Below are 72,089 nucleotides of genomic sequence, written 5' to 3'. Positions count from 1 at the left end.
TGGGGGAGTATTGTAAACGACGAAAATTGGAGGCGCAAGATATTGTTAATAGTAAAAGGGAAAAACGGACTTTAAAACTGAATGCTCCTTTTGTGTTGCCTAAAGAGAAAAGGAAACTTATTTGTGAATGGGTGAAGAAATAAAAGTTTCCTGATGGATATGCTTCTAATTAAGGTAGATGGGTTGATTTAAAGGAGTGTAAGCTATTCGGTATGAAAAGTCATGATTGTCATGTTTTTATGCAACGATTGCAACCAGCGGTATTTAAAGACTTGTTACCCTTAAATGTGTGGAATGTTATTACTGAGATGAGCCAATTTTTTATAGATCTTTGCGCCACCACCTTAAACATTACTGACATGGTGCGATTGGAAGAAAATATTCCTGAAATTATTTGCATATTAGAGAAAATATTTCCGCCTGGTTTTTTTAATAGTATGGAGCATCTTCTTATACATTTGCCATATGAGCCAAAAATTGGTGGGCCGGTTCAATATAGGTGATGTACCCTTTTGAGAGGTAATTATATAAAATTCATCTTTTACTTTCTTTTTTTTTTTAAATTAATTTAAAGATACTTAGCATTTTTTTTATTATAGGTTTTTATACCATTTAAAGAGGAAAGTGGGTAATAAAGCGCGAGTGGAAACCTCAATTTGTAATGCCTACCTACTCGAGGAGGTAACAAATTTTTGCTCCCTTTATTTTGAAGAAGAAGTTGACTCTAAGGTGAAGGATTTAGGATTGGGTGCACATGCTGAAAGTGAATTGAACAATAATCCTCTCTTACCTGAGATGTTCTCTTCAACTTTTAGACATAGTTCGTCAGAAGGTCAATTTTGTTACCTTGTTGAAAAATATTACAAAGTTGCTCACCGATATGTTCTAAGTAATTGTGAAACTCTATAGCAATATGAAAGGTAAATTTCTATAAAAGTACCATGACATGTTTCTCGTAACATATCTATATGTTTACATACTAATATAATTAACAGTTTGTTTGAAGAACAAATGATCAGAGAACATAGATGCCAAAGTTCAGATGAAGTTTGGATCAAATATGAAGACATATATCCTGATTGGTTCTAAGATTATGTAAGTCACTTAACTAATATAAAATATCAATTAAATATATGATTAACTAGTGTTTTTAGCATGGCAGTATATGACCGTAATGACATTTTGAACCTTTGATTAATATAGGTATTGGAAAAGGGCATCAAAAATGATATTGTTCGCTCGTCAGCATTTGGATCACTAACAAGAGTTCGAAAATTTAATCACTATCACATCAATGGCTATCATTTTCATATTCTTTCTCATGGAAAAAACAAGTGTAATCCCCCGTATTTATAAAAATATTATAAATGAATTTTTATTTCATTTATAATATTTATGTGTGTTTTTCCGGGATTTAAGTTTTAAAGATCCAATTTATTTTTGGGTTGATAATTGATTTTGTTCTAAAAGGATTTTTAATTGTCCATTCTACATTTATGCCATACATATTAGACAAAGCTAGTCCATTTTATTTATCTAATTGGCTTGATTTTATAAGGCCCAATCTTAAAACTAACCGTACACCACTCTCTCTCCTACAAATACCCCATACATTCCCAAATTTTTTCCCCACACAAAAGGTTAGTCTTATTTTTCCTCCTCTTTATTTTTTTTATTTTATTTTTCCTTTATTTTCTTTTTCCTTTTTTTTTCTTCCTTTCTTTTCCTTTTCTTTTTTTTTTTTCTTTTCTTTTCCTCCTCCTTCCTACGTGAGCCATGCTCACTGCTTCCCCCAACTGCCATTGCTGCTGCTCCTGTTCATGGCTGCTGCCACCACCGGCGAGCCTCCCTGCCGCCGCAACCTGGTCGCCGGCGACCACCCAGCCGGCGCCTGCCACCACAACCATCTTTCCCCCCTTCTTCCTCCTTTGTTTTCTTATATTTTGCTTCAAAATTATTACTTTTGTTTTGGGTTTTAGTTTTTAGTATAAAGATTATATTTTTAGTATCTAAATCATGTTTTTGATAGTTTAAATTATTAATTTTAGATTTATAATTGTTATTATAATTTTCAGATTTAATAATTATAAAACCTAGGGTTTTAATTTATTGAAATTGGGATTTTAGGGTTCTAATGACTAATTAATTTGGGGCTTTTGTTCCTAGTCAATTTCTAATGATTAATTAAGAATAAAAACATGTTTTAAAGGAAGTTTTAAGGACTTTAAATGTAGATTATATTGCTGGAAATTTTTGTATGTATTAATTTGTGATTATGGGTTATTTTCTTGGAGGTGATTTTTCCTTAGGAGACTTTTAAGTGATTAAAAGTGGCGCAAATTATTGTTTACACGAGGTACGTACATGTCTACTTCGTTGCAAGTAGTGTCATGTTTAGGTACCAAAAAGAACGAACTTAGTTTCTTGATTAGAGAACAATTGGATGGAAATTGTTTGGTTATATATTTAATTAATTCATATATTTATGTTTATGAGGCATGTTTTGGTGAATTAAATATGCTTGAATGGAATTATGGATGCAAGTATGTTGAAATATATTAGATTAATTGTTTGTATGGAATGTTGATACAAACATATTTCATTGGATTGGTTTGTTAACCACATTTGGATTATTAAAGGATCGGAATTGAATGGTTTAAGTGGAATGAATTTATTAATTATTCCACAATGTTATTTATTTATTTATTACTCAATCATGACTTGTTAGTATGTTGATTAAAGGTGGATTATTAAGCCGAAATAGCTAGGTGGGTTGACTATGTTCAAGAATTTTGGATAATTTGGAAGTTTAATGGAATTAAAGGTCAACTTGTGATGTGATCACCATTGTCCTAAATAAGATTGAAAGTGAATTGATTTATTATTGTTATGTATGCTCTACTTGAATGAGTCAGATATTAATTAACATTGTAATCACGTAAAGTGAAACATGGATGAGCAATAAAACTCAAACAAGCGTGCACTTCTTGAATACTGGCAATTATGGGTTGGGGTACACGGTGGTAGCCCGTGGCTTTTCGAGGTTTGTTTGATCAACAAGTCATCTTCTCTTTTGGTATTTACATTTTATTTTATAATGAAAGTTAGATGCGATCCTAGACTAACTTTGTGAGAATGGAGTCGTGCCCATTATTGCATCGCACTAAACTTTTATTTCAAATGGTCATTTGGGACCAAAATGATTTGGTTGATTGGACAACCTCGTCTATTGCTTACTCCAAACTAAATTAATTAAATTAAATATAAAGTCAAGTGTTTGGAATTGGTTAGTAAGTATGTTGAGTCAATTGAATTGTTTAAGTGTGGAGTCTTGATTAATGAATTTTTGTTATAAGTTTATTTACTTTAATTAGTTGAGCATGCTAGGTTTTTGTGCATTGTAACTTGTATGTACTCTCAGCTTTGCTGATTACGTGCTTTTGTGTGTGTCTTTCCTTGGTCATGGCCTTCGCCTTTCAATGACCCTGTGATGATCTAATTATTACACTTGTATTATTGGGGAGCAGTATTGCACAGGTTAGCTTGATGATGTGAAGATCAGGGATTTGACAAACGCATTGTCAAGGGATTGTGTGATTGAGAGTATTCGATTCTTGTGTTGAACTTATTTATGCTTTGCTATTTTGTTTATGTCTTGGATTTTGATTATTGGTTTGGTTTTAAATAAGGGCGTTTATGGTTCCAACTTGTAAGCCTTGGCTTATTCGTTTTCTAAACTGTGTTATTTTAAAGACTTATGTTTGGTTATCCGCTGCAATACTTTGATAAAGCCTTAACGTTTTAACACGTGGCGGTAACATGTCAATGGTTCTCCACTATTTTATTTAAAGTTAGTGGTTTGGAAAAGGGAGAATTATTGGGGTGTTACAACAAGTCAACTATGAATTATGGTATATGTGTGAAAAGTGTCCAAGGAAGTGATTATTATGGAATTCTACAAGAAATAATAGAGTTAACTTATGTTGGAGCAAGAAAGCGTTATACAACAGTGTTGCTTAAGTGTGAGTGGTTTGATGTTGGACCTGCGATTAGGATACATGATAAGTATAATCTTATTGAGGTGAACCATTCAAAACGACATCCAAAGTATGATCCGTTTGTACTGGCATATCAAGCGGAACAAGTATATTATCCTCCTTGTCCTAGTAGTAGTAGTAATAATGAAAGAAATCAGTGGTGGTTTGTTTTCAACATTATGGCAAGAGGAGTTATTGATGCGCCCGTTGAGCCTAATGCATTCATTTGACTCAATTAGCTTTGTTGCATGCAATTTACTTTCATTTGATTCAAAAAGCTTTGTTTGAATGTGTTTGACTTTCATATTACTTAATTAGCTTTGTTGAATGCATTTGACTTTCATTTAATTCAAAAAGCTTTGTTTGAATGTGTTTGACTTTCATTTGGCTCAATTATCTTTTTTGAATGCATTTGACTTTCATTAGATTCAAAAAGCTTTGTATGAATGTGTTTGACTTTCATTTGACTCAATTATCTTTATTGAATGCATTTGACTCTCATTTGATTCAAAATGCTTAGTTTGAATGTGTTTGAATTTCATTTGAGTCAATAAGCTTCGTTGAAAGCATTTGACTTTCATTTGATTCAAAAAGCTTTGTATGAATGTGTTTGACTTTCATTTGACTAAATTATCTTTGTTGAATGCATTTGACTTTCATTTGACTCAAATAGCTTTGTTTGAATGTGTTTGACTTTCATTTGAGTCAAAAAGTTTTGTTAAATGCATTTTACATTAATTTGATTTTAAAAGTTTTGTTTGAATGTGTTTGACTTTATTTGACTCAATTAGATTTGTTGAATGTATTTGACTTTCATTTGATTCAAAAAGCTTTGTTTGAATGTGTGTGACTTTTATTTTAGTCAAAAACCTTTGTTGAATGCATTTTACTTTCATTTGATTCAAAAAGCTTTGTTTAAATGTGTTTGACTTTCATTTGACTCAATTAACTTCGTTGAATGCATTTTACTTTCATTTGATTCAAAAAGCTTTGTTTGAATGTGTTTGACTTTCATTTGACTCAATTAACTTTGTTGAATACATTTGACTTTCATTTGACTCAAAAATCTTTGTTTGAATGTGATCTACTTTCATTTGACTCAATTAGCTTTGTAGAATGCATTTGACTTTCATTTGACTCAATTAGCTTTTCATGAATGTGTTTGACTTTCATTTGAGTCAATTAGCTTTGTGAATTGCATTTCACTTACATTCAATTTAAAAAGCTTTGTTGAATGTGTTTGACATTCATTTGATTCAAAAAGCTTTGTATGAATGTGTTTGACTTTCAATTGACTCAAATAGCTTTGTTGAATGCATTTGACTTTCATTAGATTCAAAAACCATTGTTTGAATGAGTTTGACTTTCATTTGACTCAATTAACTTTGTTAAATGCATTTGACTTTCATTTGATTCAAAAAGCTGTGTTTCAATGTGTTTAACTTTCATTTGAGTCAAAAAGCTTTGTTGAATGCATTTGACTTTCAAATGATTCAAAAAGCTTTGTTTTAATGTGTTTGACTTTCATTTGACTCGATTATCTTTGTTGAATGCATTTGACTTTTATTTGATTCGAAAAACTTTGTTTAAATGTGTTTTACTTTCATTTGACTCAATCATATTAGTTGAATGCATTTGACTCTCATTTTGTTCAAAAAGCTTTGTATGAATGTGTTTGACTTTCATTTGACTCAATTATTTTTATTAAATGCATTTTACTTTCATTTGGTTCAAAAAGCATTGTTTGAATGTGTTTGACTTTCATTTGACCCAATTAACTTTGTTGAATGCACTAAACTTTTATTTGATTCTAAAAGCATTGTTCGAATGTGTTTGACTTTCATTTGAGTCAAAAAGCTTTGTTGAATGCATTTGACTTTCAATTGATTCAAAAAGCTTTGCTAAATGTTTTTGACTTTCATTCGACTTATTATCTTAGTTGAATTCATTTGACTTTCAATAGATTCAAAATGCTTTGTTTGAATGTGTTTGACTTTCATTTGACTCAATTAGCATTGTTGAATGCATTTGACTTTCACTTGACTAAAAAATCTATGCTAGAATGTGTTTCACTTTCATTTGACTCAATTAGCTTTGTAGAATGCATTTAACTTACATTTGACTCAATTAGCTTTTTATGAATGTGTTTGACTTTCATTTGACTTAAAATCTTTGTAGAATGCATTTAACTTTCATTTGATTCAAAAAGCATTGTTTCAATGTGTTTAACTTTCATTTGACTTAATTAGCTTTGGTGAATGCATTTTACTTTCATTTGATTCAAAACGCTTTGTTTGAATGTATTTGACTTTCATTTGACTACATCAGCTTTGTTGAATGCATTTGACTTTCATTTGATTCAAAAGCATTGTTTGAATGTGTTTGACTTTCATTTTACTCAATTAGCTTTGTTGAATGCATTTGACTTTCATTTGATTCAAAAAGTATTGTTTGAATGTGTTTGACTTTCATTTGACTAGACTAGCTTTGTTGAATGCATTTGACATTTATTTGATTCAAAAAGCTTTGTTTCAATGTGATTGACTTTCATTCGAGTTATAAAGCATTGTTTAATGCACTTGACTTTCGTTTAATTTAAAAAGCTTTGTTTGAATGTGTTTGACTTTCATTTGACTCAATTAGCTTTGTTGAATGCATTTGACTTTCATTTGATTCTAAAAAATTTTTTTGAATGTGTTTTTTTTTTCATTTGACTCAATTAGCTTTGTAGAATGCATTTGACTTTCATTTGACTTAATTTGCTTTGTATGAATGTGTTTGACTTTTATTTGACTCAATTAGCTTTGTTGAATACATTTGACTCTCATTTGATTTAAAAAGCTTTGTTTGAATGTGTTTGACTTTAATTTCACTCAATTATCTTTGTTGAATGCATTCGACTTTTATTTGATTCAAAAAGCTTTGTATGAATGTGTTTGAATTTCATTTGACTTAATTATATTTATTAAATGTATTTGACTTTCATTTGATTAAAAACCATTGTTTGAATGTGTTTGACTTTCATTTGATTCAAATATATTAGTTGAATGCATTTGACTTTCATTTTTCGAAAAGCTTTGTATGAATGTATTTGACTTTCATTTGGCTCAATTATCTTTATTGAATGCATTTGACTTTCATTGGATTAAAAAACCTTTGTTTGAATGTGTCTAACTTTCATTTGACTCAATTAACTTTTTTCAATGCATTTGACTTTCATTTCATTCAAAAAGTTGTGTTTCAATGTGTTTAACTTTCATTTGAGTCAAAAAGCTTTGTTGAATGCATTTGACTTTCAAATGATTCAAAAAGCTTTGTGTGAATGTGTTTGACTTTCATTTGACTCAATTATCTTAGTTGAATTCATTTGACTTTCAATTGATTCAAAATTCTTTGTTTGAATGTGTTTGACTTTCATTTGACTTAATTAGCATTGTTTAATATATTTGACTTTCAATTGACTCAAAAATCTTTGTTTGAATGTGATCTACTTTCATTTGACTCAATTAGCTTTGTAGAATGCATTTGACTTTCATTTGACTCAATTATCTTTTTATGAATGTGTTTGACTTTCATTTGAGTCAATTAGCTTTGTAAATTGCATTTCACTTACGTACAATTTAAAAAGCTTTGTTGAATGTGTTTGACATTCATTTGATTCAAAAAGCTTTGTATGAATGTATTTGACTTTCAATTGACTCAAATAGCTTTGTTGAATGCATTTGACTTTCATTAGATTCAAAAAGCATTGTTTGAATGTGTTTGACTTTCATTTGACTCAATTAGCTTTGTTGAATGTATTTTACTTTCATTTGATTCAAAACGCTTTGTTTGAATGTGTTTGACTTTCATTTGACTCAATTAGCTTTGTTGAATGCATTTGACTTTCATTTGATTCTAAAAAATTTTTTTGAACGTACTTGACTTTCATTTTACTCAATTATCATTGTTGAACGCATTTGACCTTCATTTGATTAAAAAAAGCTTTGTATGAATGTGTTTGACATTTATTTGCCTCTATTATCTTTATTGAATGTATTTGACTTTTATTGAATTCAAAAAGCTTTTTTTGAATGTGTTTGACTTTCATTTGAGTCAAAAATCTTTGTTGAATATATATGACTTTCATTTGATTGAAAACGTTTTTTTTAATGTGTTTGACTTTCATTTGGCTCAATTATCTTTGTTGAATGCATTTGACTTTCATTAGATTCAAAATGCTTTGTTTGAAAGTTTTTGACTTTCATTTGACTCAATTATCTTTATTGAATGCATTTGACTCTCATTTGATTCAAAAAGCTTAGTTTGAATGTGTTTGAATTTCATTTGACTCAATAAGCTTTGTTGAATGCATTTGACTTTCATTTGATTCAAAAAGCTTTGTATGAATGTGTTTGACTTTCATTTGACTAAATTATCTTTGTTGAATGCATTTGACATTCATTTGATTAAAAAAGCTTTGTTTGAATGTGTTTGACATTCATTTGACTAAATTAGCTTTGTTGAATGCATTTGACTTTCATTTGATTTAAAACGCATTGTTTGAAAGTGTTTGACTTTCATTTGACTCAATTAGCTTTGTAGAATGCATTTGACTTTCATTTGACTCAATTAGCCTGGTATGAATGTGTTTGACTTTCAATTGACTCAATTAGCTTTGTTAATTGCATTTCACTTTCATTTAATTCAAAAATCGTTGTTTGAATGTGTTTGACTATCATTTGATTCAAATCTTTGTTTGAATGTGTTTGACTTTCATTTGACTCAATTAACTTTGTTTAATGCATTTGACTTTTATTTGATTCAAAAAGCTTTTTTTGAATGTGTTTTTTTTTTCATTTGACTCAATTAGCTTTGTAGAATGCATTTGACTTTCATTTGACTTAATTTGCTTTGTATGAATGTGTTTGACTTTTATTTGACTCAATTAGCTTTGTTGAATACATTTGACTCTCATTTGATTTAAAAAGCTTTGTTTGAATGTGTTTGACTTTAATTTCACTCAATTATCTTTGTTGAATGCATTCGACTTTTATTTGATTCAAAAAGCTTTGTATGAATGTGTTTGAATTTCATTTGACTTAATTATATTTATTAAATGTATTTGACTTTCATTTGATTAAAAACCATTGTTTGAATGTGTTTGACTTTCATTTGATTCAAATATATTAGTTGAATGCATTTGACTTTCATTTTTCGAAAAGCTTTGTATGAATGTATTTGACTTTCATTTGGCTCAATTATCTTTATTGAATGCATTTGACTTTCATTGGATTAAAAAACCTTTGTTTGAATGTGTCTAACTTTCATTTGACTCAATTAACTTTTTTCAATGCATTTGACTTTCATTTCATTCAAAAAGTTGTGTTTCAATGTGTTTAACTTTCATTTGAGTCAAAAAGCTTTGTTGAATGCATTTGACTTTCAAATGATTCAAAAAGCTTTGTGTGAATGTGTTTGACTTTCATTTGACTCAATTATCTTAGTTGAATTCATTTGACTTTCAATTGATTCAAAATTCTTTGTTTGAATGTGTTTGACTTTCATTTGACTTAATTAGCATTGTTTAATATATTTGACTTTCAATTGACTCAAAAATCTTTGTTTGAATGTGATCTACTTTCATTTGACTCAATTAGCTTTGTAGAATGCATTTGACTTTCATTTGACTCAATTATCTTTTTATGAATGTGTTTGACTTTCATTTGAGTCAATTAGCTTTGTAAATTGCATTTCACTTACGTACAATTTAAAAAGCTTTGTTGAATGTGTTTGACATTCATTTGATTCAAAAAGCTTTGTATGAATGTGTTTGACTTTCAATTGACTCAAATAGCTTTGTTGAATGCATTTGACTTTCATTAGATTCAAAAAGCATTGTTTGAATGAGTTTGACTTTCATTTGACTCAATTAGCTTTGTTGAATGTATTTTACTTTCATTTGATTCAAAACGCTTTGTTTGAATGTGTTTGACTTTCATTTGACTCAATTAGCTTTGTTGAATGCATTTGACTTTCATTTTATTCAAAAAGCATTGTTTGAATATGTTTGACTTTCATTTGACTCAATTAGCTTTGTTATAATGTGTTTGACTTTCATTTGACTCAATTAGCTTTGTTAATTGCATTTCACTTTCATTTAATTCAAAAAGCTTTATTTGAATGTGTTTGACATTCATTTGATTCAAAAAGCTTTTATTTGAATGTGTTTAACTTTCATTTGACTCAATTAGCTTTGTTTAATGCATTAGACATTCATTTGATTCAAAACGCTTTGTCTGAATGTGTTTGACTTTCATTTGAGCCAAAAAGCTTTGTTGAATGCATTTGACTTTCATTTGATTCAAAAAGCTTTGTTTGATTGTATTTAACTTTCATTTGTTTCAAAATGCTTTGTTGAATGCATTTTACTTTCATTTGATTCAAAAAGCTTTGTTTGAATGTGTTTAACATTCATTTGACTCAATTAGCACTATAGAATGCATTTGAATTTCATTTAATTCATAAAAGCTTTGTATGAATGTTTTTGACTTTCATTTCACTCAATTATCTTTATGTAATGCATTTAACTTTCATTTCATTCAAAAAGATTTGTTTGAATATGTTTGACTTTCATTTGAGTCTAAAATCTTTGTTGAATGCATATGACTTTTATTTGATTCAAAAAGCTTTTTTTGAATGTGTTACACTTTCGTTTGACTCAATTAGCTTTGTTGAATGCATTTGACTGTCATTTGATTCAAAAAGTTGTGTTTGAATGTGTTTGACTTTCATTTAATTCAATTAGCTTTGTACAATGCATTAGACTTTCATTTGACTCAATTAGCTTTTTATGAATGTGTTTGATTTTCTTTTGACTCAATTAGCTTTGTTAATTGCATTTCACTTTGATTTAATTCAAAAAGCTTTGTTTGAATGTGTTTGACTTTCATTTAACTCATCTAGCTTTGTAAGTTGCACTTTATTTTCATTTGATTCAAAAAGCGTTGTTTGAATATGTTTGACCTTCATTTGACTCAATTAGCTTTGTTGAATGCATTTGACTTTTATTTTATTCAAAAAGCTTTGTTTAAATGTGGTTGACTTTCATTTGACGCAATTATATTAGTTGAATTTATTTGACTTTCATTTTATTCAAAAAGCTTTGTATGAATGTGTTGGACTTTCATTTGACTCAATTAACTTTGTTGAATGCATTTGACTTTCATTTGATTCAAAAAGCTTTGTTTGAATGTGTTTGACTTTCATTTGAGTCAAAAAGCTTTGTTTAATGCATTTGACTTTCAATTGATTCAAAAAGCTTTGTTTGAATGTGTTTTACTTTCATTTGACTCAATTATCTTAGTTGAATTCATTTGACTTTCAATTGATTCAAAATGCTTTGTTTGAATGTGTTTGACTTTCATTTGACTCAATTAGCATTATTGAATGGATTTGACTTTTATTTGACTAAAAAATCTTCGTTTGAATGTGTTTGACTTTTATATGACTCAATTAGCTTTTTATGAATATATTTGACTTTCATTTTACTCAATTAGCTTTGAGAATTGCATTTCACTTTCATTTAATTTAAAAAGCTTTGTTGGATGTGTTTGACTTTCATGTGGCTCAATTATCTTTATTGATGCATTTGACTTTCATTTGACTCAATTAGCTTTGTATGAATGTGTTTGACTTTCATTTGACTCAATTATCTTTGTTGAACGCATTTGGCCTTCATTTGGTTCAAAAAGCTTTGTATGAATGAGTTTGACTTTCATTTGACTCAATTATCTTTATTAAATGCATTTGATTTTCATTTGATTCAAAAAGATTTGTTTGAATGTGTTTGACTGTCATTTGACTCAATTATCTTTATTGAATGCATTTCACTTTCATTTGAGTATAAAAGCTTTGTTAAATGCACTTGACTTTCATTTGACTCAAAAAGCTTTGTTTGAATGTGTTTGACTTTCATTTGACTCAATTATCTTTGTTGAATGCTTTTGACTTTTAATTGATTCAAAATGCTTTGTTTGAATGTCTTTGACTTTCATTTCACTCAATTAGCTCTGTTGAATGCATTTGATTTTCATTTGACTCAATTAGCTTTTAATGAATATGTTTGACTTTCATTTAACTCAATTAGCTTTGAGAATTGCATTTCACTTTCATTTAATTTAAAAAGCTTTGCTTAATGTGTTTGATTTTCATTTGATTCAAAAAGCTTTGTTGAATGAATTTGACTTCATTTGATTTAAAAAGCATTATTTGAATATGTTTGAATTTCATTTGACTCAATTAGCTTTGTTGAATGCATTTTACTTTATTTGATTCAAAAAACTTTGTTTGAATGTGTTTGACTTTCATTTGACTAAATTAGCTTTGTTGAATGCATTTGACTTTCATTTGATTCAAAAACCGTTGTTTGAATGTGTTTGAATTTCATTAGACTCAATTAGCTTTGTTGAATGCATTTTACTTTATTTGATTCAAAAATCTTTGTTTAAATGTGTTTGACTTTCATTTGACTCAATTAGCTTTGTTGCATGCATTTGACTTTCATTTGATTCAAAAAGCTTTGTTTGATGTGTTTAACTTTTATTTGAGTCAAAAAACTTTGTTGAATGCATTTAATTTTCGTTTGACTCAAAAAGCTTTATTTAAATGTGTTTGACTTTCATTTGACTCAATTATGTTTGTTGAATGCATTTTACTTTCATTTGACTCAAAAAGCTTTATTAGAATGTGTTTCACATTCATTTGAGTCAATTATCTTTGATGGATAAATTTGAATTTCATTTGGTTCAAAAAGCTTTGTTTGAATATGTTTGACATTCATTGGATTCAAAAAGCTTTGTATGAATGTGATTGACTTTCATTTGACTCAAATATTTTTGTTGAATGCATAAGACTTTCATTTAATTCAAAAAAATTGTTTGAATGTGTTTGACTTTGATTTGACTAAATTAGCTTTGTTGAATGCATTTAACTTTCATTTGATTAAAAAAGCTTTGTTTTAATGTGTTTGATTTTTATGTGATTAAAAAACCTTTGTTGAATGAGTTTGAATTTCATTTGACTTAATTTGCTTTGTTGAATGCGTTAGACATTCAATTGATTCAAAAGCTTTGTATGAATGTGTTTCACTTCATTTGACACAATTGACTTCGTTGAATGCATTTGACTTTCACTTGATTTTAAAAGATTTGTTTGAATGTGTTTGAATTTCATTTGGTTCAAAAAGCTTTGTTGAATGAGTTTGACGTTCATTTGACTCAATTAGATTTGTTGAATGCATTTGACTTTCATTTGAATAAAAAATCTTTGTTTGAATGTCTTTGACTTTCATTTGACTCTATTAGCATTGTTAAATGCATTTGACTTTCATTTGATAAAAAAAGCTTTGTATGAATGTGTTTGATTTTCATTTTACTGAATTATCCTTGTTGAATGCATTTGACTTTCATTTGATTTACAAAGCTTTGTTTAAATGTGTTTGACTTTTATTTGAGTCAAAAAGCTTTGTTGAATGCATTTGACTTTATTTGGTTCAAAAAGCTTTGTTTGAATGAGTTTGACTTTCATTTGACTCAATTATCTTTGTTTAATGCATTTGACTTTCATTTCGTTCAAAAAGCTTTGTTTGAATGTGTTTGACTTTCATTTGATTCAAAAAGCTTTGTATGAATGTGTTTGATTTTCATTTGACTCAATTATATTTCTTAAATGCATTTGACTTTCATTTGACTCAATTATATTTTTGGATTGCATTTGACTTTTATTTAGTTTAAAAAGCTTTGTTTGAATGTGTTTGTCATTCATTTGATTCAGAGGGCTTTGTATGAATGTTTTTGACTTTCATTTAACTCAATTATCTTTGTTGTCTGCATTTGACTTTCATTTGATTCAAAAAGCATTGTTTGAATGTGTTTGACTTTCATTTTACTCAATTAGCTTTGTTGAATGCATTTGACTTTCATTTGATTCAAAAAGCTTTTTTTGAATGTGTTTGAATTTCAATTTACTCAATTAGCTTTGTATAATGCATTTGACTTTCATTTGACTCAATTAGCTTTGTATTAATGTGTTTGACTTTCATTTGACTCAATTAGCTTTGTCAATTGCATTTCACTTTCATTTTATTTAAAAAGCTTTGTTTGAATGTGGTTGACTTTCATTTGACTCAATTAGCTTTGTTTAATGCATTTGACTTTCATTTGATTCTAAAAGCTTTGTTCGAATGTGTTGGACTTTCATTTGACTCAATTATCATTGTTGAATGAATTTGACTTTCATTTGTTTTAAAAAGCTTTGTTTGAATGTGTTTGACATTCATTTGATTCAAAAAGCTTTTCATGAATGTGTTTGACTTTCTTTGACTCAATTATCTTTGTTGAATGCATTTGACTTTCATTTGATTCAAAAAGCATTGTTTGAATGTGTTTGTCTTTCATTTAACTCTATTAGCTTTCTTGAATGCATTTGACTTTCATTTGATTAAAAAAAGCTTTTTTTGAATGTGTTTGATATTTATTTGACTCAATTAGCTTTGTAGAATGCATTTGACTTTCATTTGATTAAATTAGCTTTGTATGAATGTGTTTGACATTCATTTGACTCAATTAGCTTGGTTAATTGCATTTCACTTTCATTTAATTCTAAAAGCTTTGTTTTTGTAATTTCTTTTGTGAGGCAGTTATGAATACATATATTTGACATGACTCAAGCCTTTTCAAGTTCATTAGAAAGAGCATGTAGAAAATGGGAATGCTTCTTCCCATTTTGGCCGAATTTGCTTAATTTTGGCTCTACAAGACCTAAAATCCCTATAACATGCTTTAATTTTTTGATTTATTTTCTTAGGAAGTTAAAAATACATATATTTGACATGAATCAAGCCTTTTCAAGTTTGTTAGAAAGAGCATGTAGAAAATGGGAACGCTTCTTCTCATATGATGTTAATTGGTAACAATAATTTTCATTTTGATGACCTTAAATAGTTAAATGACCTAAAAGAATGTCATTCTTCTAAGTGCTTTACTTACTTTGTCTATGGTTTTTGTATCATTTATTTTTTAGTGAAACTTCTATATAATGAGGGAGGATCGAGCATGGATGTTGGAAAAATTCCTTAGTCCAACCTTTGTTGAAAAGGTCAATGAATTTATTACATTTGCTACCACACAAGACAATGTCGTGATAGATGGTGTGATGATATGACCATGTGCACAGTGTCGAAATATTCCTTATCAAGATCTTGATATCATTAAGGAGCATCTCTAGAGGCATGGTTTTTTGCCTAACTATTTCCAACGGGTTTTTCATGGTGAACTGCACTTCCAAAGAGAATCCCAAAGTATCAGCTCCATATCCACCGAGGATGCATTGAACCCATATAGAAACATGGTATTAGATGCCTTTGGACTAGAAGGTGGTTTAGAAAATATTGAAGAAGAGCCACATGCTAGTTACAAGAAGTTCTTTGACATGTTGAAGGCAGCGGAAGAGCCATTGTATGATGGCTGCAAGTTGTCTGTATTGTCTGCTACTGCAAGGATGGCAAACATCAAGTGCGAGTATAATATTCCACATAAAGCTATAGATGGTGTTGCTTCCTTAATGAAAGACATGTGTCCAGATGAAAACAAGATGACAAATAGTTTTTACATGACTAAGAAATTGCTTGAAGGGCTAGAACTTCTGCACCAAAAGATTTATGTATGTCCAAATGGATGTATGTTATTTTGGAGAGAACACAAAGATCTCAAAGAATGTCTATATTGCAAAGGAAGTCGTTATAAGACACTTAGAGAAAGTGGCAACAATTCTCCTCATATTGCTCTTATTTACTTTCCTATAGGCCCGAGATTACAAAGATTATACGCAACAAGATCTACTGAGGAGCAGATGAGGTGACATAAAGATAATCCTCGAGTTCATGGCCTTATGTCTCATCCAAGTGATGGAGAGGCGTGGAAACACCTAGATGAAGAGTACCCTTCTTTTGCTGCAAAGCTTAGAAATGTCCGACTAGGTCTTTGTACCGACAGATTTTCACCATTTGGAAAGATAGGAAGGCAATATTCTTGTTGGCCCGTCATTTTAACTCCTTATAATCTTCCACCTGAATTGTGCATGAAGAAACCTTTTATGTTGCTCAGTTTGATAATTCCATGTCCGAAGAATCCTAAAGGGAATCTCGATGTGTACTTGTAACCTCTTGTTGAAGAGTTAAAGCAATGGGAGGTTGGGTTACCGAATTACGACATCTCGCAAAAACAAAATTTTCTATTGAAGGATGCATTGCATTGGACTATTATTGATTTTTCGGCTTATGACATTCTTTCAGGATGGACCACGTCGGGTAGATTAGCTTGCCCATATTGTATGGAAAACACTAAGGCTTTAACTCTTAAAAATGGTGGGAAACAAAGTTGGTTTGATTGTCACCGTCAGTTTTTACCCCATGATCATAATTCTCGAAAAAATAAGAGTGCTTTTTTTAAAGACAAAGTTGAGAATGATTCCCCACCACCACGAATGAGTGGTGAGGACATTTGAAATCAAGTATCTTTATTTCCAAAAACTGTTGAGCAAATAAGGGGTGATGATAACGAGGCAGAAGGATATGGAAAGTTCTACCATTGGACAAAGCAAAGCGTCTTTTGGGAGCTTCCATATTGGACAAGCTCTTGATACACCACAATCTTGATATCATGCACAGTAAAAAAAATGTATTTGATAATGTGTTTCACACTGTAATGGATGTTAAGGGTAAAACTAAAGACAATGTGAAAGCAAGAAGAGACTTGGGGGAGTATTGTAAACGACGAAAATTGGAGGCGCAAGATGTTGTTCATAGTAAAAGGGAAAAACGGACATTAAAACCGAATGCTCCTTTTGTGTTGCCTAAAGAGAAAAGGAAACTTATTTGTGAATGGGTGAAGAAATTAAAGTTTCCTGATGGATATGCTTCTAATTAATGTAGATGGGTTGATTTAAAGGAGTGTAAGCTATTCGGTATGAAAAGTCATGATTGTCATGTTTTTATGCAGCGATTGCAATCAGCGGTATTTAAAGACTTGTTACCCTTAAATGTGTGGAATGTTATTACTGAGTTGAGCCAATTTTTTAGAGATCTTTGCGCTACCACCTTAAAAACTACTAACATGGTGCGATTGAAAGAAAATATTCCTGAAATTATTTGCAAATTAGAGAGAATATTTCCGCCTGGTTTTTTTAATAGTATGGAGCATCTTCCTATTCATTTGCCATATGAGGCAAAAATTGGTGTGACGTGGGAAAATTAAGTCGTTGGACTAATCCTCCTAAGCCAAACAAAATTTATAAACACTCAACAAACCTAAATACAAGTATAGAGGTAAGTCAAGGGTCAACCCAAAGGAACGGTAATGTCTAAGTGTTTCCAATTATGTGCCTAAGCTAGGTCGAAGACAAAGGGTAAAAGAGGACACTAACAACTACTAAGACAAAGAAATCAAACAAATAAAATGCTAGGGATTAGGATTCACTTATAATAGCAATGAACAATGCAAATTGGTTTAGGAAGTTGACTAAGTCAAGCAATGTGAGGGAAGATTAATTATGCAACCAAAAGAGCATATCAAGCTATTCTCCTAGAGGCCTAACTAGCGTCACAAACGATAAACTCTAGCTAGGAAACATCATAAGACACCTCAATCGTGTAAATGCAAGCCACAAATCAATGGTCCGTATCAATGTGAACTTACAATGCAATCTAGTGTGAATAACTAGGGTGATCAAGCCTAAATGAAACACACACATGCACATAATCAATTAACCAATTTAATCACATCATCAACTCCATCAAAATCCCCAATCTACATCAATCCATTACATAATACAAGCTTCACAAAATCCCTAACCGAACAACTACTCTAGCAACATCATCAATTCAACTAATAACCAAAGAAATCAACAATCAAAGAATCAACAATCGAAGAAGAACAATTACTCTAATCAAACATCAATCATCAAATCATCAAAATCCAATCAAAATCCAACAATCCAAACATGAATACTAAACAAAACAATAAATGAGATAGAGTTTAGAAATGCTCGTTTATAATAGAGTAGATCTCCAATACAATTGTCACCATTGGATCTTCAATCTCTCAATCACCATTGAAATTATTCATTTTCTCTCTCTATAATCTACTCCTAAAACTAACCCCTAAATCTAGAGAGAGAAGCTATCAACTAAGCTTGAATATGATCTAATTCTATTATGAAACTTCTTGCTTCCAACAATAGAAGGAAATAACTATATATACAAAGGAGAAGGTCGGTTTTGACGCCCAAGAATAGACCCACGCAGGTGCGGGCGCTCGGAGGAGAGAGAGAAGTGCACACGGGACACACCCAGAAAGGTGCGCCCGCACACACTCCATGTGCGGCCGCACACGACATATGTGCGGCCGCACGCTCCCCGTGTGCGCCGGCACAAAACTGCAGCCTCCTTTCTTCTTCTTGTCCTAGCTCATGTGGTGCACACATCCTAGATGATGGTGATGGACGACAAGGTAGGAAGTAACTTTCTTGAAATTTTAGAAGGATATAGGCCATGGAAAGAGCATATGCAAGGCCTTGAAGCATGCTCCTTGGATCCCCCTTTGACTTGAAAATTCTTGCACAAGCTTTAGGCATGAAAACAATGAAAGATCATGGAGAGGAAGCTCGGGAATTCATGGACAATCAATCACAACCTACAAACAAAGGATAAAAAGCAAGTAAAATAGAAAAATATCAAGTAAACTAGAAAAGGCATAAAATAGAGAAACTAACTACAAAAAGCCTAAAATGAAGAAAACAAGAATAAAACTAAGGAAAACTAAAGAAAGGAGTAATAAAATGGAATGAAATTCATCCAAAAAGGGACCAAATGAGTGCCATAAATGTCACTCATCAAATTCCCCCAAGCTAAACTTTTGCTCGTCCTCGAGCTAAACAAAGCAAGAAAGATCAAGGATGAAAGATTTATTGAAAATGAAAAAGAAAGACTCAAGATAAGAATATACACTAAGACTCACTATCGTAGGAATCACGGTTGTTTTTAGGTACAACAAGCCCTTTAAACCCCAAAGTCGCCTATGAGGACGAGTGAGGTCTCGTAAGGGTATCCTAAGAGATTGACCCATAACTCTCATAATAATACAAACAAGGCAAAGCATGAAAAAGAAAACAAAATACAAGAAAAGCAAACAAATGTTCATGAAAGGACTTTTGCAAATGTACAAGCACAAGTGGATGCAAATCATTCTAAACAAGTAAGGGAGTGCACGTTCCAAGATACCCAAGGTTGATTGAAACATAAATATGCTAAGCATAGGAACTAGCTTTCACAATCCACTTTCATCCCAAACGATCTTACCACGTTCTTCCTAATAGTGAAGCAAAGAACGGCCAATTCTTAGAATCACAATCAAGTAGTCACCAAACAAAATAAACTAACACCTCCAAGCCTATTTAAAGCTATAAATCACAAACCTATACACAAAAAGCGTGAGAACGCTTCCCCCCAAGCTTAAATGGAGTATTGTCCTCAATGCTCAAAAAGGGAGAAAACTCACATCAAAATATTTTTGAATTTTTTCATTTTTCACTTTTTTTCCTTTTTTTCCTCATGGCTTCTACCCTTTAAGAAATTCAAGGAAGTTCCTGCCTACCTTGTCCTCCATCACCATCATCTAGGATGTGTGCACCGCATGAGCTAGGACAAAGAAGAAGAGAAGGAAGCAGCAGAGTTGTGCGGGCGCACATCAGTCGTTTGTGGCCGCACCTGTCTGGGTGTACTCCCGTGCGCACCATTCTCTCTCCTTCAAGCGCCCGCACCGGCGTGGGTCTATTTTTGGACGTCTTTCCCAACTTCCTCTTGGGATTGTTAGTTATTTCTTTCCATTAATAGAGAGAGGAGGAGATCTTCAAAAAGGAGAATTAGATTAGATTAGATTTTAGAGAGTGAAAACACTAGTTCATAGCATTTTTAGAGAGAGAAAGTGTGGGTTTGATGATTGATGATTGAAGATTGCTTCATTTGACTTGATTTACATCGAGTTTGTAAGAATTCTTTGCTCTTTAATGCAATTCAATGTTTGATTTCATTAGTATTGTTGTTTGATTTGGTTAATTGATAGTTTGATTGATTTTGATTTAATTTGTTGGTTTTAATTTGATTTCAATTGATGAATTTGGGAAACATGATTAGTTTAGTTTTGAATTTGATGTTCTTCATGGATTGTGAGTAGTTTATTTGCTAGGGTAGTGGTGAAGCTTGTATTGATGATGAATTGAGATTAATTTGGGGGAAATTGATTGAGTTCATAATGTGATTAAATTGGTTGATTGATTTTGTGCATGTGTGTGCTTAATTAGGCTTGATCACCCTTGTTATTCACACTAGATTGCATTGTGAGTTCACATTGATACGGACCATTGATTTGTGGCTTACATTTACTCGATTGAGATATCTTGTGATGTTTCCTAGCTAGTGTTTGATGTAGTTGACGCTAATTAGACCTCTAGGAGAATAGCTTGATGTACTCTCTTAGTTGCAATTTCGGTTTTCCCTCACATTGCTTGACTTGATTGGTTAATTCCCCAAGTTGATTGAACTTCATCGTTAATGCATGTGGATCCATTCCCCTAGTGCCTTAGCATTCAATTAGTACTAGCCTTTGCATTGCCTAGCTTAGCTCTAGTTTCTACCATAAACCCCTACTAGATTTCGGAATAGCTTAACTTAGGCATCGTTCATTCGACCTCCATTCCTTTGGGTTCGACCTTGACTTACCACTACACTTCATAGGGGTTAGTTGAGTTACAAATTTTATTTGATTGGGTGGGGTGGTAGCCCAACGACCTACCGTTCTCCTTCCCATCAGATCAATTGCTTCACAAAAACCAAGAAAAGAAAGAAAATGAAACAAAAGGCCAAAGATCTAAAGATGTGGCTTGAAAAGAAGGTATAAGGCTCAAATGGTTGCAAGAAGGCAAATGTAAACCCAAAAATAAAGATGAAACAAACTATCCTAAAAATGAAAAATACCACCCCGAAAAATGTGCATTTATCCTCCCTAAATGGTTCGGTCTCGGATTCAAGATCTATGAGTCAAGTTTCAAGATTATGTTTGCATATAGTGAAGGATCCATGCCGCTCATACAAGTAGGGTAGAAGGCTTGAAAAACATAGAACTCACATGGTTGTAGCAAAAACTCACTATTGGTGTCAAATCGACTATAGGAAGCAACTACCAAACGGGCCACAAACAAGTAGAATCCGGCTTCATTTTCCCACTAGTTCTAACCAACTACCTTAGCATGCTTTATCCTAGAATCAACCAAGCGTACTCTCAAACCGTGCACACCGTTACCATTTAGGAAGAAAAGCATTCAATTATACAAGTCGTAATGCTATTATGTCCAAAACAAGAACAAAACAAAACCCATTGCAAATTCGCCTTGATAGAAACAAAAATCTTTTTTTTTTTTTTTTTTTTTTTTTTTTGGAGTTTTTCAAAATATAAGAAACATGGAAAAGCATATACAAAGGTGCATAACACATAAAGATCAACATCCCACCGAACATGATAGAATTACCTTCCCCCAAGCTTGAATGAGACAATACACTCAAACATAAATCAAATAATCCATGGGAGGGGAAAACAAGGAGATTAATCTAACAAACCAACATATGTCCAACAAGTCATCATCCACTAGAGAAAGAGGAAGGAAAGATATTACCGGATTTGAGGTGGGTGTAAATACCCGCAAATGACCCAATTTCAATCTTTCAAAGCTAATTTCTCAAGAATTAAACCTTGTCTCCATATGCTCGCAAAAATTGGAGTCAACCTTCCTTGATTCTTGATCCAAATCGAAGCACCAAAGTATATCAAGTTATGTACCTAGCAAAAGGCACACAAAAATTTCCATGAGAGAAAAATCTATTCTAAAAAGAAAAGGAAAATCTAATCTAAAACACGGGTTACTTCCCGAGAAAGGCTTGCCTAAGGTCCAAGCTTGACCGCTCTACTAAAATAATATTGCAACGATCGCAAGAGCTTGTCAAATGCGCTACTACACATTTCATATGAGAGCAAGTATGTACATGACAAAAATAAGGCATGCAACAAGCATAGTGCACACCTATGGAGTTGAGAAGAAGTATGCCAAGAAGAAGTAGGAGAGAAGGGAAAAACAAGAATATAAGAAAAAGGAAGAGAAATTTTATATCTCTCTTTTCTTTAGTTCTCCTTAGTTTTATTCTTGTTTTCTTCATTTTATGCTTTTGTAGTTAGTTTCTCTATTTTATGCATTTTTCTAGTTTACTTGCTATTTTTCCCTTTTACTTGCTTTTTATCCTTTGATTGTAGGTTTTGATTGATTGTCCAAGGATTCCCGAGCTTCCTCTCCATAGTTTTCCATTGATTGTCATGCTTAAAGCTTGTGCAAGAAGTCTCAACTCAAAGGGAGGTCAAGGAGCATGCTTCAAGGTCTTGTTTATGCCTTCCTCATGGCTTCTCCCCTTCAAGAAATTCAAGGAAGTTCCTGCCTACCTTGTCCTCCATCACCATCATCTAGGATGTGTGCACCGCATGAGCTAGGACAAAGAAGAAGAGAAGGAAGCAGCAGAGTTGTGCGGGCGCACATCTGTCGATTGTGGCCGCACCTGTCTGGGTGTGCTCAGTGCGCACCATTCTCTCTCCTTCAAGCGCCCGCACCGGCGTGGGTCTATTTTTGGACGTCTTTCCCAACTTCCTCTTGGGATTGTTAGTTATTTCTTTCCATTAATAGAGAGAGGAGGAGATCTTCAAAAAGGAGAATTAGATTAAATTAGATTTTAGAGAGTGAAAACACTAGTTCATAGCATTTTTAGAGAGAGAAAGTGTGGGTTTGATGATTGATGATTGAAGATTGCTTCATTTGACTTGATTTACATCGAGTTTGTAAGAATTCTTTGCTCTTTAATGCAATTCAATGTTTGATTTCATTAGTATTGTTGTTTTATTTGGTTAATTGATAGTTTGATTGATTTTGATTTAATTTGTTGGTTTTAATTTGATTTCAATTGATGAATTTGGGAAACATGATTAGTTTAGTTTTGAATTTGATGTTCTTCATGGATTGTGAGTAGTTTATTTTCTAGGGTAGTGGTGAAGCATGTATTGATGATGAATAGAGATTAATTTGGGGGAAATTGATTGAGTTAATAATGTGATTAATTCGGTTGGTTGATTTTGTGCATGTGTGTGCTTAATTAGGCTTGATCACCCTTGTTATTCACACTAGATTGCATTGTGAGTTCACATTGATACGGACCATTGATTTGTGGCTTACATTTACTCGATTGAGATATCTTGTGATGTTTCCTAGCTAGCGTTTGATGTAGTTGACGCTAATTAGACCTCTAGGAGAATAGCTTGATGTACTCTCTTAGTTGCAATTTCGGTTTTCCCTCACATTGCTTGACTTGATTGGTTAATTCCCCAAGTTGATTGAACTTCATCGTTGATGCATGTGGATCCATTCCCCTAGTGCCTTAGCATTCAATTAGTACTAGCCTTTGCATTGCCTAGCTTAGCTCTAGTTTCTACCATAAACCCCTACTAGATTTCGGAATAGCTTAACTTAGGCATCGTGCATTCGACCTCCATTCCATTGGGTTCGACCTTGACTTACCACTACACTTCATAGGGGTTAGTTGAGTTACAAATTTTATTTGATTGGGTGGGGTGGTAGCCCAACGACCTACCGTTCTCCTTCCCATCAGATCAATTGCTTCACAAAAACCAAGAAAAGAAAGAAAATGAAACAAAAGGCCAAAGATCTAAAGATGTGGCTTGAAAAGAAGGTATAAGGCTCAAATGGTTGCAAGAAGGCAAATGTAAACCCAACATTAAAGATGAAACAAACTATCCTAAAAATGAAAAATACCACCCCGAAAAATGTGCCTTTATCCTCCCTAAATGGTTCGGTCTCGGATTCAAGATCTATGAGTCAAGTTTCAAGATTAGGTTTGCATATAGTGAAGGATCCATGCCGCTCATACAAGTAAGGTAGAAAGCTTGAAAAACATAGAACTCACATGGTTGTAGCAAAAACTCACTATTGGTGTCAAATCGACTATAGGAAGCAACTACCAAACGGGCCACAAACAAGTAGAATCCGGCTTCATGTTCCCACTAGTTCTAACCAACTACCTTAGCATGCTTTATCCTAGAATCAACCAAGCGTACTCTCAAACCGTGCACACCGTTACCATTTAGGAAGAAAAGCATTCAATTATACAAGTCGTAATGCTATTATGTCCAAAACAAGAACAAAACAAAACACATTGCAAATTTGCCTTGATAGAAACAAAAATCTTTTTTTTTTTTTTTTTTTTTTTTTTTTTTTTTTTTTTTGGAGTTCTTCAAAATATAAGAAACATGGAAAAGCATATACAAAGGTGCATAACACATAAAGATCAACATCCCACCAAAACATGATAGAATTACCTTCCCCCAAGCTTGAATGAGACAATACACTCAAACATAAATCATATAATCCATGGGAGGGGAAAACAAGGAGATTAATCCAACAAACCAACATATGTCCAACAAGTCATCATCCACTAGAGTAAGAGCAAGGAAAGATATTACCGGATTTGAGGTGGGTGTAAATACCCGGAAATGACCCAATTTCAATCTTTCAAAGCTAATTTCTCAAGAATTAAACCTTGTCTCCATATGCTCGCAAAAATAGGAGTCAACCTTCCTTGATTCTTGATCCAAATCGAAGCACCAAAGTATATCAAGTTATGTACCTAGCAAAAGGCACACAAAAATTTCCATGAGAGAAAAATCTATTCTGAAAACAAAAGGAAAATCTAATCTAAAACATGGGTTACTTCCCAAGAAAGGCTTGCCTAAGGTCCAAGCTTGACCGCTCTACTAAAATAATATTGCAACGATCGCAAGAGCTTGTCAAATGCACTACTACACATTTCATATGAGAGCAAGTATGTACATGACAAAAATAAGGCATGCAACAAGCATAGTGCACATCTATGGAGTTGAGAAGAAGTATGCCAAGAAGAAGTAGGAGAGAAGGGAAAAACAAGAATATAAGAAAAAGGAAGAGAAATTTTATATCTCTCTTTTCTTTAGTTCTCCTTAGTTTTATTCTTGTTTTCTTCATTTTATGCTTTTGTAGTTAGTTTCTCTATTTTATGCATTTTTCTAGTTTACTTGCTATTTTTCCCTTTTACTTGCTTTTTATCCTTTGATTGTAGGTTTTAATTGATTGTCCAAGGATTCCCGAGCTTCCTCTCCATAGTTTTCCATTGATTGTCATGCCTAAAGCTTGTGCAAGAAGTCTCAAGTCAAAGGGAGGTCAAGGAGCATGCTTCAAGGTCTTGTTTATGCCTTCCTCATGGCTTCTACCCTTCAAGAAATTCAAGGAAGTTCCTGCCTACCTTGTCCTCCATCACCATCATCTAGGATGTGTGCACCGCATGAGCTAGGACAAAGAAGAAGAGAAGGAAGCAGCAGAGTTGTGCGGGCGCACATCTGTCGTTTGTGGCCGCACCTGTCTGGGTGTACTCCCGTGCGCACCATTCTCTCTCCTTCAAGCGCCCGCACCGGCGTGGGTCTATTTTTGGACGTCTTTCCCAACTTCCTCTTGGGATTGTTAGTTATTTCTTTCCATTAATAGAGAGAGGAGGAGATCTTCAAAAAGGAGAATTAGATTAGATTAGATTTTAGAGAGTGAAAACACTAGTTCATAGCATTTTTAGAGAGAGAAAGTGTGGGTTTGATGATTGATGATTGAAGATTGCTTCATTTGACTTGATTTACATCGAGTTTGTAAGAATGCTTTGCTCTTTAATGCAATTCAATGTTTGATTTCATTAGTATTGTTGTTTGATTTGATTAATTGATAGTTTGATTGATTTTGATTTAATTTGTTGGTTTTAATTTGATTTCAATTGATGAATTTGGGAAACATGATTAGTTTAGTTTTGAATTTGATGTTCTTCATGGATTGTGAGTAGTTTATTTGCTAGGGTAGTGGTGTAGCATGTATTGATGATGAATTGAGATTAATTTGGGGGAAATTGATTGAGTTGATAATGTGATTAAATCGGTTGATTGATTTTGTGCATGTGTGTGCTTAATTAGGCTTGATCACCCTTGTTATTCACACTAGATTGCATTGTGAGTTCACATTGATACGGACCATTGATTTGTGGCTTAGATTTACTCGATTGAGATATCTTGTGATGTTTCCTAGCTAGCGTTTGATGTAGTTGATGCTAATTAGACCTCTAGGAGAATAGCTTGATGTACTCTCTTAGTTGCAATTTCGGTTTTCCCTCACATTGCTTGACTTGATTGGTTAATTCCCCAAGTTGATTGAACTTCATCGTTGATGCATGTGGATCCATTCCCCTAGTGCCTTAGCATTCAATTAGTACTAGCCTTTGCATTGCCTAGCTTAGCTCTAGTTTCTACCATAAACCCCTACTAGATTTCGGAATAGCTTAACTTAGGCATCGTGCATTCGACCTCCATTCCATTGGGTTCGACCTTGACTTACCACTACACTTCATAGGGGTTAGTTGAGTTACAAATTTTATTTGATTGGGTGGGGTGGTAGCCCAACGACCTACCGTTCTCCTTCCCATCAGATCAATTGCTTCACAAAAACCAAGAAAAGAAAGAAAATGAAACAAAAGGCCAAAGATCTAAAGATGTGGCTTGAAAAGAAGGTATAAGGCTCAAATGGTTGCAAGAAGGCAAATGTAAACCCAACAATAAAGATGAAACAAACTATCCTAAAAATGAAAAATGCCACCCCGAAAAATGTGCCTTTATCCTCCCTAAATGGTTCGGTCTCGGATTCAAGATCTATGAGTCAAGTTTCAAGATTAGGTTTGCATATAGTGAAGGATCCATGCCGCTCATACAAGTAAGGTAGAAGGCTTGAAAAACATAGAACTCGCATGGTTGTAGCAAAAACTCACTATTGGTGTCAAATCGAGTATAGGAAGCAACTACCAAACGGGCCACAAACAAGTAGAATCCGGCTTCATGTTCCCACTAGTTCTAACCAACTACCTTAGCATGCTTTATCCTAGAATCAACCAAGCGTACTCTCAAACCGTGCACACCGTTACCATTTAGGAAGAAAAGCATTCAATTATACAAGTCGTAATGCTATTATGTCCAAAACAAGAACAAAACAAAACACATTGCAAATTTGCCTTGATAGAAACAAAAATCTTTTTCTTTTTTTTTTTTTTTTTTTTTTTGGAGTTTTTCAAAATATAAGAAACATGGAAAAGCATATACAAAAGTGCATAACACATAAAGATCAACATCCCACCAAAACATGATAGAATTACCTTCCCCCAAGCTTGAGTGAGACAACACACTCAAACATAAATCATATAATCCATGGGAGGGGAAAACAAGGAGATTAATCCAACAAACCAACATATGTCCAACAAGTCATCATCCACTAGAGAAAGAGCAAGGAAAGATATTACCGGATTTGAGGTGGGTGTAAATACCCGGAAATGACTCAATTTCAATCTTTCAAAGCTAATTTCTCAAGAATTAAACCTTGTCTCCATATGCTCGCAAAAATAGGAGTCAACCTTCCTTGATTCTTGATCCAAATCGAAGCACCAAAGTATATCAAGTTATGTAACTAGCAAAAGGCACACAAAAATTTCCATGGGAGAAAAATCTATTGTAAAAAGAAAAGGAAAATCTAATCTAAAACACGGGTTACTTCCCGAGAAAGGCTTGCCTAAGGTCCAAGCTTGACCGCTCTACTAAAATAATATTGCAACGATCGCAAGAGCTTGTCAAATGCACTACTACACATTTCATATGAGAGCAAGTATGTACATGACAAAAATAAGGCATGCAACAAGCATAGTGCACACCTATGGAGTTGAGAAGAAGTATGTCAAGAAGAAGTAGAAGAGAAGGGAAAAACAAGAATATAAGAAAAAGGAAGAGAAATTTTAAATCTCTCTTTTCTTTAGTTCTCCTTAGTTTTATTCTTGTTTTCTTCATTTTATGCTTTTGTAATAGTTTCTCTATTTTATGCATTTTTCTAGTTTACTTGCTATTTTTCCCTTTTACTTGCTTTTTATCCTTTGATTGTAGGTTTTGATTGATTTTCCAAGGATTCCCGAGCTTCCTCTCCATAGTTTTCCATTGATTGTCATGCCTAAAGCTTGTGCAAGAAGTCTCAAGTCAAAGGGAGGTCAAGGAGCATGCTTCAAGGTCTTGTTTATGCCTTCCTCATGGCTTCTACCCTTCAAGAAATTCAAGGAAGTTCCTGCCTACCTTGTCCTCCATCACCATCATCTAGGATGTGTGCACCGCATGAGCTAGGACAAAGAAGAAGAGAAGGAAGCAGCAGAGTTGTGCGGGCGCACATCTGTCGTTTGTGGCCGCACCTGTCTGGGTGTACTCCCGTGCGCACCATTCTCTCTCCTTCAAGCGCCCGCACCGGCGTGGGTCTATTTTTGGACGTCTTTCCCAACTTCCTCTTAGGATTGTTAGTTATTTCTTTCCATTAATAGAGAGAGGAGGAGATCTTCAAAAAGGAGAATTAGATTAGATTAGATTTTAGAGAGTGAAAACACTAGTTCATAGCATTTTTAGAGAGAGAAAGTGTGGGTTTGATGATTGATGATTGAAGATTGCTTCATTTGACTTGATTTACATCGAGTTTGTAAGAATTCTTTGCTCTTTAATGCAATTCAATGTTTGATTTCATTAGTATTGTTGTTTGATTTGATTAATTGATAGTTTGATTGATTTTGATTTAATTTGTTGGTTTTAATTTGATTTCAATTGATGAACTTGGGAAACATGATTAGTTTAGTTTTGAATTTGATGTTCTTCATGGATTGTAAGTAGTTTATTTGCTAGGGTAGTGGTGAAGCATATATTGATGATGAATTGAGATTAATTTGGGGGAAATTGATTGAGTTGATAATGTGATTAAATCGGTTGATTGATTTTGTGCATGTGTGTGCTTAATTAGGCTTGATCACCCTTGTTATTCACACTAGATTGCATTGTGAGTTCACATTGATACGGAAAATTGATTTGTGGCTTACATTTACTCGATTGAGATATCTTGTGATGTTTCCTAGCTAGTGTTTGATGTAGTTGACGCTAATTAGACCTCTAGGAGAATAGCTTGATGTACTCTCTTAGTTGTAATTTCGGTTTTCCCTCACATTGCTTGACTTGATTGGTTAATTCCCGAAGTTGATTGAACTTCATCGTTGATGCATGTGGATCCATTCCCCTAGTGCCTTAGCATTCAATTAGTACTAGCCTTTGCATTGCCTAGCTTAGCTCTAGTTTCTACCATAAACCCCTACTAGATTTTGGAATAGCTTAACTTAGGCATCGTGCATTCGACCTCCATTCCATTGGGTTCGACCTTGACTTACCACTACACTTCATAGGGGTTAGTTGAGTTACAAATTTTATTTGATTGGGTGGGGTGGTAGCCCAACGACCTACCGTTCTCCTTCCCATCAGATCAATTGCTTCACAAAAACCAAGAAAAGAAAGAAAATGAAACAAAAGGCCAAAGATCTAAAGATGTGGCTTGAAAAGAAGGTATAAGGCTCAAATGGTTGCAAGAAGGCAAATGTAAACCCAACATTAAAGATGAAACAAACTATCCTAAAAATGAAAAATGCCACCCCGAAAAATGTGCCTTTATCCTCCCTAAATGGTTCGGTCTCGGATTCAAGATCTATGAGTCAAGTTTCAAGATTAGGTTTGCATATAGTGAAGGATCCATGCCGCTCATACAAGTAAGGTAGAAGGCTTGAAAAACATAGAACTCACATGGTTGTAGCAAAAACTCACTATTGGTGTCAAATCGAGTATAGGAAGCAACTACCAAACGGGCCACAAACAAGTAGAATCCGGCTTCATTTTCCCACTAGTTCTAACCAACTACCTTAGCATGCTTTATCCTAGAATCAACCAAGCGTACTCTCAAACCGTGCACACCGTTACCATTTAGGAAGAAAAGCATTCAATTATACAAGTCGTAATGCTATTATGTCCAAAACAAGAACAAAACAAAACACATTGCAACTTTGCCTTGATAGAAACAAAAATCTTTTTTTTTTTTTTTTTTTTTGGAGTTTTTCAAAATATAAGAAACATGGAAAAGCATATACAAAGGTGCATAACACATAAAGATCAACATCCCACCAAACATGATAGAATTACCTTCCCCCAAGCTTGAATGAGACAATACACTCAAACATAAATCATACAATCCATGGGAGGGGAAAACAAGGAGATTAATCCAACAAACCAACATATGTCCAACAAGTCATCATCCACTAGAGAAAGAGCAAGGAAAGATATTACCGGATTTGAGGTGGGTGTAAATACCCGCAAATGACCCAATTTCAATCTTTCAAAGCTAATTTCTCAAGAATTAAACCTTGTCTCCATATACTCGCAAAAATAGGAGTCAACCTTCCTTGATTCTTGATCCAAATCGAAGCACCAAAGTATATCAAGTTATGTACCTAGCAAAAGGGACACAAAAATTTCCATGAGAGAAAAATCTATTCTAAAAAGAAAAGGAAAATCTAATCTAAAACACGAGTTACTTCCCGAGAAAGGCTTGCCTAAGGTCCAAGCTTGACCGCTCTATTAAAATAATATTGCAACAATCGCAAGAGCTTGTCAAATGCACTACTACACATTTCATATGAGAGAAAGTATGTAAATGACAAAAATAAGGCATGCAACAAGTATAGTGCACACCTATGGAGTTGAGAAGAAGTGTGCCAAGAAGAAGTAGGAGAGATGGGAAAAACAAGAATATAAGAAAAAGGAAGAGAAATTTTATATCTCTCTTTTCTTTAGTTCTCCTTAGTTTTATTCTTGTTTTCTTCATTTTATGCTTTTGTAGTTAGATTCTCTATTTTATGCATTTTTCTAGTTTACTTGCTATTTTTCCCTTTTACTTGCTTTTTATCCTTTGATTGTAGGTTTTGATTGATTGTCTAAGGATTCCCGAGCTTCCTCTCCATAGTTTTCCATTGATTGTCATGCCTAAAGCTTGTGCAAGGAGTCTCAAGTCAAAGGGAGGTCAAGGAGCATGCTTCAAGGTCTTGTTTATGCCTTCCTCATGGCTTCTACCCTTTAAGAAATTCAAGGAAGTTCCTGCCTACCTTGTCCTCCATCACCATCATCTAGGATGTGTGCACCGCATGAGCTAGGACAAAGAAGAAGAGAAGGAAGCAGCAGAGTTGTGCGGGCGCACATTTGTCGTTTGTGGCCGCACCTGTCTGGGTGTACTCCCGTGCGCACCATTCTCTCTCCTTCAAGCGCCCGCACCGGCGTGGGTCTATTTTTGAACGTCTTTCCCAACTTCCTCTTGGGATTGTTAGTTATTTCCTTCCATTAATAGAGAGAGGAGGAGATCTTCAAAAAGGAGAATTAGATTAGATTAGATTTTAAAGAGTGAAAACACTAGTTCATAGCATTTTTAGAGAGAGAAAGTGTGGGTTTGATGATTGATGATTGAAGATTGCTTCATTTGACTTGATTTACATCGAGTTTGTAAGAATTCTTTGTTCTTTAATGCAATTCAATGTTTGATTTCATTAGTATTGTTGTTTGATTTGGTTAATTGATAGTTTGATTGATTTTGATTTAATTTGTTGGTTTTAATTTGATTTCAATTGATGAATTTGGGAAACATGATTAGTTTAGTTTTGAATTTGATGTGCTTCATGGATTGTGAGTAGTTTATTTGCTAGGATAGTGCTGAACCATGTATTGATGATGAATTGAGATTAATTTGGGGGAAATTGATTGAGTTGATAATGTGATTAAATCAGTTGATTGATGTTGTGCATGTGTGTGCTTAATTAGGCTTGATCACCCTTATTATTCACACTAGATTGCATTGTGAGTTCACATTGATACGGACCATTGATTTGTGGCTTACATTTACTCGATTGAGATATCTTGTGATGTTTCCTAGCTAGAGTTTGATGTAGTTGACGCTAATTAGACCTCTAGGAGAATAGCTTGATGTACTCTCTTAGTTGCAATTTCGGTTTTCCCTCACATTGCTTGACTTGATTGGTTAATTCCCCAAGTTGATTGAACTTCATCGTTGATGCATGTGGATCCATTCCCCTAGTGCCTTAGCATTCAATTAGTACTAGCCTTTGCATTGCCTAGCTTAGCTCTAGTTTCTACCATAAACCCCTACTAGATTTCGGAATAGCTTAACTTAGGCATCGTGCATTCGACCTCCATTCCTTTGGGTTCGACCTTGACTTACCACTACACTTCATAGGGGTTAGTTGAGTTACAAATTTTATTTGATTGGTTGGGGTGGTAGCCCAACGACCTACCGTTCTCCTTCCCATCAGATCAATTGCTTCACAAAAACCAAGAAAAGAAAGAAAATGAAACAAAAGGCCAAAGATCTAAAGATGTGGCTTGAAAAGAAGGTATAAGGCTCAAATGGTTGCAAGAAGGCAAATGTAAACCCAACAATAAAGATGAAACAAACTATCCTAAAAATGAAAAATGCCACCCCGAAAAATGTGCCTTTATCCTCCCTAAATGGTTCGGTCTCGGATTCAAGATCTATGAGTCAAGTTTCAAGATTAGGTTTGCATATAGTGAAGGATCCATGCCGCTCATACAAGTAAGGTAGAAGGCTTGAAAAACATAGAACTCACATGGTTGTAGCAAAAACTCACTATTGGTGTCAAATCGAGTATAGGAAGCAACTACCAAACGGGCCACAAACAAGTAGAATCCGGCTTCATGTTCCCACTAGTTCTAACCAACTACCTTAGCATGCTTTATCCTAGAATCAACCAAGCGTACTCTCAAACCGTGCACACCGTTACCATTTAGGAAGAAAAGCATTCAATTATACAAGTCGTAATGCTATTATGTCCAAAACAAGAACAAAACAAAACACATTGCAAATTTTCCTTGATAGAAACAAAAATCTTTTTTTTTTTTTTTTTTTTGGAGTTTTTCAAAATATAAGAAACATGGAAAAGCATATACAAAGGTGCATAACACATAAAGATCAACATCCCACCAAACATGATAGAATTACCTTCCCCCAAGCTTGAATGAGACAATACACTCAAACATAAATCATACAATCCATGGGAGGGGAAAACAAGGAGATTAATCCAACAAACCAACATATGTCCAACAAGTCATCATCCACTAGAGAAAGAGCAAGGAAAGATATTACCGGATTTGAGGTGGGTGTAAATACCCGCAAATGACCCAATTTCAATCTTTCAAAGCTAATTTCTCAAGGATTAAACCTTGTCTCCATATGCTCGCAAAAATAGGAGTCAACCTTCCTTGATTCTTGATCCAAATCGAAGCACCAAAGTATATCAAGTTATGTACCTAGCAAAAGGCACACAAAAATTTCCATGAAAGAAAAATCTATTCTAAAAAGAAAAGGAAAATCTAATCTAAAACACGAGTTACTTCCCGATAAAGGCTTGCCTAAGGTCCAAGCTTGACCGCTCTACTAAAATAATATTGCAACGATCGCAAGAGCTTGTCAAATGCACTACTACACATTTCATATGAGAGCAAGTATGTACATGACAAAAATAAGGCATGCAACAAGCATAGTGCACACCTATGGAGTTGAGAAGAAGTATGCCAAGAAGAAGTAGGAGAGAAGGGAAAACAAGAATATAAGAAAAAGGAAGAGAAATTAAAGAAAAATAAGAAGGCATACTCTTCCCTACAAAAAATTTTTGGTTGAAAATCCCACCGTCATCCTCAAAAGTCATCAAATGAGGCACTTGAGGGACTAAAGGTTTTTCAAGAGGAGGGGATATGAGAAAAGAAGGTAATGACATGGGATAAGAGGGAACAAGATCAAGCTTGCTTGAAAATGAGGTGTAAGGTGAAGGAATAGGAATTGGTTGCTCACTTACACCACTATCTATTGAAACACAAGCTCTCTCATCCAATGAACTCACATCCAAAGGGCTCTCCTCCAATTCATCATCATTCAAATCAAGCTCATTCTCAATCACATCCTCCTCAAAAACTTCACACCCTAAGAGAGCTCTCAAAAGCTTCAAATCACGATCAAGGTTCAAAGGAAGCTCATCAAGGGGTTGAGGGTTAAACTTGGGAGGTTGCTCAAAATAATCATGAGAAGTACAATCTCCCTCTAAAAAGGCCTCATCCATCTCAATGGTGGAAAATGTAGAAGAGAAAGGGTCATTAAAGGTGAAAGAGGAGGGTAATGGTTGAAAATTAGAGATAGGAGTTGGAGATTCAACCTCACCAAACACTTCACTCTCATCTTCATAATCATCTAAAGTAGGTTCTACCTCCTCAACCTTATCACATGGAACCTCTTCTTCATCAAAATCATCTAAGCTCAATGCCTCACCCTCAAAGAAACCATGGTCATCATACTGACGTGGGAAAATTAGGACGTTGGACTAATCCTCCTAAGCCAAACAAAATTTATAAACACTCAACAAACCTAAATACAAGTATAGAGGTAAGTCAAGGGTCGAACCCAAAGGAACGGTAATGTCTAAGTGCTTCCAATTATGTGCCTAAGCTAGGTCAAAGACAAAGGGTAAAAGAGGACACTAACAACTACTAAGACAAAGAAATCAAACAAATAAAATGCTAGGGATTAGGATTCACTTATAATAGCAATGAACAATGCAAATTGGTATAGGAAGTTGACTAAGTCAAGCAATGCGAGGGAAGATCAATTATGCAACCAAAAGAGCATATCAAGCTATTCTCCTAGAGGTCTAACTAGCGTCAACTACGATAAACTCTAGGTAGGAAACATCACAAGACACCTCAATCGTGTAAATGCAAGCCACAAATCAATGGTCCGTATCAATGTGAACTTATAATGCAATCTAGTGTGAATAACAAGGGTGATCAAGCCTAAATCAAACACACACATGCACACAATCAATTAACCAATTTAATCACATCATCAACTCCATCAAAATCCCCAATCTACATCAATTCATTACATTATACAAGCTTCACCAAATCCCTAACCAAACAAATACTCTAGCAACATCATCAATTCAACAAACAACTAAAGTAATCAATAATCAACAATCAAAGAATCTACAATTAAAGAAGAACAATTACTCTAATCAAACATCAATCATCAAAATCATCAAAAATGAGTACTAAACAAAACGATAAATGATATAGAGTTTAGAAATGCTCATTGATAATAGAGTAGATCTCCAATACAATTGTCACCATTGGATCTTCAATCTCTCAATCACCATTGAAATTCTTCACTTTCTCTCTCTAAAATCTACTCCTAAAACTAACCCCTAAATCTAGAGAGATAAGCTCTCAACTAAGCTAAGAATATGATCTAATTCTATTCTCAATCTTCTTACAAAAATTGGGTTCAAATAGGTATAAGAAGAGAGAGAAATCGTCGAAATCCGATCGGAAAAGACCCACGCTGGTGCGGCCACACAACAGGGGATGTGCGCCCGCACCACCATGATGTGCGCCCGCACCACCATGGTGTGCAGCCGCAAATCCTTCGTGTGCGCCCGCACCTTCTGCGCGTGCGGCAGCACTCAGCTGGGTTTCTTCGAATCTTCAACTCTTCAAGCTCAAGGGGTGCACACATGATTTATGATGGTGATGGAGGACAAGGTAGGCAGTAGCTAAGGCTTAATATTGAGGGCACACACTTCCTTTGAAGGGAGCACAAGAGAAGAGCCAAGACTTGGAACTTCCACTTCTTTGCATCTTCAGCTTGCCAAACTCCATGAACTTGATCCTAAATCTTCTTCCACCATAATGGATCACCAAAATCACGACCCGAACCTCGTCCGATACCTACAACCACGAAAATAGAGCAAATAAAGAAGAAAAGGCTAGAAAACCAACGAAAAGCACAAAAGCTACAAAATAAGAGAAGAAAGGTAAAACTAAGCAACAAAGCATAAAACTAAGCACTTATTGAGCATGAAAGCTATGAAAAGAGAATAGAAAGGACCTAAATGCTCGTCAAATGTGTGCCATTTATGACACACATCAAATACCCCCAAGCTTACCTTTTGCTCGTCCTCGAGCAAAACAAAACCAAGGGAGTGGAAATGACGAGCTTATTCAAACAAACTAAAGAAGAGACGAGATGAGATTATACACTAACTCACTTTCGTAGGAATCACGGTTGTTTTTAGCTACAACAAGTCCTTTAAACCCCAAAGTCGCCTATGAGGACGAGTGAGGTCTCGTAAGGGTATCCTAAGAGTTTGACCCATAACTCTCATAATAATACAAACAAGGCAAAGCATGAACAAGAAAACAAAATACAAGAAAAGAAAACAAATGTTCATGAAAGGACTTTTGCAAATGTACAATTATAAGTGGATGCAAATCTTTCTAAACAAGTAAGGGAGTGCACGTTCTAAGATACCCAAGGTTGATTGAAACATAAATATGCTAAGCATAGGAACTAGCTTTCACAATCCACTTTCATCCCAAACGATCTTACCCCGTTCTTCCCAATAGCTTCAAATCGACCTCTAATGAGCATCCCAATGATTCCACGAAGGAACCGGAAAAAGAGAATTTTTAGGTTACTCGACATCTTGACTTTTGCATTCCTTCTCCCTATTCCTAAAACTCACATTCCTCTCCATCGATGAGTGACTCAACCATTTAGGTCAAAAGGTCTTTCTCCAAGGTTGTAACGTAAGGCAATAAGGGTGAAGGTAGGCTAAAATTTAAAATTTGGTGGTTTTCCTAATAGTGAAGCAAAGACTGCGCATATCTTTACACCAAGACTAAGTTGTCACCAAACAAAAACAACACCCCCAAGCTTACTCGAAGCTATACTCACAAAAATATATACAAAAAGTGTGAGAACGCTTCCCCCCAAGCTTAAATGGAGCATTGTCCTCAATGCTCAAAAAGGGAGAAAACTCACATCAAAATATTTTTGAATTTTTCATTTTTTCAATTTTTTTTTCTTTCTTTTTTTATAATGCTTTGTCCTCGCCTCTTTTAACTTTGGACGGCTTTTTCAACTTTTGCACTTATTTGTCCATGCCTTTTATAATGTAGGACGACTTTTACTCATACTCATTTGCCATTATTCACAAAGAAATCATAACACAATCTTGCTTTCATAAGAACCAAAACAAACTTACACACCACAACTCCAAAAGATGACCATTTGCTTCACAAAAACCAAAAATGGAACAAAAAGAAATAAAAGGCTCAAGAATCTAAGTACGTGGCTAGAAAAGAAAGGTATAGGCTCAAGTGGTTGCAAGAAGGCAAATGTAAACCCAAAAATAAAGAAAATGAATAAAACTATCCTAAAAATGAAAAATACCACCCCGAAAAAGGTGCCTTTGTCCTCCCTAAATGGTTCGGTCTCGGATTCAAGATCTATGAGTCAAGTTTCAAGATTAGGTTTGCAAGAAGTCAAGGATCCATGCCACTCATACAAGTAAGGTAGAAGGCTTGAAAAACATAGAACTCACATGGTTGTAGCAAAAACTCACTATTGGTGTCAAATCGACTATAGGAAGCAACTACCAAACGGGTGACAAACAAGTAGAATCCGGCTTCATGTTCCCACTAGTTCTAACCAACTACCTTAGCATGCTTTATCCTAGAATCAACCAAGCGAAGCATTCAATTATACATGTCCAAATGTTATTATGTCCAAAACAAGAACAAAACAAAACACATTGCAAAATTGCCTTGATAGAAATGAAAATCTTTTTGGAGTTTTTCAAAATATAAGAAACATGGAAAAGCATATACAAAGGTGCATAACACATAAGGATCAACATCCCACCAATCATGATAGAATACCCTCCCCCAAGCTTGAATGAGACAATACACTCCAACATAAATCATATAATCCTGGGAGGGGAAAACAAGGAGATCAATCCAACAATCCAACATATGTCCAACAAGTCTCCAACCAATAGAGAAAGAGCAAGGAAAGATATTACCGGATTTGAGGTGGGTGTAAATACCCTCAAATGACCCAATTAAACCTTTCATAGCTAATTTCTCAAGAATTGAACCTTGTTTCCATGTGCTAGTAAAAATAGGAGTCAACCTTCCTTAATTCTTGATCCAAATCGAAGCACCAAAGTATATCAAGTCATGTACCTAGCAAAAGGCACACAATCATTTCCATGAGAGAAATCTATTCTAAAAAGAAAAGGAAAATCTAATCTAAGACATGGGTTACTTCCCAAGAAAGGCTTGCTTAAGGTCCAAGCTTGACTGCTCTAGTAAAATAATATTGCAACGATCGCAAGAGCTTGTCAAATGCACTACTACACATTTCATAAGAAAGTAAGTGTGCACATGAAAAAAAATAAGGCATGCAACAAGCATAGTGCACACCTATGAGGAGAGAGATGCCAAGAGAAGGAAGAAGAATCAAAAGAAAACTCAACAAAATGAGAAGAAAAGGAAAAAGAAAAAGAAGAAGAAAAGGAAAAAGAAGGCAAACTCTCCTCAAAATATTTTTGGGTGGCAACATCACCCTTTTCCCAAATTGGAGACAAATGAGCCACATTCAAATCATCATAGACAAAAGGGTCCCCAATAGGCTTACCTACATAGGAAAGTAGAAAATTAGGGCAATAGGGGATGTGATTAAACTTTTGAGAGAAAGGGGTATGAGAAAAAGGCAAAGGGTTAGCTACTCCCTCAACACAAGGTCTCACATCACCAATGAGGGCATGAAAATCAATCATAGAATCCTCAAAAGAAGAACACTCATGATCACCATCTCCCTCAAACATCCAACTCCCAAGAGGTACCACATAATCTCCTCCATTACCTTCATGAACAATAGCTCCCTCAACTTCCTTAAAGCCTAGAGTCTCAAAACCATGCATGAATGGAGGCAAATTAATTTCAAAATCATCTCTCTCCCATGAAGCATCATCAATGAACTTGCTTAAAAGGCTATGGCTATTCCCTATGCACTCAACAAACACAATTGTCATAACCTCAAACGAGTCCAAATACTCATGGATAGAAGAGTCAAATTCATACACTTGAAACTCATCACAATCAACAAAGGAAGAGATGTCTAGACTTAAAATTTCATCAAACTCATCATTACTCTCGACTCTCTCTCCTTCACTCCTATGCTCAACAATAGGATCCTCACACATTCTTGGTTGCTCGAAATTACCATCATCACCCTCAACACACACATTAGATTTGTAACTTTAACACATAAGCATTAAAGATGACAATTGGCTTCCTAGCTCTACATTTCTCCTTCTTCCCTCCTCAAGACGCTCCTCACTCTTTTTCATCATCTCCAATTGACTTCTTAAACAATTAAGGGTCGACTCTTTTGTAGGCCCAAGATCATCACGAAGCTCAACATGCCTAATTTGAGTTTCCAAGGTAGCAATAAGAGATTCAAAAGGGGTAAGAGATTGAGGCTCAACAAGAGAAGAAGAAGTACAACCAAAAGTGGGATCATCATCATTACAAACATGAGCATTCTCATCAAATAGGGGGTTGGGAGCATTTTCAAATGTATGAGATTTGTTAGCTTGAGCATGCAACACATTATCATGAACAAAAGAGGAAATAGAATTGGAAGCATTTGTTCTAGGTTCAACTATGGGGTCATGTGACACATCATGGTAAATCATGCTAGCATTGAAAGAATTAACACATTGCACATAAAAAATGGAAGCACGTTTACCCTTATTATAGACTTCCCAAGCAAACCAAACATAAAATTTCCAAGCATCTTCAATAGAAAATGCTCTAAAATTACCATTATGCATTCCTTCAACTATATCCCTAGTTTGCTCATTTAAACCATGATAACAAATCTCACAAGCTTCCCAAAGACTACAACAATTATAGTCAAGAAATTCCTTAAGTCTATTGAAATATTCACAAAAAGGCTCATCATCATGTTGAGAAAAAGATAGACATGCCATTTTTACAAAGGAAACAAAAACAAAATAAAAGAAAAGTATACAAAAAGACCTAGACTCAAGCAATCAAAAACAATCAAACATAGACACCGTTCCCCGGCAACGGCGCCATTTTTACGTGGGAAAATTAGGTCGTTGGACTAATCCTCCTAAGCCAAACAAAATTTATAAACACTCAACAAACCTAAATACAAGTATAGAGGTAAGTCAAGGGTCGAACCCAAAGGAACGGTAATGTCTAAGTGCTTCCAATTATGTGCCCAAGCTAGGTCAAAGAAAAAGGGTAAAAGAGGACACTAATAACTACTAAGACAAAGAAATCAAACAAATAAAATGCTAGGGATTAGGATTCACTTATAATAGCAATGAACAATGCAAATTGGTATAGGAAGTTGACTAAGTCAAGCAATGCGAGGGAAGATCAATTATGCAACCAAAAGAGCATATCAAGCTATTCTCCTAGAGGTCTAACTAGCGTCAACTACGATAAACTCTAGCTAGGAAACATCACAAGACACCTCAATCGTGTAAATGCAAGCCACAAATCAATGGTCCGTATCAATGTGAACTTACAATGCAATCTAGTGTGAATGACAAGGGTGATCAAGCCTAAATCAAACACACACATGCACATAATCAATTAACCAATTAATCACATCATCAACTCCATCAAAATCCCCAATCTACATCAATTCATTACATTATACAAGCTTCACCAAATCCCTAACCAAACAACTACTCTAGCAACATCATCAATTCAACAAACAACTAAAGTAATCAATAATCAACAATCAAAGAATCTACAATTAAAGAAGAACAATTACTCTAATCAAACATCAATCATCAAAATCATCCAAAATGAATACTAAACAAAACAATAAATGAGATAGAGTTTAGAAATGCTCATTGATAATAGAGTAGATCTCCAATACAATTGTCACCATTGGATCTTCAATCTCTCAGTCACCATTGAAATTCTTCACTTTCTCTCTCTAAAATCTACTCCTAAAACTAACCCCTAAATCTAGAGAGAGAAGCTCTCAACTAAGCTAAGAATATGATCTAATTCTATTCTCAATCTTCTCACAAAAATTGGGTTCAAATAGGTATAAGAAGAGAGAGAAAATCGTCGAAATCTGATCGGAAAAGACCCACGCTGGTGCGGCCACACAACAGGGGATGTGCGCCCGCACCACCATGATGTGCGCCCGCACCACCATGGTGTGCGGCCGCACATCCTTCGTGTGCGCCCGCACCTTCTGCGCGTGCGGCTGCACTCAGCTGGGTTTCTTCGAATCTTCAACTCTTCAAGCTCAAGGGGTGCACACATGATTTATGATGGTGATGGAGGACAAGGTAGGCAGTAGCTAAGGCTTATTATTGAGGGCACACACTTACTTTGAAGGGAGCAGAAGAGAAGAGCCAAGACTTGGAACTTCCACTTCTTTGCATCTTGAGCTTCCCAAACTCCATGAACTTGATCCTAAAGCTTCTTCCACCATGATGGATCACCAAAATCACGACCCGAACCTCGTCCAATACCTACAACCACGAAAATAGAGAAAATAAAGAAGAAAAGGCTAGAAAACCAACGAAAAGCACAAAAGCTACAAAATAAGAGAAGAAAGGTAAAACTAAGTAACAAAGCATAAAACTAAGCACTTATTAAGCATGAAAGCTATGAAAAGAGAATAGAAAGGACCTAAATGCTCGTCAAGTGTGTGCCATTTATGACACACATCACATACAAAGGAGAAAGGGTGGAAGAAGGTTGGTCTTCAAAATTGAGGAATGGGAGAATGAAATTGCAATCAAGGGAGGTGGGTGGGGAAATGGACTCTTCAATTGGTTTTTTAACACTCAAAACCTCTTGGTTCTCATCACCCTCAAACATCCCATCTCCCATGGAGACTACTTCATCCTTCTCATTCTCACTCTCTCTCCTCACAACTTCTCCACGCTTCTAAAATTGCAATGTCCCATCCTTCTTAACTTAAATTAATTTTTCCTTCAACTCCATGTAAAGGGTCAATGGAACAAAATTCAAATTGGGAAGGAGTTTCAAAATGCAAACTCTCTTTTGGAACATCCATTTCTACACCCTTTTCCTCACTCGTAAGCTCTCTAATGTCCTCCTCACACACCTTAGGCCTCTCAAAACAATCATCATCATCATCTTCCACACCTACCAAAGTAGTAGAAACTTCATTTACATTCAATATTAATGACAATTGATTCTCCATCTCCTCATTTGTTTCTAAAAACAACCTCATTTCTCTCTTACAACTTTTTCAACAATTTCATTTGGCTTCTTACAATCTCCAAATATCTCATCTCATTTGGTTCCAAATTAGAATTCATCTCTAATTTTCTCAAAGAACCACCAATTTAATTATAAGAAGACTCAATGTTAGGCTCCAAGGTTGTCAAAGGTGAAGAGAGTTGAGGAGCATAATGAGGAAAAGAATTATAAGAAAGCATGTGGTGAGGATCAACACTAGAGATATGAGTGGCATCATTAACATGGGGGATAGGGGCACAAGAAGGCATGCAAGATTCATTATTCATGGAACATGGACCATAATAATCATCAATAGAAGCATTTGAACAACCATGACCACGATTATAACTATCTCTAGCAAACCATACATAAAAATCCCAAGCATTATCAATTGACAATGCCCGAAATCTACCATTAAACATGCTTTCAACAATGTCTCTAGTTTGCTTAGTCAAATTATGATAACAAATCTCACAAGTCTTCCAAATATCATAACCATGGTAACTAATGAAGTCCTCTAGTCTATTAAAGTACACCCAAAATGGCTCACTCTAAAATTAAGGAAACGATGTATTTTCCATTTTTATACAAAACAAGCAAAAATTAAATAAAAGAAAAGTATACACAAAGACCTAGACTCAAGCAATCAAAACACTCAAACATAGACACCGTTCCCCGGCAACGGCGCCATTTTGACGTGGGAAAATTAAGTCGTTGGACTAATCCTCCTAAGCCAAACAAAATTTATAAACACTCAACAAACCTACATACAAGTATAGAGGTAAGTCAAGGGTCGAACCCAAAGGAACGGTAATGTCTAAGTGCTTCCAATTATGTGCCTAAGCTAGTTCAAAGACAAAGGGTAAAAGAGGACACTAACAACTACTAAGACAAAGAAATCAAACAAATAAAATGCTAGGGATTAGGATTCACTTATAATAGCATTGAACAATGTAAATTGATGTAGGAAGTTGAATAAGTCAAGCAATGTGAGGGAAAATCAATTACGCAACCAAAAGAGCATATCAAGCTATTTTCCTAGAGTCCTAACTAGCATCAACTACAATAAACTCTAGCTAGGAAACATCACAAGACACCTCAATCGTGTAAATGCAAGCCACAAATCAATGGTCCGTATCAATGTGAACTTACAATGCAATCTAGTGTGAATAACTAGGGTGATCAAGCCTAAATCAAACACACACATGCACATAATCAATTAACCAATTTAATCACATCATCAACTCCATCAAAATCCCCAATCTACATCAATCCATTACATAATACAAGCTTCACCAAATACCTAACCAAACAACTACTCTAGCAACATCATCAATTCAACTAATAACCAAAGAAATCAACAATCAACAATCAAAGAATCAACAATCAAAGAAGAACAATTACTCTAATCAAACATCAATCATCAAATCATCAAAATCCAACAATCCAAACATGAATACTAAACAAAACAATAAATGAGATAGAGTTTAGAAATGCTCATTGATAATAGAGTAGATCTCCAATACAATTGTCACCATTGAATCTTCAATATCTCAATCACCATTGGAATTCTTCACTTTCTCTCTCTAAAATCTACTCCTAAAACTAACCCCTAAATCTAGAGAGAGAAGCTCTCAACTAAGCAAGAATATGATCTAATTCTATTATGAAACTTCTTGCTTCCAAAAATAGAAGGAAATAACTATATATACAAAGGAGAAGGTCGGTTTTGACGCCCAAGAATAGACCCAAGCAGGTGCGGGCGCTCGGAGGAGAGAGAGAAGTGCGCACGGGACACACCCAGAAAGGTGCGCCCGCACACACTCCATGTGCGGCCGCACACGACATATGTGTGGCCGCACACTCCCCGTGTGCGCCCGCACAAAACTGCAGCCTCCTTTCTTCTTCTTCGTCCTAGCTCATGTGGTGCACACATCCTAGATGATGGTGATGGAGGACAAGGTAGGCAGTAACTTTCTTGAAATTCTTGAAGGATATAGGCCATGGAAAGAGCATATGCAAGGCCTTGAAGCATGCTCCTTGGATCCCCCTTTGACTTGAAACTTCTTGCACAAGCTTTAGGCATGAAAACAATAAAAGATCATGGAGAAGAAGCTCGAGAATTCTTGGACAATCAATCACAACCTACAAACGAAGGATAAAAAGCAAGTAAAATAGAAAAATAACAAGTAAACTAGAAAAGGCATAAAATAGAGAAACTAACTACAAAAAGCATAAAATTAAGAAAACAAGAATAAAACTATGGAAAACTAAAGAAAGGAGTAGTAAAATGGAATGAAATTCATCCAAAAAGGGACCAAATGAGTGCCATAAATGTCACTCATTATGGTGGGCCGGTTCAACATAGGTAGATGTACCCTTTTGAGAGGTAATTATATAAAATTCATCCTTTACTTTCTTTTTTTTAAAAAATTAATTTAAAGATACTTAGCATTTTTTTATTACAGGTTTTTATACCGTTTAAAGAGGAAAGTGGGTAATAAAGCTTGAGTGGAAACCTCAATTTGTAATGCCTAACTACTCGAGGAGGTAACAAATTTTTGCTCCCTTTATTTTCAAGAAGAAGTTGACTCTAAGGTGAAGGATTTAGGATTGGGTGCACGCGCTGAAAGTGAATTGAACAATAATCCTGACTTACCTGAGATGTTCTCTTCAACTTTTGGACATAGTTCGTCAGAAGGTCAATTTTGTTACCTTGTTGAAAAAGATTACAAAATTGCTCACCGATATGTTCTAAGTAATTGTGAAACTCTACAGCAATATGAAAGGTAAATTTCTATAAAAGTACCATAACATGTTGCTCGTAAAATATCTATATGTTTACATACTAATATAATTAACTGTTTGTTTGAAGAACAAATGATCAGAGAACATAGATGCCAAAGTTCAGATGAAGTTTGGATCAAATATGAAGACATATATCCTGATTGGTTCTAAGATTATGTAAGTCACTTAATTAATAAAAAATACTAATTAAATATATGATTAACTTGTGTTTTTAGCATGTTAGTATATGACCGTAGTGACATTTTGAACCTTTGATTAATATAGGTATTGGAAAAGGGCATCAAAAATGACATTGTTCGCTCGTTAGCATTCGGACCACTAACAAGAGTTCGAAAATTTAATCACTATCACATCAATGGCTATCATTTTCATACTCTTTCTCATGGAAAAAACAAGTGTAATCCCCCGTATTTTTAAATATAGTATAAATGAATTTTTATTTTATTTATAATATTTATGTGTGTTTTTCCGAGATTTAAGTTTTAAAGTTCCAAATTATTTTTGGGTTGATAATTGATTTTGTTCTAAAAGGATTTTTGATTGTCCATTCTACATTTATGCCATACACATTAGACAAAGCTAGTCCATTTTATTTATCTAATTGGCCCATTAATTTTATGAGGCCCAATCTTAAACTAATTGCAACACTCTCTCTCCTATAAATACCCCATACATCCCCAAATTTTTTCCCCACACAAAAGGTTAGTCTTATTTTTCCTCCTCTTTATTTTCTTTATTTTATTTTTCCTTTATTTTCTTTTTCCTTTTTTTTTCCCTTCCTTTCTTTTCCTTTTCTTTTTTTTCTTTCTTTTCTTTTCCTCCTCCTTCCTACGTGAGCCATGCTCACTGCTTCCCCTTTGTATTGATAGTTATTTCTTTCCATTTATGAAGAGAGAATTAGATCTTCATTAGTGAGAATAAGATTACATTAGATTTTAGAGAGAGAAAAACACTAGTTCTTAGCGTTTTAGAGAGAGAAAATGTGGGTTTGATGATTGATGATTGAAGATTGCTACATTTGATTTGATTTCTATCAAGTTTGTAAGGATTCTTTACTCTTTAATGCAATTTAATGTTAGATTTCATTAGTATTGTTGTTTGATTTGGAGAATGAAAAGGAGAATGATTCGAGTGAAGAGAATAAGAATGAAGAGTCTAGCAAGATGAGTGAGGATTCCAGTGATAAGCCTAAGGAGAAAGAGCGGAAGCAAGATGAGGTTTACAAACCTAGACTTCCTTACCCCCAAAAGCACAATAGGCATAAATTGGATAAGCAATTTGGGAAATTCATCGACATGCTTAGACAACTTCATCTTACTCTTCCTTTTATCGATGTTGTAGAAAAAATGCCAAACTATGCTAAGTTTCTTAAGGAAATTTTGAGCGGTAAAAGAGATTGCAATATGGTGGAACCGGTGAATCTAGGGGAGTGTTTTAGTGCCTTTATTCAAAATGACCTACCCCAAAAGTTGAAGGATCCTGGAAATTTCTCCGTACCTTGTAAAATGAAAGGAAAATTGTTCCAAAATGCTCTTTGTGATCTTGGTGCTAGTGTTAGTATCATGCCTTATTCTGTTTTTAAGAAACTTAAACTAGGTGAACTCCTTCCATCCAATATGACCCTTCAATTGGCCGATCGGTCTATTAAGTTTCCTAAGGGGAGAGTTGAGGATGTTCCTCTCAAGATAGGAGAGTTCACCATTCCCGTTGATTTCATTGTGCTTGAGATTGCGGAAGATGACCATATCCCTATCATCTTAGGAAGACCTTTATTAGCCACCTCGGGAGCCTTGGTAGATGTTAAGAGAGGTCGTATTACATTGAGAATTGGTAAGAATGAGGAAAGTTTTGATTTGAAACCAACACATGAGTCTTTGTCTCTTATAAAAGGAATTATGTGTGTTAATTCTCCTCGCCTTATTGATAATATATGCATTATTGATTCTTCACATAACGATTTTCTTGAGAATTATGATGATGTGCTTTTGAGTTGTGATTGCAAGAAGGTAAGTGAAGATAAAGTGATGATTCCCAAGCTTATGGACGAGGAGAAAGTTGACATTCCTCATTGGTTTGAACTCTATCCTCAACATGAAGGTGATGTTTCTATGAGTTTAGATGGTGAAGCACCATTTTCAAAGGGAAACAAGGCAAAGAAAAGAGCACGAGCTTCTAGGAAAAAGAGAGAGAAAGAAGTTGTGGAAAGAAAAGCTTGCATTTGAAAGGTCTTTGTATGAAATCTCACCAAGCAACAACGAGAAGTTGCTAGAAATTGAAGTGAAATTTGCTCTTTCTACTACCTTGAAAAAGGTGGTGTTCTTTGACCCTCCATGATTTGGAGGAAGGGTCGAACTTAGGACCTTAAGCAAGCGCTTCCCGGGAGGCAACCCGGAGATTCTAACTTTTCTTTTTGATTTTTGAGTTTTCTGGTTTTTGTTTCTTTTATTACGTTTTCTTTTCTTTCACTTTTCTACATGTTTAGATTTTTAGGATGAACTTTGCGGGAATGGATTTCTTCAAGAATGTATGGTAAATGGAAGGTGTTCGTGGCACATATCATATTTTGTTCGATTCCAATCGAAATTTGAGGTAAAAGGGGTAAGAATTATAAATAGGTAGGATAGGAATTTCATGTTTTAAAGGTTGGAGGAAGTTGATACTTAGTGAGTTTTTGTGGTGAGCTGACAAGGGAATAAACGCGTCGTCAATTTGTCTATCCCTAGATCAAATACAATTTATATAAGCTAAACAAACCTAATACGAGTATAAGGCAAGTATAGGGGTCGAACCACAGAGAACGGTTAAACACTACCAAATGTTATCGGCAATTAAGCTAGTCCGGAACAGGAGATAAATAAACTAAAGTTTAAAAATGCTAAAACAAGAAATAAAACATTAAGGGAAATGGTTTAGGCAAAGCATTCACTTGAACATAAACAAAAGCGTAGAAGTTGAATTAATTATGAACTAAACATGCTCAAATATCGAAATAAAAGATCCAATCTAGCCGCCTTCAGGGGTTAATCAATTTCTTCTAACATAGCCTCCATGTTTCCACACTAGAACCATATATTAGAAGGTGCAATCAAAGAACTATCGAAAACAATGAACCTTAACTAAGTCAACTTCCGTTTCTTGTTAGCAAAGATTCACCTTTAATCAACTAACAACGTGCACTTGCAAGAAGATTAAAGAATATCAAACATACAAAGACTTTAATCACCATTAACAAAACCCCAACATCATGAGCATGAATCAATCAACAACTACACCATCCACACACCCTTGGCTAGGTGACTACTCACAAACCATATTGAACACAATATCAATCATCAAATCAATAACCATCAACATGATCAATAAGCAAAGAAGGAAAATCAAAATAAGCAAACAAAACTAAATACAAAAGTAAAGAAAGAGAGTAAGAGATTGCTCATTAATTGAAGATGAAGATTTACAAAGATTCAATCAAGCTCCTTCTTCAATATCCAAGTTCATCAATGGAAATCCACACTTTCTCTCTCTACTAATGAAGTTTCTCTCAATAGATTAGGGCGAAAATGTTTCTATGTAATGATAGATGACGCACTAAACTCCCTACGACCTATATATATAGGTCCTTTAAAAGATATAAAAATACGAAATAAAAAGACTGCAGCTCAGCGGTGCGCGCCCGCGCACACACACTGCGCGGCCGCGCAGAAGTTGTGTGTGCGCCCTCGCAGATCTTGCGCGCCCGCAGATCTGTGGGTACGGAGAATGAAACCCATGGATGCGCGCTTTCTCTCAGCAACACTGCGCGCCCGCGCTTGAGGAGTGTGCACCCGCACACAAGCCGCACGCAACACTCTGTTTTGATTCTGCTTCTGATGTTGTTTTGTGCGGGTTCTCCCAGGGCTGCGCGCCCGCACACATCATGGTCGCGCGCCCGCACATAAAGCGCGCACAAGGTGCACAAATCTTCTGTTTGTGTTTTGTTCTTGGAGCAATCCTGCGCGGGTTCTGACAGTGCTGCGCGCCCGCACACAGGGGAGTTTGGGGTGAATTGCTCTTCTTCCAATGCCTTGATTCCTACAAAACAAAAACAAAGAAAACAAGGAGAAAGGAAAACAAAGCAAAGAGGAACAAAAAGGGGAGAAAAGGGGGCAAACAAGCTACAAATGGGTGGGAAAAACCCGTAAAGAGAACACTAAATTGTGGCATAAATGCCACTCATCAAATTCCCCTACACTTGCTTCTTGCTTGTCCTCAAGAAAAGGAACCCAAGGAAAAAGACAACAAACACAACATGACAAGGTTCAAGAGAATCAATCTAGTACCACGGTGAGAAATGCTCAGTTCGGACTCAGATATAATGACATTGATCAAAGAATACTTGACTTTCTCAATTCAAGAGGGAAAACACGCTTTAAGATGCTCAAGGTTGAAAGAGACAAACCTAAGCTAAGCATAGAGAACTAATGATTTCATTCTCCGCCCTAGCCCCATCCAAGACGGTCCTCGTTCTCTCCGCTAGCTTCAATTCATCCCCTAGTTGGCTCCACATGATTCCGCGAGGGAACCGGAAAAAAAATTAATTCCATGTGGAACAATGAGGCTATCCCGACATCTCAACTATGCGTACTCTCTCCATAGGGTTGAAATCTATCTCCCTCCACCGTTTCCTTGATCACGCCCCTCTAAAGTCCAAGGGTCTTAGTTAGGGTTGTAATGTCATGGCTAAAGGTTAAGGTAGGGAATTAATTTGAAAATTTTGGTGGGAACTCCTAAGTGAAGCATAAGTGTGGCCATCTCTCAATAATAACATAGGAATCTAACCTAAGTTTTAAATCACAACCTTCAATACCAATTACATGACAATACTACTCTCTTTTTGCAAAATTTTCATTCAACTCAATTTTTCCTTCTCAATTTCTTTTCTTTCTTTCCTCAATTTTTTTTTTTTTTTTTTTTTTTTTGAATGGTGTTTGGTTTTCATAGATTACAACTTCCTTGCCAAACCTTTTGCACACTTTTTCATGAATAGACTTTCAAGACCTCATTCGAACCAAATTGCACAACTTCCTTGCTTAAAATCAAGACTCTCAAACCCGAACCTCACAAGCCGATGCTTCACTAACTACAAGGGTTGGTAGAACATAGGCCGCTAGGTTTGTAACATGGTTTAACCAAGAAAGGGGAAATAAGGCTCAACATGGCTAGCAAGAAGGTACATGTAAAATAAAAAACCAAATTTGTAACAAAACACAAGGAAAACAAAGAAAAATGAGAAGAGATGCCCTCTTCCTCCTCTAGAGTTATATGATCACGGTCTTGGGAGCTAGATACCAACACAAGGATTAAGACACGCATAGTTAAGGATCCAAAATGCCGCTCAACAAAAGTGATGGAGGCTTAAACAATAAACGCTCACATGGGATATGAAAGTAAGCAATTACCAACCAAGGGAATCCTATTCACTACGGAGAGCAACACCTTCTTACCACTTTCCCGTGAACTAGGGGTTCAAACGTCCTCAAGAGTTCTAAACCGGGCTACCTTAGCTTAAAATGTGTGTAGTTCAACCCTAAGCACTCTCAAACCGTGAAGACCCTTTTCAACTAGGAAGGTAAGCATTCAAAAATATGTCATAGCAAAAGCATATAGGTTCACATTTCCAAATGAACGAGTAAATTCTCAATTTTCAAAAATTTCTCTTTTCATGATTATGAATGTCACATAAAGGAAAGAAGAAAAGCAACACACAAAGAAAAAGGAGGAAATCAAGAAGGTTCATAAATGAGGCATGCAAATCATATAAATCCCAATCGACACACAATGATCGTTGAATACAACATCAACGATCCCAGGTTCCTTAGAACCAAATCAATCAACCTCGAACCATTCAACTCCTTCCTAAACTAACCTAAGCTATGCAACCAATCAAATATTTAAAGAGTTGAGAAGGAAAATTTGTCACCCAATTACGCTTAACAAACGCAAATCCACAATCGTTAAAACTCCATTGCTCGGAAAAATTTGGGGAATGCGCCCATAAGCCCTACAAAATGTCAAAGACCAAAACAACTCGGCAAATATTTGGTTAGTAGCAAGAGAAATATATTCAAATCAATAAAGAGAAAATAAAAATAAAAAAGAGAAAAGAAACTGCTAAAGAAAAAGAACAAAGAAAAGAAGAAAATGTTTCGATTAAAGGGGAATTTGGATTTTCGAAAAGAACGGGAGCCAAAACAATACAAGGTTTCATTAAAACATCATCATCATCATTTTGTTGAAAAGAGGGGAAGGAAGGAACCTTCCAAAAAGACACCTATTGGCCCAAAATTGCGCCCCATATGAAAAAAAGCCCTTGAATGAAACAATAAACAAGCACCCCCCCCACACTTGAACGGAAAACCGTCCTCGGTTTGAACAAAGTGGAAAATAGGGTGGGAGGAAGGGCTAAACTCGGCCCGAGGGCCCTAGTCCTCCATGTGAGAACTAGAGCCCTCTCCATAAGGACGCCACTCATAGTCGACGTCGATAGGAGGGCCATGGGGGTCCCAACCACCGGTGTAACCCGGTGGAAAACCGCGGTTCCGGTACAACTCTTGTTGGTAGTCCGGAAGAGGGTCATAGGTAGGGGGCATCTCAAGGGGCTTGGATGTGTACATGGGGTAGTTGGGGTCCCCACGATAATGACACCCCCCCGGTGCCTTGTAATCATACCCCTCAGAGGTAGGGTAGTTCACATGGGGGGTCCCTTGAGATGAAGGCCCGGACCAATAGGGCCAAACCGGTTGACGGGGAGTGCCGTCAGAATGCGGTTCCTCGTGAGAAGGAACCGGCCCCTGTTGGGGCGGAAAATATGGATAGTTCACCGGTGGGTCAAAGTGTCCTTGGTTTACATTCCAATCATAAATGTTGGCATTGTAAACCGAGTACCCATCAGCGGCCTCCGTCAACCGGTTTACCTGCATTGACAGGTTTTGGAACGCTCGCTCAAGGTTAAAAGAAGAAGAGGAAGAGGCCATACCTCCCTCGCTTGATGGGGGGACGCGCAAAACTTGGGATCCCTCCCCATACTGAAAAACCTTGTAGTTGAAACCCTTGTTGTTGTTGTTGTTGTTGATGAAACTACTGTTGCTGAAATTGATGTTGCTGTTGGAATTGTTGTTGTTGTTGTTCTTCTTGTTGTTATTCTTGTTGTTGTTGTTGTTGTTGCTGATGCCGCTCGCGGACGATCATATTTCATTCACCTCCAAGAGCGTTAGGAAGGACACCATTGTCCTTAGGAACCTTCCACACATTCCTTGCGTTCCTCTCCAAGGAAGTGCGGCTCGGGAATGAAAGTATGCAATGGTGCTCCCTCTCAACGCACCAATCATGGAAGTTGTTCACATCGTTGGTCGGTTGGATGAAGATCGACTTCCGCATGTAGGAGATGTCCACAAATATGTCTCTATCTCTTCCCACCCTTGTACAAAAAGGGAAAAGAACCTCACCCCCTAGGTTCGAGGCGATCCTTGAGATCATCCCTCCTAAGGCAATCTCTCCCGTCTTGTTCCCATTCTTGATTGCCTCGCAACATAGCACAAACCAACACCCCATGTTGAGCCGCCCACTCAACTCCTCCTTTGTGGCGACCCAAAGAGTGAAAAGCTCTTCATGAGTGATCCGTGCCATTTATGGCACCTTTAGGCTATGTTTTGTTTATATTTCTATGCTCGTTTTTAGTTGTTTGTGTCGTGTTTATAGAAAATAATGCTCGATTTGTGTTATTTTGTGTTAGCTTAGAGAAATGCATGCTTTTAATGGTTTTCTTATCATTTTATTCATTTCTCGGCTATTTCTCTCGCTTCTCCGTATATTTGTGTTGTTTTGTAGGTACGTCGCGGGCTATATGCATGGAAATTGAAAATAGCACCCACTAGCATCAATATGCACTTTTCGGAATTGAATTTGAGTTTGAAACAAAGGAAAACGAAGGATTGCAAAGTATCAAATAGGACCTTTGTGCATTATTTCAGCCATATCTCAAGTTCTAGAGATCTGATTGATGTGACTCTAATTGGGTTGGAAACTAGACTTGAATAGCTTTCCAATGATAGGTCGCACGCCTTCATACGATTCTTAGATCGGAAGTTACAGCCTTCTGAAGTTGGCCAAGGAAAATTGCCGCGGGGGCGGGCTACAGTACCCGCGGGCGCGGGGCTGCTGCTGCTCCAAAACTGTCGTATTTGGGCAGTAAGCACCCGCGGTTGTCCCGAGGGCTCCCCGAGTGCGCGGGCCTTGGCCCCGCAGGCGCGGGCTTGGGCCGCGGGCGCGGCTATCGGGGTGTCCGTTCTTCTCCGCGGGCGCAGGTTTCTGGGTCTTTTACGATTTTAAGCTTCTTTTCTCCTTTTGTTTATATAGTTTTTGGTTTCCTTTATTCTTCATTCATGTAATTATTTAGTTTTAGAATAGTTTTCTCTCTTTTAGGTTGAGAGCTTATCTCTCTAGATTAGGCTAGTTTAGGAGTAGTTTTAGAGAGAGAAAGTGAAGAATTTCAATGGGGATTGAGAGATTGAAGATGCAAGTGTGACAACTGTGTTGGAGATCTTCCTAATTATCAATGAGCATTTCTAAACTCTATTTCATTCAATTGCTTTGTTTAATTTGATGTTTGTTTGGTTTGATTTTGATATTTGATGTTTGATTAGAGTAATTGTTCTTGATATTTTGTTGATTCTTGTTCTCTATAGTTGATAGTAGATTTGATGATGATGTTTCTTGAGTAGTATACTTGCTAGGGTGTGGGTAAACATGTGTGGTTGATGGATTGAGGTTGATTTGGGAATTTGAGTAGTTCTTGTGTTGTGATTAAATTGATTCATAGAGGTTTGCAAGTTGCATAATTTTGATTGGAGTAGCTAACCATGATTGCTAGCATTGATTGCATGATTGAATTGATTGACATGACCACTTGATATCGGTTTGATCATAATTAGTTGAGTATTTGATGCACTAGAGAGATCTATGTTAGAGAGTGTGAGGATGATTAGTTTAATGCCCCTAATTGCTCCTACTATTTGTCTTTGCATTGCTTGGATTGCTTGACTCCCTAATTAGCTTGATTATCATGAATGCATGTTGATCCCCACTCCCTAGTGTTTCATTTGTTTGGTTCTTGATTTAGGAAGTAGAATAATGTTACCTTTCACTTTAGACTTTGACCTAGCTTAGGCGTTAATTAGAAATACTTGAACATAACCGTTCCTAGTGGATCGACCCTTGACTTACCTCTATACTTGTATTTAGGTAGTTGAGTGATTATAAATTTGTTTGACCGTAGGGAGGATTAGTTCAACGACATAGTTTTCCCCACGTCAATGAGAGAGCTTACTCAAGTCTTGCTTGCTAAACACTGCAAACCCTAAGATGCGGTGAAGGATGCGGAGAACTGGGTGGATAATTTGGCTTGCCACCGAGTACCGAGTACTAAACTCATCCGAATCGGTAATTGTCCGCCACCAACGGAAAGCATCGTACTCGGGGAAGAGCTCGGTGGATGGGGCAAGAAGGTCGGCGTCGGGGTTAAAGTCTAGGAGTTCATTCAGACGCCGGAGAGAGACGACATGGCGGGCATTGAAAAGTTGGAAGGAGATTTGGAACTCGTTGTTTCCAACAGGTTCCTTCTGAAAGGAAGCGAGGAACTCGTAGGTGGGTTCCTTGAAGGTTGGGTATTGGTGGTTGATGAACTCAGTCATCCCAAGGTTGTCAAGAAGGGACCAAAAGTCCTCATCTATCCCCAAGTCACACATTGAGCGTTGATAGTAGTGTCGGGTGGGGTTAAGCTTGCGTTTGAGGAGTGTTTAATGGAAGGGTGCATGGTGTCGGTTCACACACTTTAAAGTGGGAAGAGAGGATTGTGTTTGGTTTTGATTTTGGGAGGAAGGTTGGGGCTCATCAACTTACATTCTAGGCTCCTTTCTACTCCTTCTCCTACCACTCATCTCCACCAACTTTACTCAACAACCCAAAAATACCGAGAACACCAAGGAGAGATCAACAATCAAGAATACCAAATCTTTCCCACAACAACAACAACAATTGAAGCCTTTGATTTTGTTATCTGAAATGGGGTTAGGAGCAACAACTTTCTAGGATACAAATAACACAAGAGGAAAACAACTATCACCAACAATATTCAATGCCAAAATTTGCAATACTCAATCACTAAAGGGGCAATCACTAAGCAAAATTCAATATCAAGCATAAAAAACTCTCAACAACATACAATTTCAATTCCACATGCATTAACAATTTTCAATGCTCAATATCAAGCTAGTGATCACTCACACAATTCTCAATATCCAAGTCAAGTAATTGCTAGGCAAATTGCATAAAAACAACAATTTCATCAACAATACTCACAAATCACCTAGAAATTCATGACAATTCCACAATTATAAGTAAAACTACCCCAAAATCACACAAAATCCATACAAGCTCAATTTTTGCTTAACAATCCTAAAACATGATCTTATCTAATCAATCAAAACCACAAAGTACTCAAGGATTAGGATTATACCACAATTGAAGAGCTTGAAGACCTTCAACAGCCCTCACGCACCACCACCTTGACCACCGAAGAGCAACCACGAATTCGGTGAAAAATGGGTGATTTTGAGAGGGGAAAGTGATGAATTTGTGAGGAAATTGAGGGAATGTAAGGGATTCGTTGAGATTTCGAGGAAATTAGTGAGATTAGAGGGGATTTGGGAAATTAGGGCTTGAGTTCTTGAGGAGAGAGAGTGAGAATTCGTGAGGGATGGTGAGAAAGTGATGAAATAAACGGGGAAAAGGAGGACTTAAGCACTGATAAACCCAGATCTGCGCACCCGCGCAGGTATTCTGCGCGCCCACGCAATTGTACTGCGCGCCCGCGCAGATGGCGCACACACGTCGCGCAAAACTTTCTGCCAGAATCTGCAAATTGTCTTCGATCTGCGCGGGTTCTCCCAGACCTGCGCGCCCGCACAGTCTTTATCTGCGCGCCCGCGCAAATGTCGCGCAAAAGTTTCTGCCAGAATCTGGAAATTTGAGTTTCCCTGTGCGTGGGTTCTCCCAGGCCTGCGCTCCCGGGCACAGGGTCTTCATCAAATCCTCTTGTGCATTGCTCCTCACTCACTTCCAAGCCTCCAAACCTAAACATAGCTCCGAATATAACACCAAACGGTCCTGCAAAAATAGTCCTTAATCATACATCTAAACTCCATACAATCATGCTAGATGCACCATTTTCAAAGACTCAAATATAATCAAAACGCACAAACCCCAATAATCTAAAGTTATAGATTGAAAAAAAATGAAAGTAACATGAAGAGAAGAAAGTAGAAGAGGTTTAGAAACTCGGGTTGCCTCCCGGAAGCGCTTTTGGTTGGCGTCGTTAGCTCGACGTTCTTCGAGACGATTAAGGAGGGTGGAATTAACGATGCGCATCAATTAGAGTAACTGAAATTGGTTCATCACTTGGGGATCCTTCAAAATAAGGCTTGAGGCGGTGGCCGTTGACTTTGAAGGGGGAGAGGCCATCTTGGAAAATTTCATAAGCACCATACGGAAACACCTCCGTAACAATGTATGGCCCACTCCATCTTAATCGGAAGTTGCCCGGGAAGAGTTTCAACCTCGAATTGAAGAGGAGCACCTTTTGCCCTTTGACAAAATCTTTCTTGATGATTTGAGCGTCGTGCCACGCTTTTGATCTTGCCTTATACATACTTGCATTCTCATAGGCACTCAACCTCAATTCCTCTAGCTCATGCAACTCTAAAAGCCTTTGCTCCCCCGCACTATGGAGATCCAAGTTGATTTGCTTGATCGCCCAATGAGCACGATGCTCCATCTCCACGGGCAAATGACAATTCTTCCCATATACAAGCTTGTAAGGGGTGGTCCCAATTGGCGTCTTGAAAGCGGTCCTATAAGCCCATAGAAAATCGACGAGCTTAGAGGACCGATCCTTTCTCGTTCTGGCAACTGTCTTCTCCAAGATCACTTTGAGCTCTCTATTTGTGACTTCCGCTTGACCACTTGTTTGGGGGTGATAAGCAAGCCCCCGCTTGTGAGATACCCCATATTTCTCAAGTAGTCGCACGAAGGTGTGGTGTTTGAAATGTGACCCCCCATCACTAATAATCGCCCTCGGAACACCGAATCTTGGGAAAATCACTTTCTTGAAGAGGTTGACCACCACTTTTGAGTCATTTGTTGGAGAAGCTACGGCCTCCGCCCATTTGGACACGTAGTCAACGGCAACCAAAATATATTTGTTCCCATTTGAGGAGATAAAAGGGCCCATGAAATCTATCGCCCACACATCGAAAACTTCAAGCTCAAGGATGGGGTTTTGTAGCATTTCATCCCTCCTCGAAATATTCCCCACCCTTTGACATCTATCGCAGGTCTTGACAAATATCCAAGAGTCCTTAAAATAAGGAAGGCCAAAAGAGCATTGATTGGAGAACTTTTGAGGCAGTTTTCTGAGCACTCATATGCCCACCACAAGGAGAAGAGTGGCACATATGGAGAACACTTTGAAACTCATCGTCGGGAACGCATCTCCTCAACAATCCATCAACCCTTCTCTTCAACAAAATCGGTTCATCCCAAATATATCTCTTTGCCTCGTGCTTGATCTTTCGACATTGTTGTGAAGTGAAATCCGGAGGTATAGCACCACAAGCCATGTAATTCACAATATCCGCATATCATGGAGCCGACTTCACCTCAAGAACATATAGCACATCATCCCTTAGAGCATCCTCTATTGGCAAACCATCATCCTTGAACCTTGCACCGCCCAACCTTGAAAGGTGATCCGCCACCACATTCTCGGCTCCCTTCTTGTCTCTCATTTCATAATCAAAGTCTTGGAGAACTAAAACCCATCTCAACAAGCTTGGTTTAGCTTCCTTCTTCCCTATCAAATATTTGAGAGCTGAATGGTCGCTGTACACATTTGTCCTAGAACCAATGAGGTAGGTTCTAAACTTCTCAAATGAGTGAATAACCGCTAAGAATTCCTTCTCGGTGGTTGTGTAGTTTCTTTGGGCGTCATTGAGAGTTTTGGACAAATAATGTATGACATGAAGCTTCCCATCCTTTCGTTGCCCAAGAACCGAACCAATAGCCTCATCGCTTGCATCGCACATGAGTTCAAATGGAAGAGACCAATCCGGACCTTGGACAATAGGGGCGGTGCAAAGAGCCTTTTCAACCTAGAAAAGAATTCTTGACAAGCACCATCAAATATAAACTCTTTATCTTTTTGCAATAGGGATGTGAGAGGCTTTGCAATCAAAGAAAAGTCTTTTATAAAACGCCGATAGAACCCGGCATGGCAAAGAAAAGATCTCACTTACCTCACGTTGGTGAGGGAAGGAAGTTTCTCAATGACCTCTACCTTGGCTCTATCAACCTCAATGCCGGCATGGGAAATTTTGTGCCCAAGAACAATCCCACTTTCTACCATAAAATGGCACTTTTCCCAATTTAACACGAGGTTAGCCCTCTCACATCTTTCTAAGCAACGAGATAAATTAGATAGACAATCTTCGTAGGTGGCTCCTCCAACAGAGAAGTCATCCATAAAGACTTCTATCTCATCCTTAATCATATCACTGAAAATAGACATCATATGCATACAACGTTGGAATGTTGCGGGAGCATTACAAAGCCTAAAAGGCATCCTACGATACGCATAAGTACCGTAGGGACAAGTGAAAGTCGTCTTCTCTTGATCCTTGGGGTCAATCGGGATTTGGAAAAATCCCGAATAACCATCAAGAAAACAATAGAAGGAATGCTTTGTAAGCCTCTCCAACATTTGATCAATGAACGATAATGGAAAATGATCTTTGCATGTACTTGTGTTGATTTGGCGATAGTCAATGCACATGCGCCAACCGGAACAAGCCTAGTGGGGACTAGTTGATCATGATCATTTTTCACTACCGTCATTCCCCCTTTCTTAGGCACAACTTGCACGGGAGATACCCAATCACTATGAGCAATTGGGTATATAATTCCCGCATCAAGAAGCTTAGCCACTTCCTTCCGCACAACCTCTTGCATTGAAGGGTTAAGCTTCCTTTGCGTTTGCCTAACGGGTTTGGCATCTCCCTCTAGATCAATTTTGTGCATGCATAAAGAAGGACTTATACCTTTGATGTCATCAATGGTATAGCCTAAAGCTTTCTTGTGTTTTTTCAAAACATTGATCAAGAGGGAGGTTTGTTCCTCCGTTAGGTTTGAATTAACAATTACGGGGAAAGACTTATTGGAACCAAGAAATTCATACCTCAAGCCCAAAGGTAGAGGTTTCAAGTCTACCTTTGGTGATCCTTTACCATTGGTTCTCTCCTCTCTTTCCTTAACTTGAAAGAGGTCATGGGTGTGAAAAGCCTCATCCTCCATGCTCTCATCCATGCACCCGCTCTTGCTTTCCCCTAGCAAATCCTCATAGAATTGAATGTCGTCCTTGTGAGCACCTAGCTTAGAATCATTCAACAATACACTTTCTAGGGGATCGTTAGAATCATGCAAATGGGAACGAGAAAATTCACTAAGCATGGTATCTAGAACATCTACTCTAAAGCATTCACCACTTGAGGAAGGTTGTTGCATGACATTATTCAAATCAAACTCAATTGAATCATTGTCAATTTTCAAAGATATTTTGCCCTCCTTTACATCAATGATGGCCCTAGAGGTGGCTAAAAATGGCCTACCCAAGATAATAGGAATCCTTTCATCCTCATCCATCTCTAGCACATAAAAATCCACGGGGAATGTGAACTTTCCTACCCTAAGGGGAATGTCCTCAACCTTACCCATGGGAAATTTAATGGACCGATCCGCTAGTTGGAGAGTAATGTTAGTGGGGGAAAGGGTTCCTACACTAAGCTTTTGGTAGACGGAGTAGGGCATGGGGCTCACACTTGCTCCTAAATCACACAAAGCTTTGTCAAACTCAATGCCATTAATAGAACAAGGGATGGAAAAACTACCCGGATCCTTCAACTTGGCGGGAAGTTTGTTGGAAAGGATTGCACTACAATTGGCGGTCAAGCTCACCGTTTCACACTCCCTTCTCCCACTCAATAGATCTATCAAAAACTTAGAGTAATGGGGCATTTGTTTCATAGCATCTACAAAAGGAAGGGAAACATGCAAATTCTTGATCATATCCAAAAACTTCCCAAATTGAGCATCAAGCTTAGCTCTCTTAAATCTTTGGGGAAAATGTAGCCTCTCCTCTCTTGGTTGGAGATTTAGGGGCAAGGGGTGGTCTCTTTTTCCTTTTGCACCTCAACATCCTTCTCCCTCTCAACATTAGAAGGTTCCTTGGTTCTCTCATCCCCCCTCTCTAACTCTACTTCATTTTGAGGTTCCTCCTCAACTAAGGGGTCACTCCCTACTACCTTTCCACTCCTTGTTGCCACGGCATACAAAGGTTTTGGGTTGACTCCTTGACTAGAGATAGAGGAAGAAGAAGAAGAAGAAGAATTGGAAGCAAGTTGGGCAATTTGAGTTTCAACCATTTTCATATGGACAATTTGAGTTTCAAGCATTTTAAATCATCCTCCTCATTTCTCTTCTTTTCCTCCTCATGCATTTTCATGATGTCATCTAGCTTAGCCATCACGGGATCATTAGGAGGGGCCTCAATTTGAAGAGGTTGTTGAGGTGGTGGAAGTTGGGCTTGATGGAAACCCGGAGGCCTATTGGTTTGGGCATAGTTAGAAACATTTTGGCCCCTATTGCCTCCCTTGCCTTGGTTGGGAACATTGCTTTGTCGATTGTTTCCCATGTTACCTTGATCACCAAAATTTTGATTTTGATGGTCATGGTATCGGGAGTTAGGTTGTTGGTTTTGGTAGCCATACCCCCTTTGGTTAGAGTAGCCTCTTCCATTGAAATTGGAAGGGCCTCCCCCACCATGGTATTGGTTACCATAACCACCACCACTTTGGTTCCAACCACGGTTTCCACCTTGATTTCAATTCCCCATTTGATTGGAGTTTGGCCTCAAGTTCCCTACATTTTCCATTCTAGGAGCAAAATTCATAGCATTGACATCTTCTAAATTATCATCATGTTCATAGGGAGGGGGTTGAACTTCACAAGCATACACACAATGGGAGGTATCATGATCATAGGTTTCACAATTTGAGCAAAACATACATCCTTGAGGCATTTTATTATAAGAAGAGGGGGAAGAAGTGGCCATACCATTGCCTCCCTTGGTTGAAGGGGAGGTATTACCATGAGGGTTGGACCTTTCATTCATCATTTCGTCCATTTGCTTGGCCATCTTGGAGATTTGGGAAGAAAGGTTGTTGATTGCGTTGGCTTGCTCCAATGCATAGACACCTTTGCTAGAAGTGGCCTCCCTTTCTCTTTCGTACCAATCATCATAATACTTTGCGGCCTCCTCTATGATGCATTCCACTTCATCCTCTCCCTTGTTCATGATTGGACCGCCGGCGGCGGCATCTAGGCTTGTTCTCCCTTGAGGTGAGAGACCTCCATAGAAAGTGTTGATGAGTTGATACTTGGGTTTCCCATGATGTGGGCATTGACGTTGAAGCTCCTTGTACCGGTCCCATGCCGCACTTAGAGTCTTACCACTCTTTTGGCGAAAACCTTGAATTAAAGATCGAGCCTCGGCGGTCTTCCTATGGTTATAAAATCTCCTCAAGAAAGCCGTATTCACTTGGTCCCAAGTTGTGAGAGAATTAGGGGGCACCTCCTTCTCTAGCCATTCTAGACCTCTCCCAATTAATGAAAATGGAAACATCTTGAGGCGGATATACTCTTGAATCATTCCGTTGGCTTTGATCGTGTCACAATACTTCTCAAATTCTTTCAAATGCTCATGAGGGCTCTCAAATTTTTCACCCGAGAATTGTTTCCTCTCTATTAAAGCAATCAAATTGGGCTGGATTTCGAAATTGTTGGCTTGAGTGGTAGGGGTTAGGATCCCACTTTGGGCTCTAAAGGCTTCGGGAGCCCCAAGACGACTTAAAGGTGTATTCTCTCCCATTTTAGAACCTTCTTCACTTTCGGACTTAAAGATTGAAAAGGGGTTGATTTCCGGACTTGAAGGCGAATTTGGGCTATCTAAGTCTTCACTTGAAGGTGAAGATGGTGGAGTATCTTCCAATTCTCTTACTCCTTCTTTCATTGGGGTGTGAGAATTTCTACTCCTCGCTCTTGCTTCTCTTCGAAGTAAGGACAAAGATCTTTCTAGCTCTGGATTAATGGGAATCAAAGACCTTGAGCGAGTTCGTCCCTTGTTCATACAACAAAGCTAAGGAGAACGTAAGCACTGACAAGTAACAAGTAGTAACAAATACTAACAAACAAGGAATGAGATAGTCTCAAATAAAGTAACGAAAAAGCAATGGAAGCCGTCTCCCCGGCTACGGCGCCAATTTGACAAGGGAATAAACGCGTCGTCAATTTGTCTATCCCTAGATCAAATACAATTTATATAACCTAAACAAACCTAATACGAGTATAAGGCAAGCATAGGGGTCGAACCATAGAGAACGGTTAAACACTACCAAATGTTATCGGCAATTAAGCTAGTCTGGAATAGGAGATAAATAAACTAAAGTCTAAAAATGCTAAAACAAGAAATCAAAACATTAAGGGAAATGGTTTAGGCAAAGCATTCACTTGAACATAAACAAAAGCATAGAACGAAGTTGAATTAATTATGAACTAAACATGCTCAAATATCGAAATAAAAGATCCAATCTAGCCACCTTCCGGGGTTAATCAATTTCTCCTAACATAGCCTCCATGTTTCCACACTAGAACCATATATTAGAAGGTGCAATCAAAGAACTATTGATAACAATGAACCTTAACTAAGTCAACTTCCGTTTCTTGTTAGCAAAGATTCACCTTTAATCAACTAACAACGTGCACTTGCAAGAAGATTAAAGAATATCAAACATACAAAGACTTTAATCACCATTAACAAAACCCCAACATCATGAGCATGAATCAATCAACAACTACACCATCCCCACACCCTTGGCTAGGTGACTACTCACAAACCATATTAAGGACAATATCAATCATCAAATCAATAAGCATCAACATGATCAATAAGCAAAGAAGGAAAATCAAAATAAGCAAACAAAACTAAATACAAAAGTAAAGAAAGAGAGTAAGAGATTGCTCATTAATTGAAGATGAATATTTACAAAGATTCAATCAAGCTCCTTCTTCAATATCCAAGTTCATCAATGGAAATCCACACTTTCTCTCTCTACTAATGAAATTTCTCTCACTAGATTAAGGCTAAAATGTTTCTAAGTAATGATAGATGATGCAATAAAATCCCTACGACCTATATATATAGGTCCTTTAAAAGATACAAAAATACAAAATAAAAAGACTGCAGCTCAGCGGTGCGCGCCCGCGCAGAAGTTGTGTGTGCGCCCGTAGATCTGTGGGTACGGAGAATGAAACCCATGGATGCGCGCCTTCTCTCAGCAACACTGCGCGCCCGCGCTTGAGGAGTTTGCGCCCGCACACGAGGCGTACACAAGCCGCACGCAACACTCTGTTTTGATTCTGCTTCTGATGCTGTTCTGTGCGGGTTCTCCCAGGGCTGCGCGCCCGCACATATTAAGGTCGCGCGCCCGCACATAAAGCGCGCACAAGGCGCACAAATCTTCTGTTTGTGTTCTGTTCTTGGAGCAATCCTGCGCGGGTTCTGGCAGTGTTGCGCGCCCGCACACAGGGGAGTTTGGGGTGAATTTCTCTTCTTCCAATGCCTTGATTCCTACAAAACAAAAACAAAGAAAACAAAGAGAAAGGCAAACAAAGAAAAGAGGAACAAAAAGGAGAGCAAAGGGGGCAAACAAGCTACAAATGGGTGGAAAAGCCCGTAAAGAGAACACTAAATTGTGGCATAAATGCCACTCATCATGAGCACACGAATCTTTAATTTTGAGCTCTTTAAAAATGTTTTTAGCTACTGCCTATGGTGTTCCTCATCACCATCATGATTCATGTGCGCACCCAAGTGGTCAGTAAGTATCAAAAATAAGAGGAAAAGAAAGAGCGGAGAAGCACAACAAGGTGCGGCCGCATATAAGGTGTGTGCGGGCGCACAGGCTACAGGTGCGGCCGCACACCCCCTGTAGCCGTGCCCTTTTATTTCTTATTCCTTCTTCTTTCATTCATTCCCTCATTCCTCATCTCCTACCTCACGCACTCCCTCTCAAACCCTCCTCGCTCGTGCGCATCTCAATCCCTCCTCATTCTCCATCAAAATCCTTCAATTTTTAGTTTAATTCTTTAGTTAGTTTAGTCACTTTCTTGATTTCTTAGTTTAATTTCTTTTATTCTTTTTATTCTTTGATTAGTTTAGCTTTTATTTCCTTTAGTTGTATATACTTTTTTCTTAGTTTAGTTTCCTTTTATGTGTTGTTTTCTTTTCTTTGTTTTGAAGTTACTAACCATTTTCTTCGTTCATAGTTTCTTTTATTTCTTTTTCTCACTTGGTTTCTTGAAGAAACTTTTGGATATGGAATGTAACGAGGTGGTTTCTACTTACTTCGTTTATTTTTGCTAAGCTTGGAAGCCCGGTGAGACCTTTCTTACTTTTCTCTTTATTTTCTTTGGTTGCATAGAATAGGATTAGTTTAGGAGAAGTTGAATGGTTCGAGGATGGATTCATGTTAACACGTAATGTGTTTGGGATCGATGACGTTGATGTCGATCGATCACTTGTTTGTCAATTGGGATTTTTATGTGTTTAACTTGCTTTCTAGTCCATTGCATGCTATTTCTCCTATTTTTCCTTTTCTATGTCTCCATTTATTTTCTTTTATTTTCTTTCACTTTCCTTTTCTTTTACTTTCCTTTACTTTTCTTTTTATTTTTGATGTGATTTTGAGGCATTATTTTTCATTTTTCATATGAAATGAACTTTGTACATTGGTCTTGCCTTTTGCATGATTTTCTTCCTAGGTTGTAAAGGTATGCACGGTTTGAGACTATGTTCGGTTGACTCTAGGATAGGTGTATACTAGGGTAGTTGGTTTGAACTAGGAGGATCATGAAGTCGGATTCTACTAGTTTGTGGCATGTTGGTAGTTGCTCCTTATAGTCAATTTGACACCATTAGTGAGTTTTTGCTACATCCATGTGAGGTTCATTGTTTTTCAAGCCTTCAACATTTCTTGTATGAACGGCGTGGATCCTTGACTATGCACACCTAATCTAATAAAGCTTGATGTATAATTCTCAAACCCGAGACCGAACTATCTAGGATGGACAAAGGCACATTTTTCGGGGTGGTATTTTTCATTTTTGTTATATTTTGTTATTTTCTTTATTTTTGGGTTTACATTTTCCTTCTTGCAACCATTTGAGCCTTATCCCTTCTTTTCAGGCCACATCTTTAGTTATTTGACCTTTTGTTTCATTTTTTACATTTTCTTCGTTTTTGTGAAGCATAATGATCATTTGAGATGGAGTTTGTGGTGGATGAGTTGGAATTTTGGTCTCTATGAATGCAAGTTTGTGATATCATTTTCTTTGTGAATAAAGGCAAATATTTGTGTAAAAGTCGTCCTACTTCATAAAAGGCATGGACTAATAAGTTTCATGTAGAAAAAGCCGTCCAAATTAAGTAAAAGGCAAGGACATTGCAAATTCGTATAAAAAAAACAAAAAAAAAAATATTTTGATGTAATCTTTCTTTTCTCCTCCTAAGCATTGAGGACAATGCTTCATTTTAGCTTGGGGGAGAAGCGTGTACGCTTTTTGTATATATTTCTTTGTGAGTATAGCTTCAAGTAAGCTTGGGGGTGTTGTTTTTGTTTGGTGATAACTTAGTTTTGGTGTAAAGAAATGCGCAATCTTTGCTTCACTATTAGGAAAACCACCAAATTTTAAATTTTAGCCTACCTTCACCCTTATTGCCTTACGTTACAACCTTTGGGAAAGACCTTTCGACCTAGATAGTTGAGTCACTATTCGGGGGAGGGCGTCATGGGTCATTGCCTAAGGAAAGGGGATGCATAGTCGAGATTGTCGAGTAGCCTAAAAATAATTCTTTTTCCGGTTCCTTCGAGGAATCATTGGGACACTCACTAAGGGGAGATTTGAGACTAGTGGGGAGAACGCGGTAAGATTGTTTGGATGAACATGGATTGTGATGACTAGTTCCTATGCCTAGCATACCCTATGTTTCAATCAACCTTAGATATCTTGAACAGTGCATACCTTAACTACTTGAGAAAGATTGTCATTCATTTGCATTATAGTCTCTATGTGAGTTCATTTCGCAAAGGTTTGTTTTCATTTTCTTTTCTTTTGTTTTCATGGTTTTGCCTTATTAATGTTTGGTGGAGAGTTATGGGTCAAACTCTTAGGACACCCTTACGAGACCTCACTCGTCCTCATAGGCGACTTTGGGGTTTAAAGGGCTTGTTGTACCTAAAAGCAACCGTGATTCCTACGACATTGAGTCTTAGTGTATATTCTTATCTTGTGTCTTTCTTTTTCATTTTCAATAAAATTTTCATCCTTTATCTTTCTTGCTTTGTTTTTCTCGAGGACGAGCAAAAGTTTAGCTTAGGGGAATTTGATGAGTGACATTTATGGCACTCATTTGGTCCCTTTTTGGATGAATTTTATTTCATTTTATTACTCTTTTATTTAGTTTTCCTTAGTTTTATTCTACTTTTCTTCATTTTATGCTTTTTGTAGTTAGTTTCTCTATTTTATGCATTTTCTAGTTTACTTGCTATTTTTCCCTTTTACTTGCTTTTTATCCTTTGTTTGTAGGTTGTGATTGATTGTCCGAGGATTCCCGAGCTTCCTCTCCATGGTCTTTCATTGATTTTCATGCCTAATGCTTATGCAAGAAATTTCAAGTCAAAGGGGGATCCAAGGAGCATGCTTCAAGGCCTTGTATATGCCTTTCTCATGGCTTATATCCTTCAAGAAATTCAAGAAAGTTACTGCCTACCTTGTCCTCCATCACCATCATATAGGATGTGTGCACCGCATGAGCTAGGACGAAGAAGAAGAAAAGGGAGTTGTTGCTTTGTGCGGGCGCACTCAGGGAGTGTGCAGCCGCACATATGTCGAGTGCGGCCGCACACCAGGTGCGTGCGGGCGCACCTTTTTGGGTGTGTTCCCGTGCGCACTTCTCTCTCTCCTCCGAGCGCCCGCACCGGCGTGGGTCTATTTTTGGACGTCAATCCTAACTTCCCCTTTGTATTGATAGTTATTTCTTTCCATTTATGGAGATTATTAGATCTTTATTAGTGAGAATTAGATTAGATTAGATTTTAGAGAGAGAAAAACACTAGTTCTTAGCTTTTTAGAAAGAGAAAATGTGGGTTTGATGATTGATGATTGAAGTTTGCTACATTTGATTTGATTTCTATCAAGTTTGTAAGGATTCTTTACTCTTTAATGCAATTTAATGTTTGATTTCATTAGTATTGTTGTTTGATTTGGATGATTAGTAGTTTGATTGATTTGGATTGAATTTGTTGATTTCAATTGATGAATTTGGGTATGATGATTAGTTTAGCTTTGATTTTGAAGTTTTTCATGGATTGTGCATAGTTCTATTGCTAGGGTAATGGTGAAGCATGTAATGATGATGAATTGAGATTAATTTGGGGGAAATTGATTGAGTTGATAATGTGATTAAATTGGTTGATTGATTTTTTGCATGTGTGTGCTTGATTAGGCTTGATCACCCTTGTTATTCACACTAGATTGCATTGTGAGTTCACATTGATACGGACCATTGATTTGTGGCTTACATTTACTAGATTGAGATATCTTGTGATGTTTTCTAGCTAGTTTTTGATGTAGTTGACGCTAATTAGACCTCTAGGAGAATAGCGTGATGTGCTCTTTTGGTTGCAATTTCGGTTTTCCCTCACATTGTTTGACTTGATTAGTTGATTCCCCAAGTTGATTAAACTTCATTGTTGATGCATGTGGATCCATTCCCCTAGTGCCTTTGCATTTGATTAGTACCAGCTTTTCGCATTGCCTAGCTTAGCTCTAGTTTCTACCATAAACCCCTACTAGACTTCGGAATAGCTTGACTTAGGAAATGTGCATTCGACCTCCATTCCTTTGGGTTTAGAACGCCTTTAATCTTTCTAATATTATAATATCATGTTAGTACCATGTTCGGTTTAAAGCTTTGATCTTTATTGTTTAGTGATATGCTAGGATTTGTTGTTAATCTTATTAGTATCATGCCTAGGATCTTGCTATTATTATTAAGCTTTATTATTATGCCTTATCATGTTATTATCATCATTATTGTTATTGCTTTATTATTATGTTGCTTGATATATTATTATTGTTATCGCTTGATCACACCTTTTATGCTTGTTAAAGGGAATTTGTACTTGAAATCATGCTTAATAAGATAATTATTAATTTGGTTTAGGCTAATGTGATTTTAATTCAAGTGATCGCCAATAATAGTATTATTTGTGCATTAATGTTCAACCAACATAGATTAAACAGGGTAGGTTTAATATAATGTTTGTATGTTATTCGAAAAGCGCACATGAATACGAGCAGAACAAAGTAGAGGCCTATTTTATAGGGCGGGTCCTTTCTTTTGTATATTGGATTCGTACCCTCATCCCGGGACCCTGTTTCGTTCAAGACCTTATGGAGTAGTTGATGGTTTTTTTGGATTGTCTTTTGGGTTTACAAGTTCCTAAAACTTGCTGGCGACTCTTTTTGCTCTTTGTCTTTCCCTTTGGAACGCCACCGTACTTAAGTGTATGATCTCAGTGGGGTTCAAGTTTGGGATCATAATGCTTGAAATATTCCCTACAGTTTTTGGCGACTCCACTGGGGAGGATTTCTATTTATATTCCTGAAATTTATTTAATTTTGGCAATTATTTAGAATGAGCGGATGAGACTCGAAAAATTCTAAGTATTTCATGTGCGTGATTTGATTAACATTATTGTCATATGCATTTAAAGGTCCTCATGGAAGCACCCCATGAGTCTATCCATAGGAATTTTACACGTAGGAAATTTGAGAAATATCTTTCATGACTAGAATCGAAAAGATGATGCGAAATCTGGAAAATTCGAAGAACACAGAAACTTGCCAAGGCATGTAAGAACTAGCGTCTAGAAAACAGGGCTTGTCGCCCGTAAAAAGTTTATGTCGCCTGGCGACAGGAGCTTTTTTGCGGCGACAGTCCCTGTAGTCTGGCGCCAAGTTCTTCTAATACCGAGCCAGGGGTCTGCCTTCTTGCTTTGACCATTTCTAGCATTGTTGGCTTGATTATGCTTATTGATTGAGTCATTTTCTCACTTTTCTGAACCCATATGTGTTCTACATACGGAAATAACCCTCTGGGGGTTCCTGCTTCACCTGCCCAATGGAATATCCCACTATCATGTGCAAAGTTCAAATTTGGGTACGTGCAAAGTTTGTGAATCCACCAAACCATGGAGTCAAGTTCGATTTCATCACGAACTCGCGGAATCCTGTCTATTCGCTCCAACCCTCCCGGTAGGCTTGTGTGCAATGCATATGGATTCATAACCATGGACCTTTTTTACTTAAACCATATCCTCGAACTTTAGAGAACTAGAGCCATGGTTAGGTTGCAAACTCATTATATTGTGACTATGTGAACTACTTGTGTACCTTTGCTTGTATATATTATATGTGTGTTAGCTGTTTTTATGACTTGTGTTAAAGACTAAATAAATTGACTAATGACTAAAACGACTTTGTCTAATTAATTAATTTTGAATTAATTAAAGGCTAATTAATTAATCAATTCGACTTAGTACGACTTTAGGCATGTCGATTTAGAGTAAAATTACTGGAAACAGTCCAGATTAATGTTCCAGCAATGGCACAGAAATTCGGACTGTGGCGCTGCAGTTTTGTGTCTGTCGCCTGGCGACAATTTTGTCGTCTGGCGACAGGCTCTAAACAGTGGCGACAGTCCTGTTGTTTTAGCGACAGTCCAGTTTTCTTGCTCGAGTCATCACGACGAGTCTAATTAATAGTCTACTAATCAGTTTATTAATCGTTAAAACCATGTTTAAGTCTTTAATTGAGTTTAGGCACTTAAAGTCCAATGGTCATACACTAAGAGTCAAAGCATGTCACTCACACACACATAAAGCACACACATTACATGTTTGTCACATGATGACCATGTCTAGAGAGTCTTTAATGCGTGTTTTCCGTCATTTTTTTAGGGGGGTAAGTCGGATATTAATCCTCCAAATTTAAGCCTCCAATAAAAATTCCCTTTAAATATATACCCCATTTTTGCCTATTCTTTTTAATTTTTAAACCATAAAGTCAAGTAAATTAGAGTCAAGTATTAAAACAAATATGGTTTAACTTACAGCGCGTGGACAAGAAAGGAAGGGCGATTAATCAAGGACAACACTTTTGTTCAAGTCTTACTTTTTGATAACCAATCGGTAGGAAAAGGAAAGCTAAGAAGGCAATGGATAGTCAAGAAGAACTTAATGAGGTCAAGGGACAGGTAGCCAACTTGGCTGAGATGTTACAAAACCTATCGCTGCAAATAAGTAATCCTGAAAACCAGAAACAAATGGACCTAATCCGGGAAAGCATGGGCAAGCTGTCCAACGACTTTAGATTCCAAGAGAATATCTCCCAAGGGGTCTTGCTGGATAAGGACCTTCTCCCACAGAAGTTCAATACCAATGACATCCCTAAATTTAAGGCTATGGATAACCTTTATTTTCATTTAAGAGCTTTTGAAACTGTAATGAACATTAAGGGGATAGATAGAAAAGCATTTCACTCTGTATTTTCATTTTCTTTAGAAGCTGTATGTCAACAGTGGTACTTTTCACTTGATAAAAAAAGACCTCTAGTTGGGAATCTGTTGTAAGCGCTTTTATTGACAGGTATAAATGCAATATACAAGTTGAAACCGATCATAGAGAGCTAGAAATGCTAAAGCAAAAAGAAAATGAAGGTTTCACCTCCTTCTTTAATAAATGGAGGGAAACTACTGCAAAAATGGTTGAAGTACCTAGTGAGAAAGAATCTGTCAGGATGTTCATTAAGAACCTCCAAGAAAAATATTCTAAGCATCTTAGGTACCAAAGCAATCTAAACACCTTAAGGCCGTCTATGATATTGGAATTAATATTGAAGATGACCTCGCTAAACAAAAAGCTGCTAATAATAACTCAAGTAGTGGCTGGAAAAACAAGAAGAACGACAATCCTTCTTCATCCAAATCCGCCCACTCAAACAATGTTAGCACCTTTAATATAAATGAAGTTTTGGCAATGAACAACAATCAAGGACAAAAGAAACCATTTAGGAATAATTATACTCCTATTGGTATGAGTTATGACACCGTATTTGACCGCTTACATGCAAAAGGTCTTATAACTCCCATTGGACCATTTGGGGACCCACCTGTCGAAAGGAGAACGGCTAGCTGGAACCCAAATGCACATTGCAAATATCCCCAAGGAAAGGGTCATCCTTCGGAAAATTGTTGGAGGCTAAAGGAAGCTATTCAAGACTTGATCGATAGTAACAAGCTCCTATTGCCCCCTGCAAGCAAGAAGCCAAGTATCAACACCGCACCGCTGTCAGATTCTTTGGCTATTTCCGACGAAGAAAATCAAGTGGATCCATCTAGCCTCATAGAGCCTATCGAGACCATTGAAGAAGTCTTCGAAGATGCTCTCGAATTCCATGGCCAGGAACCTGCAACTTAGCAAGAACTTTTGGCGTTGACATCAATATTGTCAGAATTGCACAAGTTGATATCACAAACCTTTGAGGCTATAAGAGAGAAAAATGAGTTACTTAAAAGTAC

Source organism: Chenopodium album, chromosome 22, assembly GCF_948465745.1.
Source record: "Chenopodium album chromosome 22, dcCheAlbu1.1, whole genome shotgun sequence".
In the NCBI taxonomy this organism is placed as follows: domain Eukaryota; kingdom Viridiplantae; phylum Streptophyta; class Magnoliopsida; order Caryophyllales; family Amaranthaceae; genus Chenopodium; species Chenopodium album.
The sequence above is the reverse complement of the archived record's forward strand: the minus strand, read 5'-3'. Positions refer to the sequence as shown.